Here is a 72,089-nt window from a genome sequence, read left to right on the forward strand (position 1 = left end):
CTTTGTGATTAAAAGTGATGTAGAGAATTAAATAATTGTACTAGTCATAAAGGTAGTGTAAGTCTGCTTCATAGTAAGCAGTATCAGTGTGATAGGAAATGTAGAACATGATTGAGCAAGAAGGGGAAGATATTACTAGTCCAGGATTGTGAAAATGATCTTCAACATTTTAATTGTGAAAGTTGCGGAAATACAACATGACGGGATTGGTTTAAAAGAATTCTAAGAGTTATAAATGGCTCAGACACGATTTGGCCTTGTGGAAACGTGTGGTAGAGAGCGAGAAGTCATTTATTGTATGTAACATGTTTTTGAAAACGATGGAGGTTTTCTTTCAGAAAGTGGCGGGTTGAAAGTAATAACAGCACAACAGAGTGTAAGCTGTTCATAGGACATCCTTGGCCGTCATGGAAAGTAAGTTAACTTTAAGGAGTTCTGAATCCTGATTTGTTATGTTGTATGGGTTTTTTAAACACAATCATTTTGATTGTGTTTTTTTTTCCCCGCTGTTATATGATGAATACCTTCAAGTCACTGTTTTAGTGAAATTTGATACATTCTGAGAACAGCAAAAATAAACCATTTAACATGTATAATTAATTCTGTTCTGTTTGCATTTATGATGTACATGTAGAACTGTGTAGGAGGCATGGAGAAGGTGAGGCTTCTGTAAGTGTCAAAGTTGTTGCATACAGTGCTCATATTCTACGTAGTCTTTTATATTTCATTACTTTCACTGTTTCTGACTGATCTAAAAATTTTTTTTTAAAAAGAACAGTAAGTATAAGGGAAGGAAACAGACAGTTATGTTAAAAGAAACACAGCTATAGGGAATAAACTAGGGATACTGTTACCCGCAATCCTCTGCTGATGATGTCATTGAGCATGTCATGAATGATGTAATATGTGACATCATCAGCAGTGGATTACGGGTAATAGTATCTCTAGTTTACTCCCCTATAGCTGTCTTTCTTTTAACATAACTGTCTGTTTCCTTCCCTTATACTTACTGTTCTTTTTAAAAAAAAAATGTTTTGGGTTCGCTTCCGGTTCGCGTACCGGGGAGCGAACTGGGAAGCGAACTAAGAGAAATAGAGGTTGGCACAGTTCCAAATATTGTACCAATTTTTTAATAACGGGGAGGTAGTTCTGAAAAGAACTTTTTTTTTATTGTTTTTGTTGTTTTATATTTTTTTTATTATTTTTCTGAACATTTTTTTACTTTTTTTGAATTTTTCTGAACAGTTTTATATATTTTTTGGGTTTTTTTCGGAGGGGGCAACGAAAACAATTCATTGTAAAGGGCTCAACAGGAGCAACAAAACAAAAAAAAAGAATTTATTATTTGGGGCGTTTCGTACAAACTTGCATATGATAGTCAATAGCTCTGTTGATCAGAGTGATGCTTCTTTCTCCGTAGCAAATGAATCCACTGCAATGTACGCAGACTTGTTTTACTTCACGAAATCTTGTTTGTATATTTGGCACCATCTCCCTGCCCTCTGGTCCAGTTACTTCCGGTACAACAGATCTTCTGGCCATAATAGGGAGATTATCTAGGTCGTTACGAAACTGTGCAGCACTGTAGTTGTTAGGATGCCACCTAGTCATATGGCGATGCATTGTGTAGTTTCCGAAACTGTATTTTTTGTCGGTCCCTCTGGACAGTCTATCTTGACATATAAGGCAAGTTACGTATCTTGCATTTACTTTTTTCTGACCTTTGGGAATTTAAAAAAATTGCCAAATGAAGTTTTCTTTCCGTCGAGACGTCCTGGGCTCCTCAGGCAAAAAGTGCCTCTCTTCGTGCTCGTCGTCCTGTTCCTCTTCTTCCTCTTCTTGCTGAATTATAACTTGAGCAGGTGGTCCACTCTTCCTTGGATGTGGTGGAGGTGGTGGGGAAGCACCAGCTGAAGCTACTAAAGAAGCCATTGCTCACTGGTAACAAAGGGTCTTTCTCTCACAATGATGAAAGTCAGAGTGAGGAAAGAAGGAGGGATTTTTATCATTTGGGAAAAACAATAGTTCTCAACCAATGAAAAGTGTTCATTTTATATTATATGACCTAGTCTTACATCATTAGGAAACCAAAAGTGAAATGAACCAATGAAAAGTGTTTTTACCAAGTCACATGACCTGCTGTGTTTACGTTACGCGCTTTGCAGGGCCTCCCGGTTTGCTTCCAGAAACCTGTGCTTTGCGACTCGGTAAGCGTACCAGTTCGCTAACGTAGCACGTCATATGACGTATCACGCGACAACGCGAAACGTCATGAGGACGGGAGGCGTGATGATGTTGTTTTCTAACGCGGCAGTTGCGGTAAAGAAACGTTTACCGGCTCGCGGTCTATTTCGCGGCATCAAGGTCAGCTAACGGGAAGCTTCCCGATTCGCGAAGCGGGAACGAAGAAAAAAAAAAATTTTAAAAAAAAGTTATTAATAAACATATAAAATATATTTTTGGATTTAAAGAAGAATACATTTTACAGCTACAGATATTAGCTGTTAAAAAACCAATGAAATTCACTGAAAAAACCATAGGTTATAGACCATATATAGTTAGGAATTAGCATTTACAAAACCTTGAAAATTCACTGAAAAAACCATAGGTTATAGACCATATATAGTTAGGAATTAGCATTTAGAAAACATTATTTTACTCACACAAAACCATTGAAATTCCATATATAGTTAGTTGCACTAACTATATATCGCGCACCCGCAATCCACTGCTGATGATGTCACATATTACATCATTCATGACATGGTCAGTGACATCACTGATGACATCACTGATGACATCTCAAATGACATCACTGATGACATCACTGATGACATCTCAAATGACATCACTGATAACATCTCAAATGACATCACTGATGACATCTCAAATGACATCACTGATGACATCACTGATGACATCTCATTTGACATCAATGACCACATCACTGATGATATCATTCATGTGACAATACAATGCATCTCCTCACACTTTAATATAACCTCTGTTACACCCAGTGTTAAATACAGAGTATCATTTTTGAAACCATTGACACACCAATACTAGTTACTACATACGCACTCAGTGATTCCTATGTTTACACACACATTCACTCATTTACCCATACAATCATTCATACATACAATCACTCATCTTTACAACACTATCATATGCACTCATACACCTATACAGACTCTCACACTCTGTCACTCATTCATGGAGTTACTCACACACCTAGTCAGTCCTGTAAATAATCAATCACACTTCCATTTTCTAATCTATACAGTTAAACATAGAGCACCTTACATTTTGAAACATATACTAACACATACTTACTCTCTTATACAATCATTGATACAAGTACACATTGATCTGCACAGAGTCACACACCTCCCAGCCAGCCACACACACACTCAGTCTCCCATACAAATACTTGGGCAATCAATCAATAACCCATATAGTTACTCATATAGCTACTGACCAACACATGCAGCAGTTTACAGAACAACAGACATAATGATGCACAAATTAAGACAGTTTAGTCACTAACCCATGCACTCAGTGAGACACATTTAATCACTCACTCATACAGTCAGTCACTCACCTAATAAATCCTTCATCCAGACACTTCTACATCTACTCATTCTTCAATATGTAAAACATATTTAAACTTTTCAGAAACACACAGTCACTGGATGATGTCATCAGTGATGTCATTTGAGATGTCATCAGTGATGTCATCAGTGATGTCACTGACCATGTCATGAATGATGTAATATGTGACATCATCAGCAGTGGATTGCGGGTGCGCGATATATAGTTAGTGCAACTAACTATATATGGAATTTCAATGGTTTTGTGTGAGTAAAATAAGGTTTTCTAAATGCTAATTCCTAACTATATATGGTCTATAACCTATGGTTTTTTCAGTGAATTTTCAAGGTTTTGTAAATGCTAATTCCTAACTATATATGGTCTATAACCTATGTTTTTTTCAGTGAATATATATATATATTCACTGAAAAAACATAGGTTTCACACCAGTTATAGTTAGCTGGTGATGTCACTGACCATGTCATGAATGATGTAATATGTGACATCATCAGCAGTGGATTGCGGGCGCGCGAGTTATAGTGAGTACAACTAACTATAACGGGGGAATTTCAATGGTTTTGTATGAGTAAAATCTCCAGCTAACTATAACTGGTGTGAAACCTATGGTTTTTTCAGTGAACTTCAAAGGTTTTTTAAATGCTAATTCCTAACTATAACGAGTGTGAAACCTATGGGGTCTTATTTACGAGCCCCTTGCGCCTCCGAAACGTCACTTTTTGTGACATTCCGGTGGCGCAGAAGACTGAGTGATATTTATCAGGCAGGACTAAGCCACTTTTTGTGGCGTAATCATGCCTGATAAATATCACTCCCTTTAACACAGTGTCCTTTGTTAAAGGGGCATGCAATGGGTGTTGATGGGGGCGTTCCCAGCAGCCTCCAAGGACTTGAGTAATTTATAGCATCCTCAAAGTCAGTCTTTCAAAAATTCCAAAGTATAGGACATGATAATCCAAATCCAAATGTTTCTCAAGAAAAGTCATAAACCGTGTCCGTGGGTCATATCTGCCCAAACGCCGATATTCCGAACGATTGAAAATGACTTTTCTTGAGAAACATTTGGATTTGGATTATCATGTCCTATACTTTGGAATTTTTGAAAGACTGACTTTGAGGATGCTATAAATTACTCAAGTCTGCCCGAATTGTGTGGGTAAAATTGATACCTAGTCACTTTGAATAAGAATGTACTTACGACTCGTCTAACATTTGGAAGAAATATCTAGTTATATGACAACAGGATACCGACTTAACTTGAAGGAAATAAGAACGCCCTGAAGAAGTTCTGTTGTACAGAACGAAACGCGTCGGCTGGCTGTGGTACATAAACTTAAGGAAAATAAAAGCATTTGAATATACACCAAGATTCAGCGCTTCAATAAGGACTCTAAGTGATATGATTTGATTGGACTTGTTGTGCAAGTGGTGCTGTGCCAAACTTTGGAATATTTTCCACTACTCTCTACTACTCACTCTCTACTACTCCACAACTCTCTAATACTCACTCTACTACTCATTTTTTACTACTCTACTACTCTCTACTACTCTCTCTCTACTACTCACTCCCCACTATTCACTATCTACTACTCTCTACTACTCACTCTCTACTACTCTCTACTACTCACTCTCTACTACTCTGTCTCTACTACTCACTCTTTACTACTCACTCTCTACTACTCTCTACTACTCACTCTCTACTACTCACTCTCTACTACTCACTCTCCACTACTCTCTACTACTCACTCTTCACTACTCTCTACTACTCACTCTACTACTTACTCTCTACTACTCTCTAGTACTCACTCTCTACTACTCACTCTCTACTACTCACTCTACTATTCACTCTACTACTCTCTACTACTCACTCTCTGCTACTCTCTCTACTGCTCTCTACTACTCTCTACTACTCACTCTCTACTCTCTATTACTCACTCTCTACTCTCTACCTCTCTCTACTTCTCTCTCTACCTCTCTACCTCTACGTCACTACCTCTCTACCTCTGCACCTCTCTACCTCTACACCTCTACCTCTACACCTCTACCTCTGAACCTCTCTCTACACGGACACATATACACACATATATATGCATATATATGCATATGCATTTATATATATGTATGTGTATATATATATTACCTACTGGCGGTCGCCAGTAGGTATATATAGTTAGGATTTTTTCTCTATGGGTTTTTTGAAAATTCTATGTCTAATAACTTTGGCGTTTGTGGACGGAATCGGCTGAAATTTTCAGGAAAATGGCACATTTTGTTTCTGAGCAGCCCTTGAAAATTTGGGGGGGGTTCGTCCAGTGGGGGCCGAGAAAAAAGGGGGGTCCCAAAACGTGTTTTTAACATTGAGTTTTCCATAGGGCGGTTGGCCTCACTTTTAGCCCGAACGGCTGAATGGATTTGCACGAAACTTGGCAAAATTGTAGGGACTGGTAGCCCGATGTGCCTTTTGTAGGTCTCAATATATGTGCTCCAGTGGATTTTGAGAAATTAACGTTTAAAAAAAGATATATATCTGTAACAGCGGACCGGTTAGCGCTCTGGTTCGCGGACTTTTCGCGCAACGGAGCTTTGTGAAGCGAAGCTGATTGGTTCTCCGGCGTCTGTCAACATTCCAAACAGTCCGTAGCGGCCGCCATCTTGTCTCTCTGTAGGATCGAGAGACAAGAGGAGGTCAAAACAAAGGGGGAAATAACTATAAGGGGGCATAGTAGATCCTCGCTGACCCCCTAGGTTTGATGTGGAGGTTTTAAAAGGGCCCCGCGGGGCAAAAAAAAATAATAATAATAATAATCGAACGGCTGAATGGATTTGCACGAAACTTGGCAAAATTGTAGGGACTGGTAGCCCGATGTGCCTTTGCTAGGTCTCAATATATGTGCTTCAGTGGATTTTGAGAAATTAACGTTCAAAAAAAGATATATATCTGTAACAGCGCACCGCTTCGCGTACTTTTCGCGTTACGGAGCTTTGCGAAGCGAAGCTGATTGGCTCTCCGGTGTCTGTAAACATTCCAAACAGTACGTAGCGGCCGCCATCTTGTCTCTCGGTAGGATCGAGAGACAAGAGGAGGCCAAAGCGAAGGGGCAAATGACCATAAGGGGGCATAGTAGATCCTCGCTGACCCCCTAGGTTTGATGTGGAGGTTTTAAAAGGGCCCCGCGGGGCAAAAAAAAAAAATAATAATAATAATCGAACGGCTGATGACCATAAGGGGGCATAGTAGATCCTCGCTGACCCCCTAGGTTTGATGTGGAGGTTTTAAAAGGGCCCCGCGGGGCAAAAAAAAAAAAATAATAATAATAATCGAACGGCTGAATGGATTTGCACGAAACTTGGTAAAATATTAGGGACTGGTAGCCCGATGTGCCTTTGCTATGTCTCAATATATGTGCTTCAGTGCATTTTGAGAAATTAACGTTCAAAAACAAGATATATATCTGTAACAGCGCTCCGCTTCGCGGAGATAAAATTATATGTGTATTACCTAGCTGTTGCTAACACCAGTTAGCGACGGCTAGTAGGAGATAGCGACCATCTTGGGTCCCACTTTGCATGTGAGTGATATTTATCACTAATGACATGCAAAGTGGGCATGCCAAGATGTTAGCGACTGGAAACAGTCACTAACATCGCTATCTCCTATTATCAACTTTTGGAAATATTTGAGATAAGCGCGAATATCTCCAAAAAGTAACAGCTGCCCTGAGCAGTTCTTAGCCATGTTATCCAATGGGAGGTGGATAACATGGCTAAGAGCATTAGCTCGGTAATGCATGAATATCGCGGAGTTTTCAGCGATATTAATGCATTGCGCTCGTTTTTTATCGTATTTGCGATAAACCTTGATAATAGCAAGGTTTATCTGCGATAATTTCTGACAGTAAAAAAATCTCTGCAATGCATCGTTAGGGATAAATATCGCTTAACTTTGGTAATATGCCCCAACGTCTGTTAACGTTCGATTCGAAGGAAATCAGGAATTGTTGAAAAACATTGTGTGCGCCATCTTGTCTTTTTTCAAATGCCACACTTTTGTCGTGCACGGCAGCCATTTTAGATGCCTTGACCAGATCCACTCTGTGCACGCTGTCGATCCTTAGCATGGCTCCCCACCCTCGCAAGCATCTCCACCAGGCAGTGGTCACCCCCGCTCTCTGTTTTATGCATGGGTAATAAACCTCCCCCCATCTGCGCTGTTCTTCCCTGAGAATCACACCCTGTGCCCGCCCGACACCTCCCTTTCGCCCTATTCACTACCGCACCCTCTGACACTCCTTTTCCTCTGTGTCCGATTGTCCAGGCCGGTCCTAGGCTATCAGCTAGCCCTGCAGATGTAGTTTATGGCCACAGCTGTAAAGAATCACCCGTCTTCAAAGGAGTTATAGTAGATCAAGGCCCACACTCGATGAGATCCGTCACAGCAGAAGCGTTGCTATTATCTGAAAACCATCCTGTATTGTGATTGGGGAGGGGACCGAGCGTGAAGCGGAAGATTCCAGGGATGACTCTTTGTACATCAAAGTTTTTACAATTATGTGTCACATTAAAAATATATAGCACTCCGACAAAGTAGTAAGATTATAAAACTTTAATAATTTATAAATATATACAAGAAAACAAAAATAGTAATAACATATAAACATTTTTAGAGAAAAACAACGAAGTAGCGGTCGGCTGTGCGAATAGTCCCAACGCAGCACAACGTCCAGATTTCCGGCGTGGGGCGTCGCGGGGGGTGGGTGATCAGTAGCAAACTGTTGTGCGAATAGTTCCAAGGCAGCAGAACGCGCCGAAATCTAGATGACACGAAAGTGATGTCTAGTAAGTTGCCACCCAGCAAATAACGGCGTGGGGCGTCGCGGGGGGTGGGTCATCAGTAGCAAACTGTTGTGCGAATAGTTCCAAGGCAGCAGAACGATGGCACCAAGGTGATGTCCAGTAAGTTGCCGCACTGGTTTTGGTATCCTACAATGCTGCTCCGAATAACGGCGTGGAGCGCCCCGGGGGAGGCGGCGTGAACGGGCCTCTCCAGGTGGAGTCTCATCTGTTTTAGTGGGGCGCCCCTTTACCGTTTCAGTTGCCATTCCGTCCGCTTTTGGTCCACTGTGTCAAAATCCGCCATTCAGCTGAGTTGCGCCCACTCTTGCGGTGCAGCGATAGGCGGCTGTCACAGGACTCTCAAAATGGCGGCAGGCTGTTTCCTTTTTGGGCCTGGTCCACTGAAATGGCCCTGGGACACCTTGGAAATCGGACGCTTGTCTGCTAGGTCTTGGACCCCATTCTCGAAAGCGTCCCCTCCGCCTTGAGAATTCATCAAAAGTTTTGGGGGCTCCGACTCCTGCAGGCTTCTGGTGGGGAGCGGCTGCCATGATTGCTCGCGGAATGACCACGACTGAGCTACGAGATGGTGGTGCTTTCATGCTGACGCCAGCTTCAGTCTGAAACATCCAGAAACAAGGTGGGGCTCTCATCGTTTGGGGGAAAAAAAAGTTTTCATCCAATGAAAAGTGTTGTTTTAAGGTCATATGATCAAGCCTTCCATCATTAGGAAACCAAAAGTAAAATGAACCAATGAAAAGTTTTATAAACAAGTCACATGACCTGTTATGCGGCATAGGGTATAAAATGCGGAGAAAATACGTTGGCACGTGAGGCGGCGTCAGTAGCGGACCGATGTGCGAATAGGCCGAAGGCAATACAACGCGCCAAGATCCGGATGGCACCGAGGTGGTGTCATAGTTGAGAGTTCTGAGCAGCGGTTGTAACACTGTCTGAAGCTTATTTGCAGCTGCTGCAGCTTCACTACGCGCCAAGATCCGGATGGCACCGAGGTGGTGTGTAGGAAGTTGCCGCACTGGTGTGGCCATCCTACAATGCTGAAAGTCGGCGTGGGGCGCCCCGTTGGCCTGTGAGTTTGCGTCAGTAGCGGACCGATGTGCGAATAGGCCGAAGGCAGCACAACGCGCCAAGATCCGGATGGCACCGAGGTGGTGTCTAGTAAGTTGTCGCACTTCTGTGGCCATCCTACAATGTTGAAAGTCGGCGTGGGGCGCCCCGTTGGCCTGTGAGATGGTGTCAGTAGCGGACTGATGTGTGAATGGGGCCAAAGGCAGCGCAACAATATTTTCTACTATATTTCCGGTGTAGAAGACACCACAAGGCGCTGAGATGCCAAGATCCGGATGGCACCGAGGTGGTGTGTAGCAAGTTGCCGCACTGGTGTGGCCATCCTACAATGCTGAAAGTCGGCGTGGGGCGCCCCGTTGGCCTGTGAGATGGCGTCAGTAGCGGACCGATGTGCGAATAGGCCGAAGGCAGCACAACAATATTTTCTGACTGACACCACAAGGCGCTGAGATGCCAAGATCCGGATGGCACCGAGGTGATGTCTAAGTTGCGGACTGATGTGCGAATGGGGCCAAAGGCAGCGTAACAATATTTTTTGTATGGAAGATACAACTAGGCGTTGAGATGCCAAGATTCGGATGGCACTGAGGTGATGTCTAGCAAGTTGGTGTGGTCATCCTACAATGCTGAAACTCGGCGTGGGTCACCCCATTAGCCTGTGAGATGGCGTCAGTAGCGGACCGATGTGCGAATAGGCCGAAGGCAGCACAACGCGCCAAGATCCGGATGTCACCGTGGTGGTTTCATAGTTGAGAGGCACTTCATCTGCAGTGGGGCGCCGAGATCCGGATGGCACCGAGGTGATGTCTAGCAAGTTGCTGTACTGGTGTGGTCATCCTACAATGCTGAAACTCGGCGTGGGTCGCCCCATTAGCCTGTGAGATGGCGTCAGTAGCGGACCGATGTGCGAATAGGCCGAAGGCAGCACAACGCGCCAAGATCCGGATGTCACCGTGGTGGTTTCATAGTTGAGAGGCACTTCATCTGCAGTGGGGCGCCGAGATCCGGATGGCACCGAGGTGATGTCTAGCAAGTTGCTGTACTGGTGTGGTCATCCTACAATGCTGAAACTCGGCGTGGGTCGCCCCATTAGCCTGTGAGATGGCGTCAGTAGCGGACCGATGTGCGAATAGGCCGAAGGCAGCACAACGCGCCAAGATCCGGATGTCACCGTGGTGGTTTCATAGTTGAGAGGCACTTCATCTGCAGTGGGGCGCCGAGATCCGGATGGCACCGAGGTGATGTCTAGCAAGTTGCTGTACTTGTGTGGTCATCCTACAATGCTGAAACTCGGCGTGGGTCGCCCCATTAGCCTGTGAGATAGCTGTTCTTTGGATTTGGGCCTGGCTCGTCTGCTGTAGTGGGGCGCCCCTTTACCGTTTCAGTTGCCATTCAGCTGAGTTTCGGCTGCTCTTGATGCTACAGCGACAGGCGGCTGCAACAGGACTCTCAAAATGGCGGCCTGTTCTTTGGATTTGGGCCTGGTCCACTAAAATGGCCCTGGGACACCTTAGAACTCGGACGCTCGATTTTTTTTTCCTTTCCTGTACATGCAAAAAAAGGTAAATGCCCGGTACGTTACACGCTTCATCTGCCACGATGAACTCTCCAGAGGAACCGAAAAAAAATATAGTTGTGGTAACTATACCATGCATCGTCATATGGAGAGGTGGCACCAATTAATTATAGTGCTGCATAAAAGAGAGATTTGGAGGAGAACCCGTGACCTGCTAGTACATTCATCAAAGAAGTGGCACTGAGAGCTTCAGAGGCAAGGGAAACGGTCCCAAATATTTAGAAGAACTTTGGAAAGATTAAAATGACATGTTTAGATTGTGGCAAATTAATTTCATGTGGACAGATGAGTGTTACTCTAATAAATACAGCATATGAACATCATCATAGTCGATGGTTGGTAGAGACATTTTGACTATATCCTGGACCTGCCCGTCCTCGCCCAAAATGGCGCCAGAATAAATGGGACTCGTAACTCCTTGTTGTGTACTGGTTGCAGAACCTTGAAATCACGAGATACGTATGCAGTTTTGAAGCACATGGCGGGCGGGGACGAGAATTGATTGAATATTTCGACATCCCTATTGATATTAAGTTCTGATGTGTTATTGATTACTGTACTGTTGAAAGTTCGAATTAACGTCACCCATGGTACTTGCCCGCAAATGTATATCTAGATAATTTTATTGTAACTGGCCCTGTCGTATTTTAATTATAAAATGTACGTCCACCGATTCCGTAACTGTTAGACACCTTAGTTCTTGCAACCTAATGGCCCGCCCGTTACGTTCCTCTACAGTGTAAATGTCTATTCATCATATACGATTACAGTTTGCTCCGTGGCCGGCCCACGTGGTTATAGGCTCGTATTTGTATAATGAAATTTTCACAATAAAGGTTTTTAAAAGAAAACATGGTAGTAGTATATACATTGGTAAAGTTTTTAATAATAGTCACTGTTTTAGAATCATTAAAAGGCAAGTGAAATAAAGCAGACCAATTACATGAAGGGTAAAAGGTATAATACGAAGGAACGCAGTAAAGATAAATGGTCAAGGGCTGTTGTGTTTTCTATTCCTGCAACATAAAGTGATCGATAAGAATCTCATATTCAGGCGTATCGGCGACTAAGACAGCAGGTCGACCCTCTTTTGCTCAACGGCTCCGTCATGGGACGAAGAAACGCTCTTTTTCTCGAAAAAAGAATATATTTTACTTGCAGGACAGTTGTAAAATTTCCGGGAAAGTACATTAGCCTGGAACATTATAACATATATTTAAGAAAAAATAATGTTCGGAAGTAATGAAAAGCGTAATTTTTAGGTCATATGACCAAGCCTTTCATCATTACAATAAGAAAAGTAAAATGAACCAATGAAAAGTTTTATTAACAAGTCACATGACTTGTTATGCTTACGTTACGCGCTGCGCGCCCCGGATGACTTCCGGATGCGCTAACGCGGCGCGTCATATGACGCATTACGCGACAACGCAGGTACAGAATATAGTCAAAATGTCTCCACCAACCAGCGGTCGGAACACAACCCCTTTCAGCAGGCTAAATAGTTCTGTTAAATGACAACAGAAGGGACAGGCAACAAGAACCATCAGTCAAAGAGGGGAGGGCTAGTTCTTCTCTACCGGGTTACATTGGGGCGCTACCGGAACTGATCGAATTGGTAGTCTACAGTGTTTCTGGATGTTTCAGACTGAAGCTGGGGTTAGCATGAGAGCAGCACCATTTCGTAGCTCCGTCGTGGTCATTCCGCAACCAATCATGGCAGCCGTTCTTTATCGTTATTTTGGGCGGGGTGGGTGGCGGAGCCGAGCTGTTTTGCAGCCATCATTGTGTGGAGTTCAGTTCATCTCACTAGTTTTGTATTTGTCATGAGGGGTTGTTCCTAATGTTTCTATTTTAGCGAGGTCAAAAAGAGATCCTATTAGTGGCCTACTGATTTTGCTCGATTCCTTTTCTTTTTTTTTACACGATTTTTCGTTATCTGCAAAGACTAAACAGAGTATTGCGACTCTGTGTTTGTTTGTAAATAGAGAATGAACCAAAGAGAACTAATTCTAAAACAGTAAATACTTGGATAACAATGAATCAAATGGAGAGAGAAGCAGGCACGACGGATTACAATGGGGGCAAAGACCTGCGTTAACTACCTTTCACTATCTGCAAAGAGAGAGTACTCCTAATAGAAATGAGGGGGGGGGGGCACCATTCAAAGCAGATCAGTGTGCATAAACACGAAAATGTTTTCACTTACCACGTACTTGACATTCGACAGCTTATGATATTTGCTATTAAAAAACCATTGAAATTCACTGAAAAAACCATAGGTTATAGACCATATATAGTTAGGAATTAGCATTTACAAAACCTTGAAAATTCACTGAAAAAACCATAGGTTATAGACCATATATAGTTAGGAATTAGCATTTAAAAAACCTTATTTTACTCACACAAAACCATTGAAATTCCATATATAGTTAGTTGCACTAACTATATATCGCGCACCTGCAATCCACTGCTGATGATGTCACATATTACATCATTCATGACATGGTCAGTGACATCACTGATGACATCACTGATGACATCTCAAATGACATCACTGATGACATCACTGATGACAACATCCAGTGACTGTATGTTTCTGTAAAGTTAAAATGTGTCTTACATATTGAAGAATGAGTGGAAGTATAAGTGTCTGGACAAAGGATTTAGTAGGTGCATGACTGAATGCATGAGTGAGTGATTAAATGTGTCTCACTGAGTGCATGGGTTAGTGACTAAAGTGTCTTAATTTGTGCATCATTATGTCTGTTGTTCTGTAAACTGCTGCATGTTTTGATCAGTAGCTATATAATTAACTATATGGGTTACTGATTGATTGTCCAAGTATTTGTATGGGAGACTGAGTGTGTGTGTGGCTGGCTGGGAGGTGTGTGACTCTGTGCAGATCAATGTGTACTTGTATCAATGATTGTATAACAAGGTAAGTATGTGTTAGTATATGTTTGAAAATGTAAGGTGCTCTATGTTTAACTGTATAGACAAGAAAATGGAAGTGTCATTGATTCTTTACAGGACTGACTAGGTGTGTGAGTAACTCCATGGATGAGTGGCAGACTGTGAGTGTCTGTATAGGTGTATGAGTGCATATGATAGTGTTGTAAAGATGAGTGATTGTATGTATGAATGATAGTATGGGTGAATGAGTGAATGTGTGTGTAGACGTAGGAATCAGTGAGTGCGTATGTAGTAACTAGTATTGGTGTGTCAATGGTTTCAAAAATTATATTCTGTATTTAACACTGGGTGAAACAGAGGTTATATTAAAATGTGAGGAGATGCATTGTATTGTCACATGAATGATATCATCAGTGATGTGGTCATTGATGTCAAATGAGATGTCATCAGTGATGTCATCAGTGATGTCATTTGAGATGTCATCAGTGATGTCATCAGTGATGTCACTGACCATGTCATGAATGATGTAATATGTGACATCATCAGCAGTGGATTGCAGGTGCGCGATATATAGTTAGTGCAACTAACTATATATGGAATTTCAATGGTTTTGTGTGAGTAAAATAAGGTTTTTTAAATGCTAATTCCTAACTATATATGGTCTATAACCTATGGTTTTTTCAGTGAATATATATATATATACATACATATATAAACATATATAATCTGCATATCTATATAAATACAAATATAAATGCATGCATACATATACATATATGCATACATATGCATGTTATTTACATGAAAGTTTGAAAAACACTAATAAAAGCAAAGCTAAAAAGCCACCTCATTACAAACAGAACGGCTTTAACTTAAACGAGTGTGAGATCTATTGCATTTTCAATGCTTCTTTACTTTGGTTCCATCAAGAAGGCATTCAGATGTGTCACACATTTGCCATAAATTCTGAATGTTAGCACTCTACTTGCTCATTTTGTTCCTTTGCAAATTAAATGTTTTAAGTGTTACCACTTTATTCCCATCAAGATGACTTCAGGTGTGCCATACATTTGTCATAAGTAAGACTGTTAGCGCTCTAGTTGTTCTTTAGAACACTCTGGGACATTCTGTCATTGGGCTATACTTGGGCTACATCTGGGGGATACTTGTGCTACATTTGGGCTCTTTTGTCTCTGGTGGCCATTTTGGGAGACTTATTTGTTTTGAAGTTTCCTAATTTCCTCATTTACTACAGTCTCCTCAGTAGGAACTACTTTCAGTGTTCTACTTTGACTCCATCAAGAAGGCATTCAGATGTGACACACATTTGCCATAAATTCAGAATGTTAGCATGCTAGTTGCTTATTAGATCACTGTAGTAAAGCTACTGCTCACCATTGAATTCTGCTGCGGTACTGAAAGTGCTTGTCGGGAAGAGGTGTGGCGCCGCGGCCAGGGCGACTGACTCCGGAATCTGGGGATCACGGTTCGATCCCCAGCACCGGCGGCAGATTAGTCCAGCACCATGTGACTCTGGGCAATAGCTTGCTTACAATTCAAAACTGATGCACAAAGTTCCCCTAGGGGGTAGGTATGTGTGGATGATCGATCCACCTCTCTCCAAGGGTGGTTGTATGCGAGAGACAGGGACAGATGCCCCTTATCGGAATTAGGGAAACCTCACACAACAGGTCGGTTCTACGGCTACTGTCATGTCACCTACCGATTGTATCGTATCATCATCGGCTCCCTGCTCCTGCGTCAGGCCGGCGCTGCAATGCCTGACGGGTAGCACAAAGTGCTACTCTTTTGCGGAGATCTTTTATTCCTGGCCGATGTGTGGGTAAGTGTGAGGGGCCCAAGTGTGTAAGTAGTGAGCGTGGAGGTGTGGTTTAAAAAAAAAGTCAGTATAGTCTACTCTGGGCAATTTTATTCTGGTAGCTAACTGCTTTCATTAAAAGTAAGAGGGGTATGGGAAATCCACCAAGCTATGTGTGGGACAACCCGTTCAACCCTCAGAAGTGGTCAGGTCGACATGTTTCATGCCATCACGGCAATTCATCAGGACCTAAAAAGTGCTCATATACTAGGATGGAGCCCTAGGTGGGCCGCACTATGTAGTGGATACAACCTGAGGGGTCACGAACTGGAACAGGAGGAGTTCCTGAATTGTAGTTCACCCCTCAATCGTTGTTGACGGTCCCCGCAGTCTGCTCAAGCGGGACCAGTGTACTCGACTGTGAGTCTTGGTGGCGTGAGGACGTTACCTCCAAACCTAGGTCCGCTCGACCGGTGTAGCTCGATCGTAGCTTGCTTAATCTTCCCGACGGCCCCCAGCGCCTAGAGACCCTTACGGGTGATTGTGCGCTTTACAAATGTGGATTTATTATTATTATTATTATTATTATGTTTCAGTCTGCATGTCAGAATTTTTTAAAGAAATAGAAGAGGATTTGAGAAGTCACTCAAAATGTGCCCTAATTTTTCTTTCTGAAGTACTAATCATACTTTCTATGACAAAATGAACCCCCTCATTTTGTTCATTTTTAAAATGAATGTTTTCAGACTTACCACTTCATTCCAATCAAGATGGCTTCTGGTGTGCCATACTTTTGCCATAAGTAAGTCTGTTAGCGCTCTAGCTGTTCTATAGAACACTCTGGGACATTCTGTCATTGGGCTATACTTGGGCTACATCTGGGTGATATTTGGGCTACATTTGGGCTCTTTTGTCTCTGGTGGCCATCTTGGGAGACTGCGTGTCAGATTTTTTTAATGAAATAGAAGCGGATTTGAGAAGTCACTCAAAATGTGCCCTAATTTTTCTTTCTGCGGCACTAATCATACTTTCTATGGCAAAATATACCCCCTCATTTTGTTCCTTTTGAAATTAAATGTTTTAAAAGTTACCACTTTATTCCAATCAAGATGGCTTCAGGTGTGCCATACCTTTGTAATAAGTAGGACTGTTAGCGCTCTGGGAAGCTGCAGTAGAACACAAAGGAATCAACTGACAGTCTCTGTCCTTGTTGGATGTGCATGTTTTACTGAGAATGTCAGACTTAATTCTCACATGACTGAGAAAGTTAATGTGAATTTACAGAAAATATGCTTTCAGTTTAGCTTATAGATACCCTTCCAAACCACTGTGAGAAAAGCATGAGATAATATTTTTCTTTCAAACATGATTCATGATATCCCAGCAGAAGGCTTTTTCACATGATAAAATCACTTTAGAACATACCACAGTTCCTAAAATGAGTATGGTACCATCAACAAATGATTTATAATGTAACTAAAGTCCTAAAACCTTCTATTAACTGCAATGCTTTTTAATGAGGTGCTATCATGTATATTGGTCCCAAGATGGCTGCCAACACTTCTTGGATGAAGTGCTGACAGCCAATCAGATCTCACGATGAGATGTGTGGTTAGGCACCGCCCAGATATATAAATGTTTTCACATTTGATTTTGTCAACAACTACTGGAGGGATTTACACCATTTAAACAAAAGGGCGATCTGCGAATCAGACTCTACCATTTTGCCAAATTTCTTGTAAATCCATTCAGCCGTTCGGGCTGTAGCTGTGTCTAATCGTCCTATGGAAATTAACATTGGGAATACACGTTTTGGGACCCCCCTTTTTTCTTGGCCCCCGCTTGACGAATCTTCCCAAGACTTTCACGGAAGGAGCGGAACGGAGTGGGCCATCTTCTTTGAGAAGTTTGCGAAGATTCAACAACCGCGCCAAAGTTATTCCCAATAGAATGTTGCGGATTTCCTATGGCAACTAGGTCCTAACTATAACTACCTACTGGCGACCGCCAGTAGGTAATATATATATATATATTCACTGAAAAAACCATAGGTTATAGACCATATATAGGGGCCGATTAGGATGGCGGTTTTTCCGCATCCTCCGGGCCGGCGGAAGTGTCCGCCGGCCTGGAGGATGCGGAAAAACCGCGGCGGAGACTCCAAAGACCCACCGCCAAATTAGGATGGCTGGTGGGTCTGGAATTCCGTCCGCCGCTTTTCCGCCGCGGTCGGCTTCCGACCGCGGCGGAAAAGCTATAACATGGCAGGCGGTGTCTATGAGACACCGTCCGCCATATTATGATGTTGGTGTAAATATGCTTTTCCACGGCGGCTTTTCCGCCATGGAAAAGCATACGGACATTCACTTTGGGGGCCCGTTGCGGGCCCCCTGGGTGAATGGGGGGTGGGGGGTGCACATGGGGGGTACCTATGGTACCCCCCTGCATTTGCGTACACAAAGCAGCAGGCACCGTGCGGTGCCTGCCGCTTTGTGCATGTAAATGCAACAAATGCATTTTTAACATTGCGGTGGGTGCAGCTTGAAGCTGCACCCGCCGCAATGTTAAAAATAGAGGATGTGACCGCCACCCTGGCGGTCACATCCTAATTGCCATGGAGGGACCGCCGCTGCCCATGCGGACGGTCCCTCCTACTCAGGGGTGGCGGACGGACGCAAGTCCGTCCGCCATCCTAATCGGCCCCATAGTTAGGAATTAGCATTTACAAAACCTTGAAAATTCACTGAAAAAACCATAGGTTATAGACCATATATAGTTAGGAATTAGCATTTACAAAACCTTATTTTACTCACACAAAACCATTGAAATTCCATATATAGTTAGTTGCACTAACTATATATCGCGCACCCGCAATCCACTGCTGATGATGTCACATATTACATCATTCATGACATGGTCAGTGACATCACTGATGACATCACTGATGATATCTCAAATGACATCACTGATGACATCTCAAATGACATCACTGATGACAACATCCAGTGACTGTGTATTTCTGTAAAGTTAAAATATGTCTTACATATTGAAGAATGAGTGGATGTGTAAGTGTCTGGACGAAGGATTTATTAGGTGCATGACTGACTGTATGACTGAGTGATTTAATGTGTCTCACTGAGTGCATGGGTTAGTGACTAAACTGTCTTAATTTGTGCATCATTATGTCTGTTGTTCTGTAAACTGCTGCATGTGTTGATCAGTAGCTATATGAGTAACTATATGGGTTATTGATTGATTGCCCAAGTATTTGTATGGGAGACTGAGTGTGTGTGTGGCTGGCTGGGAGGTGTGTGACTCTGTGCAGATCAATGTGTACTTGTATCAATGATTGTATAAGAAGGTAAGTATGTGTTAGTATATGTTTGAAAATTTAAGGTGCTCTATGTTTAACTGTATAGACAAGAAAATGGAAGTGTCATTCATTCTTTACATGACTGACTAGGTGAGTGAGTAACTCCATGGATGAGTGGCAGACTGTGACTGTCTGTATAGGTGTATGAGTGCATATGATAGTGTTGTAAAGATGAGTGATTGTATGTATGAATGATTGTATGGGTGAATGAGTGAAGGTGTGTGTAGACGTAGGAATCAGTGAGTGCGTATGTAGTAACTAGTATTGGTATGTCAATGGTTTCAAAAATTATACTCTGTATTTAACACTGGGTGAAACAGAGGTTATATTAAAATGTGAGGAGATGCATTGTATTGTCACATGAATGATATCATCAGTGATGTGGTCATTGATGTCAAATGAGATGTCATCAGTGATGTCATCAGTGATGTCATTTGAGATGTCATCAGTGATGTCATCAGTGATGTCACTGACCATGTCATGAATGATGTAATATGTGACATCATCAGCAGTGGATTGCGGGTGCGCGATATATAGTTAGTGCAACTAACTATATATGGAATTTCAATGGTTTTGTGTGAGTAAAATAAGGTTTTGTAAATGCTAATTCCTAACTATATATGGTCTATAACCTATGGTTTTTTCAGTGAATTTTCAAGGTTTTGTAAATGCTAATTCCTAACTATATATGGTCTATAACCTATGGTTTTTTCAGTGAATTTCATTGGTTTTTTAACAGCTAATATCTGTAGCTGTAAAATGTATTCTTCTTTAAATCCAAAAATATATTTTATATGTTTATGAATAATTTTTTTTTAAAATATTTTTTTTTCTTCGTTCCCGCTTCGCGAATCGGGAAGCTTCCCGTTAGCTGACCTTGATGCCGCGAAATAGACCGCGAGCCGGTAAACGTTTCTTTACCGCAACTGCCGCGTTAGAAAACAACATCGTGACGCCTCCCGTCCGCATGACGTTTCGCGTTGTCGCGTGATACGTCATATGACGTGCTACGTTAGCGAACTGGTACGCGAAGCGAGTCGCAAAGCGCAGGTTTCTGGAAGCAAACCGGGAGGCCCTGCAAAGCGCTTAACGTAAACACAGCAGGTCATGTGACTTGGTAATAACACTTTTCATTGGTTCATTTCACTTTTGGTTTCCTAATGATGTAAGACTAGGTCATATAATCTAAAATGAACACTTTTCATTGGTTGAGAACTCTTGTTTTTCCCAAATGATGAAAATCCCTCCTTCTTTCCTCACTCTGAATTTCATCATTGTGAGAGAAAGACCCTTTGTGATCACTGAGCAATGGCTTCTTTAGTAGCTTCAGCTGGTGCTTCCCCACCACCTCCACCACATCCAAAGAAGAGTGGACCACCTGCTCAAGTTATAATTCAACAAGAAGAGGAAGAAGAGGAACAGGACGACGAGCACAAAGAGAGGCAGTTTTTGCCTGAGCAGCCCAGGACGTCTCACCGGAAAGAAAACTTCATTTGGCAATTTTTTAAAATTCCCAAAGGTCAGAAAAAAGTAAATGCAAGATACGTAACTTGCCTTATATGTCAAGATAGACTGTCCAGAGGAACCGAGAAAAAATACAGTTTCGGAAACTACACAATGCATCGCCATATGACTAGGTGGCATCCTAACAACTACAGTGCTGCACAGTTTCGGAACGACCTAGATAATCTCCCTATTATGGCCAGAAGATCTGTTGTACCGGAAGTAACGGGACCAGAGGGCAGGGAGATGGTGCCAAATATACAAATGAAATTTGGTGAAGTAAAACACATCTGCGTATTTTGCGATGGATTCATTTCCTACGGAGAAAGAAGCATCACTCTGATCAACAGAGCTATTGACTATCATATACAAGTTTGTACGAAACGCCCAAAATAATAAATACTTCTTTTTTTGTTTTGTTGCTCCTATTGAGCCCTTTACAATGAATCGTTTTCATTGCCCCCTCCAAGAAAAACCCCAAAAAATATAAAACTGTTCAGAAAAATTCAAAAAAAGTAAAAAAATGTTCCGAAAAATAATAAAAAAAATATAAAACAACAAAAACAATAAAAAAAAGTTATTTTCAGAACTACCTCCCCGTTATTAAAAAATTGGTACAATATTTGGAACTGTGCCAACCTCTATTTCTCTTATTTCGCTTCCCAGTTCGCTCGCCGGTACGCGAACCGGAAGCGAACCAAAAACAGTAAGTGTAAGGGAAGGAAACAGACACTTATGTTAAAAGAAAGACAGCTATAGGGGAGTAAACTAGAGATACTATTACCCGTAATCCACTGCTGATGATGTCACATATTACATCATTCATGACATGCTCAGTGACATCATCAGCAGAGGATTGCGGGTTTTTTGGCAACGTGCCTTATCCACGGTTTAATAACGCTGCCTTTTGCTTTATATAAGTTTTCAAATTGTATGAAATATATACCAATAGGTCGTTATGAACCTTTAGGTAGTGCTTTTCTTCATGAGGTCTGGTCGCTTCCATACACATACAGATGTTTCAAAGATGATCAAGAAGTTTATCTGAATGGAGAGGAATGCACTGAGACGCCAGATCATTCACTAATGTGTAGGCACATACAGTTACACGGTTCATGCAACAAACACCGACCAAATATGGCTTGCGTGTTGCAAGGCACGCCAGTTCCTGCTATCATCCCCACGTTCAAGTTGTTGGAAAATGGTAGTTATTTGATGCTCAATAATGAAGATTGTTCTGGGTTAATTAAAAGTATTCCTTTTATCGTAACAGTAAGTGAACGGGTTATTTGCTGCAGAAATGTTCTATTTCCTCCCACACATGAACATAGGGAGTTTTCAATCTCGCCACAAATACCAACCTTGGGAGCAGATTTCAACGGCATGGCAAGAATAACAGCTCTTTTGTCTCAGAGAGAGGTGGCCTTGAGTTCGGCCCGTGAAACTTTCGTGCTTCACATAGCGAACACCCGTACAGAGGTGCAGACCCTTTTCAATTCAGATTTGCTTTTTCAATTTCAGCAAGATGGTTCGGACTATCTCTAACGCATCCTCCACAAAGGCCCTGGCGCACTTTTTTAAAGTTGTTACCAGTGGTCTCGTGACTTCATTTGAGAAAATCTTTGGAGTCATCCCTGCTTTCTTTCATTCGATTTTTTCCACTCTGCTTCGTGGATTGCCATTTTTACTTGCATTACCAGCGGACGCTCTTGTGCTTTTTTACATTTTTAAATATGGATGTCCCTCCTATGCAACCTCCCGCCCTGCAGCTGCTGACACTGTTCCGCAATCGCATGCTAGAATATTATGGCACAATGCCGTTGGCGATATTAAGCACGGCATATGGATTATCTTTTCGATTCTCCTACTTCACCTGTGTCCAGCCTGTATTTCACTGCCTGACCTGTGATTTCGATTGAGCCATTGATTTGTGTCTCTGCGGACCGGTTTCTCCTGACGTCGACTTTAATCAGCTGATGACTCCTATCATTACTCACAAGTTGGTTTGTCCTGGCGAAAGGATTATGGCTGTGGCATTGATGCATGGACTAATTGGTCCCTGGAATTTACTGGCGGCAACACAGTCTTTCTTGGAACAGAGCTTTCTTGAAAACCCACCGAGCTGTCCTCTGATGGTGATAGAGGATCCGGTGCTGGGAGAGCACGTATGTTCTTTTCCGCTTTTAAATTGGATGGCTGAACTGTTTTCGGATGAAGACGGTGACTTCCTATTGGAGGCTGTTGCAGCTTATTTTGCATACACAGTTATGTCATAGACCTTTTTCATGTTTGATATGCTGAGTACTAGCATTTCATTGACAATTCATTGACTTATTTGTCAAGTTTTTATTATTTACCTTGCCTATTGGCTTAAGACTCGATAAAGTACTTGGCTGTTTTATTTTTCTTTAGCATTAAATTTTCCTAGTTTTTAATGCTTTACCTTGCGGACCGTCCACATATAAACTTGCAATCTGCTCTCATGAGATGGCACTTCTATTATCTTATTCAGTTCGTTTCCGGATCATGGGGAGGTGTCATCTACGTCCTGGATATCTTTACACCGTGTTAAGTTAGCATGGGCTCATTACCGGTTTAAACGCCATTTTTCCTTTTTTGCAACTTCTGCACACGACACTTAGTTGTTGCTTTAGCTTTCAACCTAGTAGTTCATCGTGGTTTACATGAGAATAATATGTTATTGCTCTACTATCTGCTTTGCTTGTTAAACTATATCTGTACAGCGAGTGCTAAAGTTTCAAGAACAACACGATACAGAATTGTTATGAGGTCTGATCTCCACGACTTCATACTCATAACATAAGTGCAACTTCTGCCAATTCTGGGCATGAGGCGGGTTTTATATTGCTTTGCCGAACACACATACACAACACTTGATGCGGTTCACATGAAGAGAGAGCTGGTGTATGCTGATGTGATTCCTTCAAATCTAAGACACTAAAGTATGGGCACGCCCTAAACCAACACAAAGAGACCTTCTTAGCAAATAATATAATATGTGTATTAGGGAGGGTGAGATATAAGCAGCCGCGGGCCGTGGAGGGAGTTACGGTGAGGCAGGGAGGCGGGGAGGGGGAGAAGCAGGGTGGAGCCCTCTCCACCCTGCCCCTCCCCCTCCCCGCCTCCCTGCCCCACCGTAACTCCCTCCACGGCCCGCGGCTGCTCATAAGTGTTGCTAACTCTTATTCATTTACAGCATGTTAACATACTGTCACCATTCGCTTTTTATGTACTAGTAACTATGCTGGTAATTTTGCTACTGATAATATGTGTACTTGTATTATCTAAGATACTACGCCTGAGAAGACGGCATTAGTAAATAAACATTTCAAATACACATGTGTTCTTCTTAACTCCATGTTCTGGTTTCTAAGAAATATATAACGACCGACTGTTCATGAGTTCCACGTATCCTGAGGTACCTCTAAGTTCATATTCTGGATTGTCTAAACATTGAGAGTTTGTTATATCCAATGTGACACTGTACCTAGCTTGCTAAGGGGTTTTTGATTACTAAGGTGAGTTTTGGGACACCCTAATTCGCCGAGGTTCCAATCCTCTGTCCACAGTTCTGTGTGAGAACAGAAACCCTGCGACAGGGGCACCCCCGACCCTTGCTGGAGCTTCATCACACTTGCGATACAACTCCAGCAATGAGCCACCTTTACGGCACAGATACATCAGGCATCTGTGCTGTTTTTGCCCCATGATGCGCCGCATTGTAAATGCAGCACACCATAGGTGACGGAACAGCGGCACAGAATGACTAACACATCCCTGGTGATGCGCCAGTCATCATAAATCTATCCCTATGCTTCTTATCTTGTTAGAGATGAACCGCCATATGTATCATCAAAGTTTTTTGCATTTCCTAAATAGCGAACTTTAAGGAATAAATAGCGATTCTTTACCATTCCTAGTTTGCGATGAGCTATTTGCTAATTACAAATTACCCATTCATTTCCTTCATTTCCATAGGGCGGTTGGACTCACTTTTAGCTCGAACGGCTGAATGGATTTGCACGAAACTTGGCAAAATTGTAGGGACTGGTAGCCCGATGTGCCTTTGCTATGTCTCAAGATATATGCTCCAGTGGTTTTTACGAAAATTAACTTTGAAAAATATATATTGGGCTACATTGGACTATATATATGTTGGAACCCAAATGTAGCCCAATGTAGCCCAATGAAGCCCAATGAAGCCCAATGTAGCCCAATGTAGCCCAAAGATGGCCGCCAGAGACGAAAAAAAACAAATGTAGCCCAAATATCAGCCAGATGTAGCCCAACTATAGCCCAGTGACAGAATGACCAATCAGCGTCGCAAACCTCCGTTACGCGAAGCGGAGCGCTGTTACAGATATATATCTTCTTTTGAACGTTAATTTCTCAAAATCCACTGGAGCACATATATTGAGACCTAGCAAAGGCACATCGGGCTACCAGTCCCTAATATTTTACCAAGTTTCGTGCAAATCCATTCAGCCGTTCGATTATTATTATTTTTTTTTTTTTTGCCCCGCGGGGCCCTTTTAAAACCTCCACATCAAACCTAGGGGGTCAGCGAGGATCTACTATTCCCCCTTATGGTCATTTGCCCCTTCGCTTTCGCCTCCTCTTGTCTCTCGATCCTACCGAGAGACAAGATGGCGGCCGCTACGGACTGTTTGGAATGTTGACAGACGCCGGAGAACCAATCAGCTTCGCTTCACAAAGCTCCGTTGCGCGAAAAGTACGCGTCCTGGAGCGCTGCCCGGTCCGCTGTTACAGATATATATCTTTTTTTAAACGTTAATTTCTCAAAATCCACTGTAGCACATATATTGAGACCTACAAAAGGCACATCGGGCTACCAGTCCCTACAATTTTGCCAAGTTTCATACAAATCCATTCAGCCGTTCGGGCTAAAAGTGAGGCCAACCGCCCTATGGAAAACTCAATGTTAAAAACACGTTTTGGGACCCCCCTTTTTTCTCGGCCCCCCCTTGACGAACCCCCCGCAAATTTTCAAGGGCTGCTCAGAAACAAAATGTGCCATTTTCCTGAAAATTTCAGCCAATTCCGTCCACAAACGCCAAAGTTATTAGACATAGAATTTTCAAAAATCCCATAGAGAAAAAATCCTAACTATATATACCTACTGGCGACCGCCAGTAGGTAATATATATATATATATTACCTACTGGCGGTCGCCAGTAGGTATATATAGTTAGGATTTTTTCTCTATGGGATTTTTGAAAATTCTATGTCTAATAACTTTGGCGTTTGTGGATTCCGTCCACAAACGCCAAAGTTATTAGACATAGAATTTTCAAAAATCCCATAGAGAAAAAATCCTAACTATATATACCTACTGGCGACCGCCAGTAGGTAATATATATATATATATTACCTACTGGCGGTCGCCAGTAGGTATATATAGTTAGGATTTTTTCTCTATGGGATTTTTGAAAATTCTATGTCTAATAACTTTGGCGTTTGTGGACGGAATTGGCTGAAATTTTCAGGAAAATGGCACATTTTGTTTCTGTAGGTAATATATATATATATATATATATTACCTACTGGCGGTCGCCAGTAGGTATATATAGTTAGGATTTTTTCTCTATGGGTTTTTTGAAAATTCTATGTCTAATAACTTTGGCGTTTGTGGACGGAATTGGCTGAAATTTTCAGGAAAATGGCACATTTTGTTTCTGAGCAGCCCCTGAAAATTTTGGGGGGGGTTCCTCAAGGGGGGGCCGAGAAAAAAGGGGGGTCCCAAAACGCGTTTTTCCCATGTTAATTTCCATAGGGCGGTTGGCCTCACTTTTAGCCCGAACGGCTGAATGGATTTGCACGAAACTTGGCAAAATTGTAGGGACTGGTAGCCCGATGTGCCTTTTGTAGGTCTCAATATATGTGCTCCAGTGGATTTTGAGAAATTAACGTTTAAAAAAAGATATATATCTGTAACAGCGGACCGGGCAGCGCTCTGGTTCGCGGACTTTTCGCGCAACGGAGCTTTGTGAAGCGAAGCTGATTGGTTCTCCGGCGTCTGTCAACATTCCAAACAGTCCGTAGCGGCCGCCATCTTGTCTCTCGGTAGGATCGAGAGACAAGAGGAGGTCAAAACAAAGGGGAAAATAACTATAAGGGGGCATAGTAGATCCTCGCTGACCCCCTAGGTTTGATGTGGAGGTTTTAAAAGGGCCCCGGGGGGCAAAAAAAAATAATAATAATAATAATCGAACGGCTGAATGGATTTGCACGAAACTTGGCAAAATATTAGGGACTGGTAGCCCGATGTGCCTTTGCTAGGTCTCAATATATGTGCTCCAGTGGATTTTGAGAAATTAACGTTCAAAAAAAGATATATATCTGTAACAGCGCTCCGCTTCGCGTAACGGAGGTTTGCGAAGCTGATTGGTCATTCTGTCACTGGGCTATAGTTGGGCTACATCTGGCTGATATTTGGGCTACATTTGTTTTTTTGTGTGTCTGGCGGCCATCTTTGGGCTACATTGGGCTACATTGGGCTTCATTGGGCTACATTCGGCTAATTAGCAAATAGCTCATCGCAAACTAGGAATGGTAAAGAATCGCTATTTATTCCTTAAAGTTCGCTATTTAGGAAATGCAAAAAACTTTGATGATACATATGGCGGTTCATCTCTAACAAGATAAGAAGCATAGGGATACATTTATGATGACTGGCGCATCACCAGGGATGTGTTAGTCATTCTGTGCCGCTGTTCCGTCACCTATGGTGTGCTGCATTTACAATGCGGCGCATCATGGGGCAAAAACAGCACAGATGCGTGATGTATCTGTGCCGTAAAGGTGGCGCATTGCTGGAGTTGTATCGCAAGTGTGATGAAGCTCCAGCAAGGGTCGGGGGTGCCCCTGTCGCAGGGTTTCTGTTCTCACACAGAACTGTGGACAGAGGATTGGAACCTCGGCGAATGCATTGCTGGAGTTGTATCGCAAGTGTGATGAAGCTCCAGCAAGGGTCGGGGGTGCCCCTGTCGCAGGGTTTCTGTTCTCACACAGAACTGTGGACAGAGGATTGGAACCTCGGCGAATTAGGGTGTCCCAAAACTCACGTTAGTAATCAAAAACTCCTTAGCAAGCTAGGTACAGTGTCACATTGGATATAACAAACTCTCAATGTTTAGACAATCCAGAATATGAACTTATAGTACCTCAGGATACGTGGAACTCATGAACAGTCGGTCGTTATAGATTTCTTAGAAACCAGAACATGGAGTTAAGAAGAACAGATGTGTATTTGAAATGTTTATTTACTAATGCCGTCTTCTCAGGCGTAGTACCTTAGATAATAAAAGTACACATATTATCAGTAGCAAAATTACCAGCATAGTTACTAGTACATAAAAAGTGAATGGTGATAGTATGTTAACATGCTGTAAATGAATAAGAGTTAGCAACACTTATAAGCAGCCGCGGGCCATGGAGGGAGTTACGGTGAGGCAGGGAGGCGGGGAGGGGGAGAAGCAGGGTGGAGAATACAAGTACACATATTAACAGTAGTAAAATTACCAGCATAGTTACTAGTACATAAAAAGCGAATGGTGACAGTATGTTAACATGCTGTAAATGAATAAGAGTTAGCAACACTTATAAGCAGCCGAGGGCCGTGGAGGGAGTTACGGTGGGGCAGGGAGGCGGGGAGGGGGAGGGGCAAGGTAGAGAGGGCTCCACCCTGCTTCTCCCCCTCCCCGCCTCCCTGCCCCATCGTAACTCCCTCCACGGCCCGCGGCTGCTTATATCTCACCCTCCCTAATACACATATTATATTATTTGCTAAGAAGGTCTCTTTGTGTTGGTTTAGGGCGTGCCCATACTTTAGTGTCTTAGATTTGAAGGAATCACATCAGCATACACCAGCTCTCTCTTCATGTGAACCGCATCAAGTGTTGTGTATGTGTGTTCGGCAAAGCAATATAAAACCCGCCTCATGCCCAGAATTGGCAGAAGTTGCACTTATGTTATGAGTATGAAGTCGTGGAGATCAGACCTCATAACAATTCTGTATCGTGTTGTTCTTGAAACTTTAGCACTCGCTGTACAGATATAGTTTAACAAGTAAAGCAGATAGTAGACCAATAACATATTATTCTCATGTAAACCACGATGAACTACTAGGTGGAAAGCTAAAGCAACAACTAAGTGTCGTGTGCAGAAGTTGCAAAAAAGGAAAAATGGCGTTTAAACCGGTAATGAGCCCATGTTAACTTAACACGGTGTAAAGATATCCAGGACCTAGATGACACCTCCTCATGATCCGGAAACGAACTGAATAAGATAATAGAAGTGCCATCTCATGAGAGCAGATTGCAAGTTTATATGTGGACGGTCCGCAAGGTAAAGCATTAAAAACTAGGAAAATTTAATGCTAAAGAAAAATAAAACAGCCAAGTACTTTATCGAGTCTTAAGACAATAGGCAAGGTAAATAATACAAACTTGACAAATAAGTCAATGAATTGTCAATGAAATGCTAGTACTCAGCATATCAAACATGAAAAAGGTCTATGACATAACTGTGTATGCAAAATAAGCTGCAACAGCCTCCAATAGGAAGTCACCGTCTTCATCCGAAAACAGTTCAGCCATCCAATTTAAAAGCGGAAAAGAACATACGTGCTCTCCCAGCACCGGATCCTCTATCACCATCAGAGGACAGCTCGGTGGGTTTTCAAGAAAGCTCTGTTCCAAGAAAGACTGTGCTGCCGCCAGTAAATTCCAGGGACCAAGTAGTCCATGCATCAATGCCACAGCCATAATCCTTTCGCCAGGACAAACCAACTCGTGAGTAATGATAGGAGTCATCAGCTGATTAAAGTCGACGTCAGGAGAAACCGGTCCGCAGAGACACAAATCAATGGCCCAATCGAAATCACAGGTCAGGCAGTGAAATACAGGCTGGATACAGGTGAAGTAGGAGAACCGAAAAGATAATCCATATGCCGTGCTTAATATCGCCAACGGCATTGTGCCATAATATTCTAGCATGCGATTGCGGAACAGTGTCAGCAGCTGCAGGGTCGGAGGTTGCATAGGAGGGACATCCATATTTAAAAATGTAAAAAAGCACAAGAGCGTCCGCTGGTAATGCAAGTAAAAATGCCAATCCACGAACCAGAGTGCAGAAAATACAATGAAAGGAAGCAGGGATGACTCCAAAGATTTTCTCAAATGAAGTCACGAGGCCACTGGTAACAACTTTAAAAAAGTGTGTCAGGGACTTTGTGGAGGATGCGTTAAAGATAGTCGGAAACATGTTGCTGAAATTGAAAGGCAAATCTTAATTGAAAAGGGTGTGCACCTCTGTACGGGTGTTCGCTATGTGAAGTACGAAAGTTTCACGGGCCGAACTCAAGGCCACCTCTCTCTGAGACAAAAGAGCTCTTATTCTTGCCATGCCGTTGAAACGTGTCCCAAGGTTGGTATTTGTGGCCAGATTGAAAACTCCCTATGTTCATGTGTGGGAGGAAATAGAACATTTCTGCAGCAAATAACCCGTTCACTTACTGTTACGATAAAAGGAATACTTTTAATTAACTCAGAACAATCTTCATTATTGAGCATCAAATAACTACCATTTTCCAACAACTTGAACGTGGGGATGATAGCAGGAACTGGCGTGCCTTGCAACACGCAAGCCATATTTGGTCGGTGTTTGTTGCATGAACCGTGTAACTGTATGTGCCTACACATTAGTGAATGATCTGGCGTCTCAGTGCATTCCTCTCCATTCAGATAAACTTCTTGATCATCTTTGAAACATCTGTATGTGTATGGAAGCGACCAGACCTCATGAAGAAAAGCACTACCTAAAGGTTCATAACGACCTATTGGTATATATTTCATACAATTTGAAAACTTATATAAAGCAAAAGGCAGCGTTATTAAACCGTGGATAAGGCATGTTGTCAAAAAACCCGCAATCCTCTGCTGATGATGTCACTGAGCATGTCATGAATGATGTAATATGTGACATCATCAGCAGTGGATTACGGGTAATAGTATCTCTAGTTTACTCCCCTATAGCTGTCTTTATTTTAACATAAGTGTGTGTTTCCCTCCCTTATACTTACTGTTTTTGGTTCGCTTCCAGTTCGCGTACCGGCGAGCGAACTAGGAAGCGAACTAAGAGAAATAGAGGTTGGCACAGTTCCAAATATTGTACCAATTTTTTAATAACGGGGAGGTAGTTCTGAAAAGAACTTTTTTTTTTATTTTTCTGAACATTTTTTTACTGTTTTTGAATTTTTCGGAACAGTTTTATATTTTTTGGGGTTTTTCTTGGAGGGGGCAATGAAAACGATTCATTGTAAAGGGCTCAACAGGAGCAACAAAACAAAAAAAAGAAGTATTTATTATTTTGGGCGTTTCGGACAAACTTGCATATGATAGTCAATAGCTCTGTTGATCAGAGTGATGCTTCTTTCTCCGTAGGAAATGAATCCATCGCAAAATACGCAGGTGTGTTTTACTTCACCAAATCTCATTTGTATATTTGGCACCATCTCCCTGCCCTCTGGTCCCGTTACTTCCGGTACAACAGATCTTCTGGCCATAATAGGGAGATTATCTAGGTCGTTCCGAAACTGTGCAGCACTGTAGTTGTTAGGATGCCACCTAGTCATATGGCGATGCATTGTGTAGTTTCCGAAACTGTATTTTTTGTCGGTCCCTCTGGACAGTCTATCTTGACATATAAGGCAAGTTACGTATCTTGCATTTACTTTTTTCTGACCTTTGGGAATTTTAAAAAATTGCCAAATGAAGTTTTCTTTCCGGTGAGACGTCCTGGGCTGCTCAGGCAAAAACTGCCTCTCTTCGTGCTCGTCCTCCTGTTCCTCTTCTTCTTCTTCTTGTTGAATTATAACTTGAGCAGGTGGTCCACTCTTCCTTGGATGTGGTGGAGGTGGTGGGGAAGCACCAGCTGAAGCTACTAAAGAAGCCATTGCTCAGTGATCACAAAGGGTCTTTCTCTCACAATGATGAAAGTCAGAGTGAGGAAAGAAGGAGGGATTTTCATCATTTGGGAAAAACAAGAGTTCTCAACCAATCAAAAGTGTTCATTTTAGATTATATGACCTAGTCTTACATCATTAGGAAACCAAAAGTGAAATGAACCAATGAAAAGTGTTATTACCAAGTCACATGACTTGCTGTGTTTACGTTAAGCGCTTTGCAGGGCCTCCCGGTTTGCTTCCAGAAACCTGCGCTTTGCGACTCGCTTCGCGTACCAGTTCGCTAACGTAGTACGTCATATGACGTATCACGCGACAACGTGAAACGTCATGCGGACGGGAGGCGTCACGATGTTGTTTTGTAACGCGGCACTTGCGGTAAAGAAACGTTTACCGGCTCGCGGTCTATTTCGCGGCATCAAGGTCAGCTAACGGGAAGCTTCCCGATTTGCGAAGCGGGAACGAAGAAAAAAAAATATTTAAAAAAAAAATTATTCATAAACATATAAAATATATTTTTGGATTTAAAGAAGAATACATTTTACAGCTACAGATATTAGCTGTTAAAAAACCAATGAAATTCACAGAAAAAACCATAGGTTATGGACCATATATAGTTAGGAATTAGCATTTACAAAACCTTGAAAATTCACTGAAAAAACCATAGGTTATAGACCATATATAGTTAGGAATTAGCATTTACAAAACCTTGAAAATTCACTGAAAAAACCATAGGTTATAGACCATATATAGTTAGGAATTAGCATTTAAAAAACCTTATTTTACTCACACAAAACCATTGAAATTCCATATATAGTTAGTTGCACTAACTATATATCGTGCACCCGCAATCCACTGCTGATCATGTCACATATTACATCATTCATGACATGGTCAGTGACATCACTGATGACATCACTGATGACATCTCAAATGACATCACTGATGACATCACTGATGACATCTCATTTGACATCATTCTTGTGCTAATACGATAAACCTCTTCAGACTCTAATATAACCTTAGATACACTCAGTGTATACAGACACTCACACACTGCCACTCATCCATGGAGTTACTCACACACCCAGTCAGTCATGCAAAGAAACAATCTCACCTCCATTTCTTCAACTATACAGTTAAACACACCTTACTTATTGAAACATATACTAACACATATTTACTCTCTTATACAATCCCTGATACAAGTTCACAATGATCGATACAACCACTCACTCATTCAGTGGCTCTCATGCACAGTTATTTATATATGCCAACTCTCACATGTACTGTGTTTTACATATGTACTTACTATGACATGTAGCATTGAGATATCCATTCACTCATCAATACACTCATGCACACAGTCAACTGCCCATGTAGCTGTTTCCACATGCACTCTTGAACTCATACACCTAGTGAATAAACTGCTCACACATCTATGCATAGAGTCTCACACCTTCCAGCCACCCCCACACAAACTCAATCTCCCATAGAAATACTTGGGCAACCAATTAATAACACATATAGCCTCTCGTATAGCTAATGATCAACACATGCAGCAGTTTACAGAACAACAGACATAATGATGCACAAATTAAGACAGTTTAGTCACTAACCCATGCATTCAGTGAGACACATTTAATCACTCACTCATACAGTCAGTCATGCACCTACTAAATCCTTCATCCAGACACTTATACATCCACTCAAGACATATTTTAACTTTACAGAAAAATACAGTCACTGGATGTTGTCATCAGTGATGTCATTTGAGATGTCATCAGTGATGTCATCAGTGATGTCACTGACCATGTCATGAATGATGTAATATGTGACATGATCAGCAGTGGATTGCGGGTGCACGATATATAGTTAGTGCAACTAACTATATATGGAATTTCAATGGTTTTGTGTGAGTAAAATAAGGTTTTTTAAATGCTAATTCCTAACTATATATGGTCTATAACCTATGGTTTTTTCAGTGAATATATATATATATATGATCCATCACCAAACAGCCGCCGCCGAAAGTGAAGAGGCCACAGCAGGAGAACCAGTGGGAACAACCTTTATTCAGTCCACAGCAGGTAAGGAAGTAGTACACACCCGCTAACAGGCGAATGCATTTCGGCTATGGATTTAGCCTTCCTCAGCGCCACGGGTGTCGGTGTGTCAGATGGCGGCAAAATTTAACTGACAAAATGTCACGCCCCACCTGATTAGACCTGCTTAGCTTCACCCCCAAAGGCCCAAATGCCAATCGCAAATGTCTTTTGGTAAGTCACATTAGGTGACTACCTTTCCCAGAGTGCATTGCTTTGTCACTGGAAAACGTTGCGTGGGGATGAGAAAGCGTCACCTTGTTCCCCAATTTGCTGCAGACGAATATGCTGTCCCCTCCGGTCTCCAACCGTCTCAACCTGCCTTTTCTGGTGTTCAATGGGCGGGGACGAGGCAGACATGCATGCCCAGCCCAGCGTAGAGCTGAATGACTCCAACACCGCCGTAATTTGCACCAAACCAGCAGGTGGACTCTGACGTGTCCCGGTACCCCGGGTAATTTCCAAAACACTGCCGAAGCAGCAGCCAGCAAAGTCAGAGCCAACTTAGCGAGACGGGGACCTCTGTGCGCGGTACTGGATTCCGCGCTGTAATATATGATCCATCACCAAACAGCCGCCGCCGAAAGTGAAGAGGCCACAGCAGGAGAACCAGTGGGAACAACCTTTATTCAGTCCACAGCAGGTAAGGAAGTAGTACACACCCGCTAACAGGCGAATGCATTTCGGCTATGGATTTAGCCTTCCTCAGCGCCACGGGTGTCGGTGTGTCAGATGGCGGCAAAATTTAACTGACAAAATGTCACGCCCCACCTGATTAGACCTGCTTAGCTCCACCCCCAAAGGCCCAAATGCCAATCGCAAATGTCTTTTGGTAAGTCACATTAGGTGACTACCTTTCCCAGAGTGCATTGCTTTGTCACTGGAAAACGTTGCGTGGGGATGAGAAAGCGTCACCTTGTTCCCCAATTTGCTGCAGACGAATATGCTGTCCCCTCCGGTCTCCAACCGTCTCAACCTGCCTTTTCTGGTGCTCAATAGGCGGGGATGAGGCAGACATGCATGCCCAGCCCAGCGTAGAGCTGAATGACTCCAACACCGCCGTAATTTGCACCAAACCAGCAGGTGGACTCTGACGTGTCCCGGTACCCCGGGTAATTTCCAAAACACTGCCGAAGCAGCAGCCAGCAAAGTCAGAGCCAACTTAGCGAGACGGGGACCTCTGTGCGCGGTACTGGATTCCGCGCTGTAATATATGATCCATCACCAAACAGCCGCCGCCGAAAGTGAAGAGGCCACAGCAGGAGAACCAGTGGGAACAACCTTTATTCAGTCCACAGCAGGTAAGGAAGTAGTACACACCCGCTAACAGGCGAATGCATTTCGGCTATGGATTTAGCCACGTGAACAGGAGACTGTGAGGCAAGCCGGAAATGAACTGCAATCAGCCACAACACCCAAGAAGAAGGAGCGGACAGCTCTGAAACGCGTCGGTGAAAGGCTGTTAATCACGGATTAAATGCTACCTTCAACATAAAGCAATAAAGGTTGCGTGCATACCTGCTGTTGTGGAGTGCTTCTTTGCTGCAGAGCACCTTGGAATACAATATATATATATATATATATATTACCTACTGGCGGTTGCCAGTAGGTATCTATAGTTAGGACCTATTATCCATAGACAAACCGCAACATTCTATTGCAATAACTTTGACGTTGATTGATGAATCCTCCTGATATTTTCCAAACCGTTGGCCAGCTAAGTTCCTCTCCTTTCCTGAAAGTTTTGGGGTGATTGGTGAAGTGGGGGCTGAGAAAAAAGGGGTCCCAAAACACTTTTTATGCGCTTAGAGGCCTGTAGGTGATTGAGCGCGTTATAAATCTAAATTAACAATAACAATAACTTTTTCCCCATGCAATTTCTCACAGGACCTTTAGCCACGGCTACAGCCTGAACGGCTGAACGGAATTACACCAAATTTGGCAGAGAGGTAGTCCTCAGTTCCAACTTGTGCCTTTTGGCATATCTGGTGTCAATCTGTTCAGTAGTTTCTTTGAAAATTATGGTTAAAGTCATTTATATATCTATGGGCGCTGAGGATCCGCTGATTGTGCGAGGATTGGCCTAGTAAGATAAGCGCACCGTTCCGATCACGTGCTGAATTCTAATCGGCAGTCAAGCAGTTGTAAACATTCGAAACCAGGAACTGTTGGCAGCCCTTTTGTGCTTCGGTAGAAGCGAGGGTGAAGAAGTCTGTGAAATATGTTGCCAAAACGTGAACAGGGGCAGGTTAGGCACACCCTGACCCCCTAGGCCTGCTCAGGGGATGACATAGGGACCCGTAGGGCAAATAAAGTAAGAACATTTTTTTACGCAAAATGTCGCAGATGCACGTAGGATCCGCGAATTTGGTCCCTGAAAAAAACGAAGCCTGTATTTTTTAGATCTATATAAAGCTTATGTGTATAGATGTTGGGGGGTTCTACAAAAAGCCCTTGTGTTTATTGAGAGATTTTAGTAATTACAAGTAAGTACCGATGTAGAGTCTAAAGTTCATGAGGAAGACTCAGTTTCCTTCATCTGTAAAATGTACACTATCTCTTTAATAGATGCCATGCATATTGAAACACAGATTGTTGTGGTATATGGACAATATTCTATAGTCTCGTTGAAAAGTAGAAAGATTTATTCACATGTTTATTCACTTATCTGCGCAGATCAGGTGTTCCAGTTTTCCCCTATCTCGACGACTGGTTGTTGAAGGCGGGCTTGCCCCAGACAGTCGTCTCCCACCTCCAGACTACGGTCAACCTCTTGCACCTGCTGGGGTTGTCCATCAACGTGCTGAAGTCGCACCTGTGCCCCTCTCAGAAGCTCCTCTTCATCGGAGCGGTTCTGGACTGGGCGCAGTTTCGGGTTTTTCGCTCCGAACAGCGGGTTCGAGATATTTAGGCTCTGATTCAACTTTTATACCGGGTCCCGGTCAGGTTAACGCTGCGGCTCCGGGGGCTGAAGGCCTCTTGCATCCTAATGGTGCATCACGCAAGATGGTATGTGAATAAATATAAACATAGTTCAGGCAGTTTGCCTCCCGTAATACACAAATTTCAGGGGGTGGTGGTTCCCGGGGCTTGAGGGTGGTCCTTGAAGCCCACATACATGTTGTAAGGGGGAGGGGTTGGATGCAAAAGTGGTGCAAGGGAGTTGTAAATATGGTACACAGTGATTTGTTTTACTTTGCTTTCCTTTCTGTGATGTAGAAGATCCTGGGAAAATATAACGGTTTTTGTACAGCCAGTAACTTTTAACCCTACTCCCAAACGTCTTTCTGCCTGTTACCATAGTAACAGTTCGTGGAACACTTACGTGAGCACAGAGGTTAAAAGTTCACCACATTATGTTGCTAATGAGTTACCCTCAGAATTATACTTCAAATTATAAATATCATTTCTATTGATGACTGCTACCCTCACAAAAAAAAATACACATATGTACTTTTTTTTATTAACTTTTATTAAAACTATAACTAAAAGATAACAATACAATAAATAACTAGAACTATAACTAAAAAAACAATATAATAAACAACATATAATATGGACTCCAAAAGAAGTATTGTAGTTAATCTGAAAACAAAAAAGAAAATTAGTGTTTAAAATTAGATTGATGTGACTAAGTGACGTCAAACATTATAAGTCAAAGTAACACTTGATGATATTTATATTTTTTTAAATGTTTGCAGTGTGCCTGAAACGCTTCCACTGGCATTGTAAATGCAGATTTTGATCCACCATTTTTATCAATTTTTGCAGTTTGAGATATAACGTCCTACCTCTGTTATTCATCTCCTACTTTCTCCTTTCAAATTCTCTTGTAAAGACCTTAACAACAATTAAAGGGAAAATGTTGTGCATATTTTTAATAAAGCATATGACAAAATGCATAGTGACACCGTATTTATTGAATGTTTTGAAATTAATTTTCACAAGTCTTAAAAAAGGTGAATGCAAGAAAAGTTACTTGCTGCATATGCAAGACTGCTTTCAAGAGGAGACCCCAATAAAGAGGACTGGTGTGGAACTGCAAGTATGCGGAAGCACTTGCAGACTAAGAATCCGGTCAACTTTGCAAGGGAAGAGTTAAGGAGATTGAGAGAGGCTCCTCCTGCTTCATGAGGAGGCCCAAGTACCAGTGGAGCAACACCGTCAACCTCTACCCCACAGTCTAATATTCGTCCCCAATTTGGAACCCTTTAAGAAAAAAAGTAAGAAGGTTGGGAGCTCTGTATGCCATCCTAATACCTAATCATCCTTTAGTTATACAGAGATCTACCCTGTATCAGACCTATCCGTACAAGTGTGAATTTGAGATTATCTGCCACAGAAAACCCTCAAGTACTTATATCCATTACTTTTTAACTTCGTTGAGTAGTCGTATTGTGAGTTTTTACCTTAAAGTTGTCCGTTAAAAATGTGTGAATCTCTCTGGCTTCATAAAACTAGTTCATGCCATATTTGAGACATCGGTGAAATGAACTGGGACAGGAGGATATACTTTCTTCAATGTTGGTAACTTGCTGCTGACTTATGTAACATTGTGGTAACTGAAAAAAGAGTTAAAAATGTATATGTTGTACATATGTCCAAGCTTACTTTTAATGCTCATAAAAACAATTGCTCTCAATAGGATTGGGAATGAAAAGTAATCATCAGACGTTATATTTGGACAGCAAAATAGGAAATAGTATTGCATTATACAAATGTTAGGCCGAGATTGGTCATTCACTTCATTCACAAACTCCTGGGCTTGATCTGATAGAACCCTTTTTGGACTTCCATGATCTAGAAATTCAGAAATAAAAAGCAAGGAAAATTAAAAGACAGGTTTAAAAAAAAAAATACAACATTTTGACTTTGTATCTGAAGTACAGGCTGAAAACGTGTAACGTGCATTTAAATGAGAAATGGGTTTCGGAAAGAAACCTCTATAAGACTATCGAAATGCAAATTTATATTTTATAAACATTTTTATAGAAGCAAGAAAAATTATAACTCATACATTGTTCAATTTTAAATCACATATTTGGGCAATAAAATTGGGAGGACATGTTTTTTTACGTTTGGCTGATTTCAGAATGCCTACAAATTCTAGTAAAACATGACAATAACCCAGTTATCCATCTGCAAACACATGAAATACACAAATGCTTATCTCAGAATGGTTTTCGATCATGAAATATTGAAGACAAACCTGATAACTCCATTAGGTCCATTGCAATTTTCAGCTGATAACATATGGAGAGCAGTCAGTGGATCTGTTGTGTCGAGTTGTTCACCACCACGTGGTATAGTGTATGGGCAGGACAGCTTGTGGCGACCAGTACGTCTCATGGTTGAGATATCTGTATAATGAGATAGAACAGGGGGCAACTGAAGTTTAAGATTATTAAAAAACATGGAGAGCGTGCTAAAATACAACATTGACCAATCAATTACATGTGCAGTGCATGGGGAGGAAGCAACACGTGACAAACTACTTAAAAAAATTATATGCGGCAGGATTAAGTGATTTGCCCAGAAACATCGCCTACCAAGGCAAAATATTTAAGTTATAAGAGCTGGAAAACGTGCTAAAATACACTTTTGCCAACAACATTACTTTTGCAATGCATGGGGCACGTGAAGCACTACTTACACGAGAAAAACTACATCCCAGTCACTTGAACAGCACGTAGAACACTGCTGTAGGAGCGGCCACGTGGCGCTTGGCAAATTAAACAAACGCACAAGGATTAAGTGATTTGCACAGAAACAAAAGTTACAAAGTCAACTTTAACAATATAAAAAACCAGGAAAGCGTGCTTAAAAACAGCATTGCCGAATCGAACATAAATTTGCATTTAGATATTTAAAGATTGTTCAGATTAATTAATTTAATTACTCTTAAAAAAAGTGCTCACCTACGAAGAAGTGGATACGAACACTCTCAATGGCTGTGACTACGGAATAGAAAAAGTTCTAGAAGGTTGGCAGCTGGGTGTGAGAGCTGTGATTGGGCATGTTGTAATTGAGCATGCGCAAATAAAATTAAATACGTTAGGGGTACATAGCCAGACCGTGGGACGTATTGTGCGGATGTGTAACATTAACACGTATGCGCTACCAGATACATGCATGCGCAAAGTGAAGGCAACTCCTACGGGGTACATATCTAGATGGAGTTCGGATGTCCCCATGGTCTTGAAGTGGCTTCAGGAGGGGGGCTTTGCAGCTCTCCTCCATAAAATAATAATATATAATTAGCCATGCCCCGGGGGCTGGGGACCCCGGTGCCCAGAATTGGGCACGGGAGGGGGGCCACGCGGCCCCCTTCCCATAAAAAATTGAATACGTATACTCCGCTTATTGTTATCGTACCATAAGCGCACCCTTCCAATCACACGCTGAAGGCTTATTGGCTGTCAAGTGGTTGTCAAAATCGAAACTAGAAACTGTTGGCAGCCATTTTATGTCTCGGTACAAGGGAGGCTGAAGAAGTGTGTGAAATGTGTGTTTAAAATGTGAAAAGGGAGAGGGTAGACACACCCTGATCCTATAGGTCTCCTCAGGGGGTCGCACAAGGTCTCCCAGGGCCCCTATTTTTGTTATTTTTTTGGGGGAAAATCGCGGGGTGCGCGTATGATCCGTGCATTCTAGCGATATTTTTTTTTAAAAAAGACGTGGGCTTCTGCGCGTCTTTCGTAATTTGCATTCTTTCAACTGTTTAGAGGAGATGCAGCAATGCTGTATCCAGGATCCACCACTGAGTGAGAAAAGGTAACGATAATAACACTATTTACCTGCTAAGTGAATTTCTACCCATAGGTTAACAGTGATGTACTTTTTAAGAAAGTTAAAGAAAATTATTAAAATAATTACCTCAGATATCCTCTTGTCTTAATATTTATATTAAATATATATAAATAAGTTTTTCAACATTAAAAAAATCGCGGATGTCGCGCACACACCGCACACTGATTTGTAAATGACGTCACGCGCTACCGCGCGTTCGTCACGTCGCGTTATACGTACATCTCGCGTATGCGCGCAACCATGTGGGAAAAGTTGTACCCGTCGCACACCCTTCGCGGATCCTAGACAGCGACCCTAAAATGGCGGACACGGTTCGCACAGTAAGGGAGCCATTAGGATGGCGGGCGGATCGGGAAACGGGACCGCCCGCCTCGAGGGCGGGGGTCCCGAAATGTGCATTAGGATGCGCCCACCACACAGGCGGGCGCATCCTGTATTGTGGCCATTGCGGCGGGCGGAGCAGTAATCTCCGCCCGCCACCTTGTTAAACGTGCACGTTGTGCATTTCTAAGTGCAACATGACAGGCACCGCGCGGTGCCTGCCATGATGCACTTTGAAATGCGGGGGGGTACCATAGGTACCCCCCATGTGCAACCCCCCAAGCCAGTGACTCCCAGGGGGCCCGCAACGGGCCCCCGCAGGGAGTCTCCGCATGCCTTTCCGTGGCGGCATTGCCGCCCCGGAAATGCATTGGTGTAAGCCCATTGTAATATGGCGGGCGGTGTCTAACAGACACCGCCACCATGTTACTCGTTTTCCGCCCCGGCCGCCAGGCGACCGGGGCGGTAAACATGTGGGTGGTGTTTCTCACCGCCGTGGTCCACCCCGCCATACTAATATGGCGGGGGGGATTTGGGCTGTGGATGTCGGGCGGATTTCCTCCGCCAGGCTGGCGGTAGCCACGGCCAGCCTGGCGGAGGAAATCCGCCCGACATCCTAATGGACCCCTTAATGAGTAGGGTGTTCGTAGGGTGTGCAACTGCAAAAAAAAGAAAAAAATAATTAAAATAATTTAAGTGTATTATAAACAATATAAAATAATGAAAACTATATATTTTTATGTAAAAAAATGAATTAAAAAAGTGTAATGTAATTAAAAAATTACATCTAAAAATAAAAAGATTACAAAAATGTAGTTAGAAAATATAAACAAAAACAATAAAAATATTTTCAAATTAGCATTTAAAAAATCTTTGAAATTCACTGAAAAAAACAGGTTTCAGACATGTTATAGTTAGGAATTAGCAGTTAAAAAACCTTTGAAATTAACTGAAAAAAACCAGAGGTTTCAGACATGTTATAGTGAGGAATTAGCATTTTAAAAAACTTTGAAATTCACTGAAAAAACCATAGGTTTCAGATAAGTTATAGTTAGGAATTAGTATTTAAAAAACCTTAGAAATTCACTGAAAAAACCATAGGTTTTAGGGGTGTTATAGTTAGCTACACATTTCACTCGTATAAAACCATTGAAAATCCCCTGTTATAGTTAGTTGTACTAACTATAACTCGCGCGCCCGCAATCCACTGATGATGATGTCACATATTACATCATTCATGACATGGTCTGTGACATCACATGTTTTCCTCATGCAAATTCCCTTTGAGATTTCAGACACGACTACAGCCCAATCTGCTGAATGGAATAACACCAAATTAGGCAGAAAGGTAGCTTTTGGTTCACAAAGTGACCATTGTGTGAATTGGTGTAAATACGTTCAGTAGTTTTTGAGATATTCAAAGACATCCAAATTTGGATCTATGGACGCAGATCCTTCGAGGATCTAATAGTGCCAATTCTCAAATATGATTAGCTTCCAACACAAACCCGGAAGCATTGGCAGCCATCAAGCTGAGTCCCACAAAAAACATTTTAAAAAAAAGAAAAGGGGGCATGGTAGGGATACACTGACCCCCTCACTGTGATCCTGGTGTTCCCCTGTGACCCCGGCAGGGCCAAAACGCTCTTTTTAAAGTACGGAGCCGCAAATCCATCCCAAAGTGAAAATAAAACAAGCACAGACTCCGCGCTTGTTTGCTATATAGCCCCCGGGTGGGTCAGGTCTCGGGGCCATGCAGGCTTTTGAAAGAATTAGTTATGTCCCGGGGACCACCACCTCACCAGGGCTTACTATTTTTAACATGGGGGTGCTCGGACCCCCTGAAGACCGGGGACCACCACTTCCCTGAGGCTATAAATAATAAGACTAGAGGGGGCATCGCAGATTCCCCGAGCCCCAGGGACCACTACCTACCTGGGGCTAATAACAAAGAAAAAGAGGGGCCTTGAGGACCCCTGAGGACCACCACCACCCTTTGATTATAAAATAATTGGGCTGCGCGGCCTCATGGACTCCCACCTCCCCAGGGCTAAGTTAAATATTGAATGGGAGCCATGCGGATCCCTTCACACTCCAGGGACCACTACCTCTCCAGGATTTCTTAGCCCCGGGGACAACCTCCTCCCTGGGATGGCCCTTGCAAATAGAAGGAGGGAGACTGTGTGCCACCCCTCATGTAGCCATACATGTTCCTGGGGAACACCACTCTCCAGGACTGGCTCCTGCAATGGCCCAGGGGGCCCACCCCCTGGACATAGCGGTTGGCTTTTGGTTGGTGGGAGCTTTGACAGCAAGCAAAAGCAAGCATTCCAATTGCAGCAGGCGGGAGCAGTCAAAGTGCCCTTCCCCACTGGAAGCGGAGTTTTCATCTCTTTCCCTGCCTGCAGACATGCGGGGAGGGAAAGAGATTGCTCTTGTATGGAGGGAATTGTCTTTTCAGCAGCTTCCTCGGTGCAACATGAAGGACAGCTCCCACAGGAGGCAGAGAGCTGGCTGGGACCACGTGGGCCATGAGGCTCCCCTGCAGTCCCGGGGAAAAGAACAGAAAGAGGCAAATTAAAGGTCAGAAATTACCAGAAAGGCAGAATAAAGGTCAGAAACAAGCAGCAAGAGGCAAAATAAAGGCAAGAAATGAGCAGAAAGAGTCACAAGAAAGGTGAGGAATTGACCAAAAAGAGGCAAACTAAAGGTAAAAAAAGAGCAGAACTAGGCACAATACAGGTGAGAAACAACCAGAAAGAGGCAAAATAATGGTCAGGAATGAGCAGCAAGTGGCAAAATAAAAGTGAGAAGGGAGCAGAAAGAGGCAGTTTGAAAGGTCACAAGGGAGAAGAAAGAGGCAGAATAAAGGTCAGGAACTAGCAGAAAGCAGCAAAATAAAATTAAGTAGTGAGCAGAAAGAGGCAAAATAAACATGTCAACAACTAGCAGAAATAGGCAAATTAAAGGCAACAAATGAGCAGAAAGAGGAAGAATAAAGTTGAGAAATGAGCAGAAACAGGCAAAATAGAGGTCAGAAAGAGGCAGAATAAAGATAAGAAAAGAGCAGATAGAGGTAGGAAAAAGGTCATAGATGAGCTAAAAGAGGTACAATAAACGTTAGAAAGGAGCAGAAAGAGACAGGATAAAGATCAGAATCGAGCAGAAAGAGGCAGAATAAGCAGAAATAGTCAAAAAAGAGGTCATAAACGAGGAGCAAGAGGAAAAATAGAGGTCAGAAACGAGCAGCAAGATGCAAAATAAAGTTCAGGAACCAGCAGAAAAATGGAAAATAACAGGCAGAATGAGTAGAACGAGGCAAATAGAGGGCAGGAGATGGAGATAAGAGGCAGGAAAATGATCAGAGGAGACATACAACTGAAGGCAGCAGAGGGTAGCGGACTGCAGGTAAGCTGGACATGAGGACCGTCACAGGGAGACTTGGCACAAGGACACGCTCCAGTGCCCCCCTACTTTTTTACCAAGCACAAACTGATAGACCCACTCATACACTCAATCACCCCTTCACAGTTCCACTCACACTCATAGACCCACTCACAGACTTACTCACCCACTGACAGGAAAACTCAGACTCTCATGCACCCATTCACAGATCCATTCAAGCACTCATTAACCCACTCACAGACCCACTGAGCAACCCATACACATTCACAGACCCGCTCAGAGGCTCACTCACACACCCACTCTCACACTTATGTATCCAGTCACAGACCCACCCAGGGACTCACCCACCCACTCCAGACACACTGAGACACTCACACACCCACTCTCAGATACTCATGCACCCACTCACAGACCCACTCGGACACTCTTGCTTGCTCTCACAGACTCACTCAGACACTCATCCACCTACTCATAGTCCCACTCATAAACTCATGTTCCCATTCACAGACCCACTCAGAGACTTATTCACCCACTCACTGACCCACTCAGACACTCACTCACCAACTCACAGACCAACTCAGACTTACCCAACCACTCACAGATCTACTCAGATACCCATGAACCCAGTCACTCACCCACTCAAGACTCATCCAACGCAATCAGAGACTCACGCACCAATTCACAGACCCACTCAGATGCTCATGCACCCACTCACAGACCCCCCTCGGAGACTCTTGCACTCACTCACAGACACATGCAGACTCATGTACTAACTTGAAGATCCACTTAAGTACCCACTAACATACCCACTTAGACACTCATGCACCCCCTCACAGACCTACTTAGACACACTAAAACCCACTCACAAACTCACTGAGACACTCATGAACTCACTCACATACTCACTATCAAATGTTAGTGTTTATATTTAGGAAATACAATTAAAAAAACCTTAGAAATTCACTTAAAAAAAACACAGGTTGCAAACTGGGATGGCTTTGTGAGCAAAAAGAGAGCTGACCAAACAAAGTGTCTGAAAAGTTTCAGTGGTTCTTCCATCATCTTGTGTTTGTGTAGTGAGCAAAAGAAAATATAAATACTAACATTTGTAAAGCACACAGCTAGCTCCGGAGAGGTTTCCCGGCACTAGGGGCAGTAGGGAAGATTAAGAGAGCTATTGCCCAGAGTCACAAGGAGCTGGGCTAACCTGTCGCCAGCACCGGAGTTCGAACCGTGAGCCCCCGTCCTCCAGAGTCAGCCACCCTGGCTGCTGCACCTCACATCTTCCCAAGAACAATGGATTTAACCCAGCTCTCTTGACTGGGGTGAATGTTTGATTTATTCAGCATTCTGCCCATCATTTGTTGTCACAGGTGAACATGCAAGGGTGCCAAATCACCTGAAAGCTCCACCTGTTTGAACCCACCCCTTCCACATTAGTAGCAAGAAATTGTGCTGCTTCCAGGTGGGTTGCCCGCAGGGCCTGGCCTGCCAACCCCCTTCTGTGCATAGTAAAGTGGTTGTGAACAGTGTGTTGTTGGCTGCCTGTCGAGGCTTTGCCACAGGGCCTAGCCACAGGCCCGGTCCTGCTGACAACTCCTCTGGCTTATGACCAAAGGTCGTGCACTGCGGGGGTTGGCTTTACATATAATACTAATGAATATATTACTTTACTTTGGAAAAAAACTGAAATTCAATGAAAAAAAAGGTTAAAGTAACAGTATAGTTAGGTATACATGCCTGTTCAACATTAACGTTTTGAACTAAAATAAACCCAGCAATTCTCCAGTTAACATGTGCCCCTGCCATTCACTGCTTATGGCCTTACCCATTACATCACTCATGACATGTTCTATGGCATCATTTATGACAGACTGATCACATCTCAAAGTAAATTATTGATGACATTACTGATGCAGGCAATAAAACGGTTGTTAGTGGAACTTAATGTTTATTTCCACTATTTAACACATTTTATCAGACTAACCAGTACGAGTACAAAGATGCAAGCAGTGCAAGTAAGATTACATGCAGCTATTTGCATCACATTAGCTATTTTAAAAAGATTAAACATGTGACCTGTACCTTACCCATGTAATTATTCAACAAATAAAAAATAACCGTCCAAGCTAATGAATATGAGTTATCAATACCCCAGCAGACTTAAGCAAACCTCATTAACTCTGCCCTCTAAGAGTTTACCCCCTTTGGCTCCATCCTTCCTGGCTCAATCTCTTTTCAGTGTCTCCAACCGTCAATTTGTTGGTTCCTAGAGAAAATAATTTCCATTTCTATAACTGGTAACGCCATTGTTAGACATTAGGTGGGAATATAGCATATCTGTTCCCTGACCCTCATTGCTACCCTCTATAGCGCTCTACATGCCTTATGTGAAATGCAGAGAGATTAATGAGGAGATTGTTGCCACATTGCCCTATGGAACAGTCCTTTATATGATGAAAGTATATCTGTTGGCCTCTATGAAAAGTGACAGTGTAAATAGTGCTAAAACTGATTAAATACTCTACCTGAGCAACAAAAAAGCTCTGTCCTAAACCACCACATCTCAACACCCGCTCTTGAAACAACTTTTTTCATTATATATGCTCCTTGACAGCAATTTCACTGGCAAAAGTCAAAATCTGTGCTAATTGTTCCATTACATCAACTCAACCTGAGTCAACTATTGCTTGACATCTCCTGCAAATTGGCCTACTCATGCTCCTACAACTACACACAAAGGGGAAACTAAGCCCGTTATCATTTTCAGAGGCTTCGGATTACTAGTTGATCTCTCCAAAACGCTCTATCCATTCTCCACCTCACCATGTTTTTGACATTCACACACTCTTTGGACCACCCAGTTCCACATTTAAGTCCTCCATTGACAAACACCTTTCCCATTGTACCAATAAGGTGAAACCCAAAAACAATGCGCCCTGTGCACCGAAGACATGAACCCCACCAATCAAACGTTAGAAAACTGGAAGCAATCCAGCACTCTATAAAGTCATCACAGATCTCATAGATCTCAAAACTAAGGGTGTAAAACATTCTTACAGCATTCAACAAGAGCTTTCAATTCCCATTCTTCACAACCATTACAAAGATTTTAATGTTATCTTCTATTTCACAATGTTTTTGTCTTCATTGTACAATCATTTTCATTCTAATCGTACCTAGTGAATCTGAAAAATATATGTGGGAATTTGTAAATTTACATTTTACACAGCTTTTCTATGCACAGTGGCAAATGATTGCAGACATTGTTCTAGCAAGTATACAATTTCCAGTTCCTTCTTGGAAAAAGTGTTGGGTAAGCATAGAACTGTGGCAGTTCCCAGTGAACAAAAACTCAAATGTGACATAAATTGTTGCAAATATTAACATTTTGAAACAAATGTGTTTAAGTGAAACATGTTGCCACTTTCCATAGAACTTCTCAACTGTTGCAAACAACATGGCACACCCCTATTTACACCTCTGTCTCAAACAAAGGGTAAACACCAAATCAAATCTGCCTACTATTCCAGACCCATCATTGAAGTGGAGAATACAACAATTATTTGCACAAAATAAGTAGACCCTGCCTTACTCCTGTTCACTTTGATCATCCTACACTCAAATGAAAAAGTAACATACAATACTAATTCTTCAGCAGCAAAATTGTATCCATTTAGCCACAGGATGGTCTTGCCAACTTTCACAACACAGTTATCAATCCTGTCTACTAACAGACATTGCTTCACCAACAGACATCCCCCAGCTTGCCTTCTAAACGTTCTTGAACAACAACCAGATTTTCATCCTTCCATCCTTAATAGCAATCCCATATTATGATGCCTTACTTCCCTCAACCCCTAATCATTAAGTCTGTCACATGTCGTTACTGATTCACCTAGCTCAAAACTAAATCCTTCCCGTTTGTACCACGTACCAGCCATTTCATCCCCATTTTAAGCCAACCCTATTGAGATACTGATGACCTTGGGAACTATCTCATTATTTATCATCCATTCATAGACAAAGTAAAAGCAGTAGCACTGACCATTCTACTAATACAACCTAATTCAAAAGGAACAGTCAAGTTTCTGGTCTCAATGCTGCACAGTCAACAAGGCCCCTTAATTGTCAATGTGGTGCTTCATTTCATAGATAAATGTGACCCTTGCATCCTAGTTCTCTGTGAACTATTGGCAGCATTTAACACCACTGACCACAAGGTCTTCCTTAACAAATCTTCCTCATATTAAGGCATGAAATGTATAGTCTCCTTCTTTCTGCTCAGCCAGATGGCCAAATGGATTGCTCAATGTGTTATCTATGGACAGTCCCTACACAGACCCTGAGACTGCTTAAGTCAAAATAGAGCTCTGAGAGATTCTTTGCTCAACCCCTGGTAGCATTGGAACAACCAATAGGAATCTGCCTGAGATGAGTGTGTTTAGTTCCAGCAGTATCAACAATTGTAAAGTCATGAACACAGCACAATACAATTGCTGAACCAATTTATAAAAATAAAGGAAAGAGTGAGCAGAAATATTAAACCAAAATCATTAAAATCAGATGTGGAGAACTGGTGATATGATTATGTAATATTTTAAGGTAAAAAGTGCAAAAAATGTAACGCACCATTGAAAAATACTAATTTGTGGTGGACTGGAGCTTACACACCATTTCAGACCAACAGCGATAGAGTGGAGATTCAATACATTAATTGGATTGTCCTGGTCAAACTTTTTACCTTCGGACATGGGGCCTCATTTAGAGTATGCTAGACAGTACACCATCTGTCAAGGTGTCAGAGGTCCATTCTGATTGGACTGCTATCTACCATAGTTAGAGCTATCTACTGGCCCTGCAGATATCTCTATGCTTTCAGAGGAGCCGTCCTCACTTGCAGCTCCTTGAACGCACTGTCATTTTGCAGACTGAACGCCAAGTTTCAGGCAGCCGCTAAAAGAACCTTTTTGATTTTCACAAACAAACTTCCAAAGTAGGAGTTGTTTTCTGGAAAACAAAAAAACTGATGACCCTGAGAGGTTTTTTTTTCCCAGGGTATACGGGTAATTTTTCATATTTGTGGTCAGGACCACCAGGGTTTCCCTGGGAGACTCGAACAATTTTTTTTACATTAGATCATTGAAAGGAATTGGGATGTTACTTGAAGGGATTGGTAACCTACCTCAAATAATATACGCAATCCTTGTCAGAGTGGAGCACAAATGTCCCTAAATAAATCTGTGCTTACACATGTAACCTAAAAGCAGTGTGTGAAGTATTTATGTAGTGCTCAAAATAGTAATAATGTGAGCACACCACACAAAAAAAATCCAAACTACTTTAGAGAAATAGAGTACATTTTAATTAGTAAAATGACACCAAAACAACAAATATGCAATATGTAGAACCGAAGGTATGACTTTTTAAATTTGGAATTAAAAATAGTACCAAAAAGAACAAAGCACATACTGTGGTTATTTAATTGTGCTGGACTGAGTCAAAGTCAAAAGTTAAGGCTGACCGTGATGAAATGCTGATTGGATGCAGGAAGCAGTTTGGTCTCGATGGAAAGTTTACCTTCTCATGGAGAAATTTTCTGTAGAAAAATTGGAGGTCGACAAGACATCAGCGAGGCACTTGGCAAGCTGGCGCGAAGCAGGGCTTACCACAGATGGTCACTGAGGAGCGGGGTCCTGGTGAGTTTGCAGACAAAGGTGGGAAAGCTCAGATCAGGTGAAAATTGGAGTCCCTGCCCAGGAAGGCCTTGACAGGTGGCTGCTCAGCGTTGGACCCAATGAAGCCCTCTACATTCGGACTTCAGCAGGACAAATCAGCAAGTTGAATCTGACCGATGATTCAATGTTAACGACTTAAGCTTGATGGTGTTACTGGTCTCCCACTGGTTTTCTGCAGGAAAAGTTGACCCAAAAGTTTGTAAGTGCCAGCTTTTGCAGTTTGGTCAGGGGAGTACACTCTAACACCAACCAAGGGTCCAGGACCTTGAGGTCACCACTTGGGGACTAGGACTCACTCAACAAAGGCCAGCAGCAGAGTCTAAAGCAGGTCCAGTTGGTACTGGTCAACTGGGCAGTTCCAGGGAGTTAAACCTCTGGACACATGTTGTGTGCTGGTAGCTTAAATCGGAGGTCAGGCAGCTAACACTAGGAGTCACTTTGGGGACTTGGATTGATGGTATGCAGGTGTAATCTTCCTTGAGGTCCTTCAGATGGCACAGCAGGTTTTTTTCTGATTCTCAACAGGACCAGGAGTGTTCTGAGGAAGACACTGGGGATGCCACATGTATGCCCAATTCTAGCCTGTGGATGGGAGAAACACCTGGCCCTCACCATCCAATCGGTTAATAGTGCCAAGGGATGTACCTACCAACCTTTGCAGGATTTCCGGTGTGTTTTGATGTAAACTATCCAGCAGTGCCCCTCTCAATACATTTGACATGACAAGACTGAGCAGAGGGTCTGCTGTACGTACACAAATGGCTCCAATCTCCATCAGCCCATTGTTGTAGGGTTTCTTCTAGCAGAGCCAGTGGGAGCATTAGTGTTAGTAATGTGATGGCCCGCCTGACTCTCAGTACAGCAGGCTGACCATAGGTTTGCTGGACAGGGTACTCAGCCACACTTGTTGTGGATTACTTTGTTCGCCAAGCTCTAAAGGCCATTAGCTTTTTTTACTAGCGGTCAAAGTCTATTAAAAGTGCATGGTCCAAAGGTGAGGCCAGCATGGGCCACCCACAGTCTGATATATCATCGCTAAGCCCTCACTAAAGCCATTGTTTCTGGTACCAAGAACTGCAAGTGGGACAAAGCTGGAATTCATAGCTGCTGAGATACATGTGACACAAGGCCAAATACATTTTCTTTTTTGTCCCACTAAATCCACTTTCAGTGCAGCAAAAGGCTCAGAGTGGGCAAACCTTTTTTTTTGCCCGCCTTTGGTGCAACCTTCCTAGATAAGTCTCAGCATGTTCACCCGGTCCAACAGAGGTAAAAACAATGGCTTTTCTCCGACTGCTGGCTGGAAAATGTATTAATGGTCAGTCATGAAACCCAAATGTCCCCAGGGCCGGTTTGTAGGCACTAGGTATCTCTTCAAGTAGGACTACTGCAGGGTCCAGTTATATGTGTTAAGCTGGGTCCTCTTGGACTTAGGAGTCATTGTGCTTTTGATGTCCCTGTAGGATGTAAACCTTAGGCCAAACACTTGCTTCATGGTGAGGACATCCATTCACTGGGTGCCAGCAGGAGTCAGGAGTCCTTCAGATATTTTCTTCCAGTTACATCTTCTTCCTTTAGATGGTGTCTTTTCAGGGCTAGTAGCATTCAGAGGGCATGGTTGGGAGGTGCCAGTCTTACCCTGGCACTAGCCAGTGATTGTAGAATTTTCCATACCCAAACCTGTCAACTTTCATACCTATGCCCACCACCTTTAGTAGCACTTCCTCTCCATTTTACTTTAAAAAATCCCAAAAGCTCTAAGTACATGTTGGCTGTACCCTTCACCTCTCTGGAGAGCTCTGAGCTAGCCCCTTTAAACTCACCTATTTAGGTGGCGACGGAGCTAGCGACAACGATGGCCACTCTGAACTGAAGCTCCGTGGCGGACCTACTCTCTAACATCCGAAGCGGCACTTCACTGCAATTAAATTTCCTCCGGATGCATATTTCCCACAATCGGAATGCTGCCTGATCTCAATGAGCTTAAAACAGCCTTTCTGCGATTCTGATCATCCGCTAAATGTCCTGCAGAGTCCCCGTACGGGAGCGAGCTAAGATGGCGTTCGGAGATCTATGCAAGAGGACGGGAGCCAGGCACTGTGATACAGCTTACTTTCCACTTGACATCCCAGTGGTAGTCCCCCTCACCCCACGGTAGCGCAGTCCTGTTGGCTGATCCCCTGGGGGTAGCTTCCTCGAGGAGTTGGTTGGTGATCCTCTCCTGCGGTGCTGGCATAGCAAAACCCAGGTCTCCCTCCCCCTTGCGGGACACTCAAACTGCCGGCAGAGATCTGGGATGGAATTTATCCACTGCACTGAGCTCACGATTATTTCAAACAGTACTAATCATTATGCTGCTGTAGAGAGACAATGTCATTAACTGAAAGGTCTCCATTTCACAGAGGAACCACCAGGAGAAAATGGTGGGCTGTTGAATCGGCTCAGAGTAGAACGACTCCCGTACTCTGGAGGGATGGCAAAAGCTCTGATTCTCCCCTGATGAACACCACGGACTTGTGACAGGCACCTACGGCCCGCAACATCACCCAAGCACACACGAGCCACCCTCTCCTCACCCCCTCAACTGAACTCAACATCTAGTACCTCCCATACACCACATGAACCCCGACAGCCTGGGCAACTCTTCAAGTAATCTGTCTTTCATGAGCTTCCCCTCTGGGACAGCAAGCAGGGAGAATTCATCCACGGAAGGGGATGCCTGACTTCAACACGGCAGCTGTGGGAGCCGCAATCATCAGGATGCAGTGATTGAGGGATCACAAACTACCTGGGTGCCCGACCTCATCATGGCCTCCGCACAAATGGACTAAACACCTAGGGTCCTACCTTCTATTCTTCTATTCCTCACCGTTGAAACCCATCCACCCACACCGGACTCCTTGGACTGGCACTTCGAGCTTACTCTAGCGTGGCTAGGGGTGCTCCCCCACCACCTTTCACCCTTGGCTCACCTACCATGACATTAATTTTGGGACCTTCTTCCGACCGTTGAGACCTATCTAGCTGACCAATGCCCAGTGGAGCTACCTGTTAGCTAAAGAGGAGACGGGTTGTGGATATCCCCCTCAGCCATCACCTACCCAGCAGACTTTCCTTCGTCTCTCCGTCGTATTCTCCCCCTACCCTTTTCCCTTCCCCTATCCTTCACTTTTCTCGTCTTCCTATGCTCTTCAAAATGTTTTGCTTTTTAACCGAGACCTTGCTCTTTGGCCTTGGCCTGGTGGAGCTACCAGATAGCTAAAGAGGAGATGTGACGTGGACTAACCCCTAGGCCGTCACCTACCCAGCCGGACTTGGGGCAGATTTCCCTTCGTCTCGCCGTCATTTCTCCCTTCTACCCTTTCACCCTACCCTTTTACGCTCCATTTATTTAATCTCCTATGCTCGTTAAATGTTTTACTAGTAACTTATGTAACCTGTTAACTGATGTAATTTTGTAACTTTGTGGTTCTTCATGTAAAGCTCTCTGATACCTCCGGGTCTAGCCAGCGCTATATAAAACTCAATAAATACCAAAAATACCAAAATAGAGGAGGCCCTGTTCTCTCAGTTACGGTCCAAACTAGATGCTCCTCCTGCTGGCATTAGAGCCAAGGGGTCTAGAAGGACTATGGGAATGAATAGGAGAAAACCTTTTCCACTATCATTTGTGTTCAGCTAGGCAAAAGTAGAGCTGTTAAGGGTGTCCTTTGTTCATCCAGCAGTCCTGTACACTTCCCAAATGGCTAATCCTTGCTAATTAGTCAGTTGATTATAGCACCTCTACTTCCTGGGTTCAGAAGCTAGGCTCTTTTACTATGGCAGGTAGAGTTGTTAACTCCAGCTAAGAACACATATTGGCCTCTGTTGGGTGGTGAGTGGCAGAACTGGTTTTAAATTACATCTGGCTGAAGCAGTCTTAAGTGCATGTTAATGAAGCTACTAATAAAAACTGATTTGATTTATTTTTTCTATCATTTTCCCAAGCACAAATTTAAAATGAACACTTTTGTTACGTCAAAATCCGTCGGCGGAGCAAGGACAATTGTTGTGGCCAGCACAGGCCCTTCAACCCAAATATCTCATTGTTAAGCTTCCATCTTTGGTATAGGCCCCAATTCCACTGAACAGGACAAAATTAATTTTGTAGCTGCTGACTATGTTGTGTTGCAGGGCTCCGTGAAGCTGCATACCTTTTTTGCAAGTTATGCTGAAACCTAAGCTTTGAGCTGAATGTACCTATTTTTCTTGTCCTCCCTAGATGTAATTTCAACAGATAAAGCATAGTACCCTGATCCTACAGGAATGCTACATGGTGAATTATTGGTGATATTCTCATGGTAATTGGTACCATGTAAATTTATGATGTCATCATTCAAAAGCTGGCATACAATCTTCATTCTTAATATAATAAGCAAAGCTCTGTAAAACATTGATAGTAGATGACATTATGCCCTATAGGTTATCCGTCATTTGCTTTGTCCTCCGTGCAGTAGTCCTTTTTCCATTTGCATGAATATTTCCACATATAAGTTTTTTGCACCATGGTAACTTACAATTATTCATTATAATTTCTTAATTTAAATTTTTTAATTTCTCCTACCATTGTCTCTAATTTTTATACTTTTTTAATTGCCCTGATTTGTATGCATATCGCCTGGCTGATTTTCTCTGCTGTGCCTGCTGGTCTTTAAAATTATGAATATGTGGTGCACATGCATCATCTTATTTGGCGTTTAGAGCAGACAATGTTTTTCCTGTTCCTGATGGCTCTAGCTTTGCCATTATAGGTAGTGATGAATCTAGCTTGTTTCTCATTCTGAGTTCTCGTGACTGTACCTATGGCTAGTAAACTCTCTCTCCGAACAGCTGGGGCCTTGGTGAGGGCAAAGTTAAGCTCTTCCTCCTTATAGTCTTGTTCCCTGAACTGGGCTAGCATGGATTTGCATTCTGTCTGGAAAGCCTCCTCCATGCTGCATTTTCTGCATGCCCACAGAAATCCCCCATATGCGATGCTGTTAATGAGGCTAAAAGGGTGACTGCTTTGCACATGTTGAAGGGGTTTGCCACCTGTGCTCTTCCTGAATAGGTTGGAGGTCAGCTTTTTGTCCTCCGCTACCACTCTGATGTCCAACAAGTCTACACTAACATCACCTTCAAGTTCACCTCATTGTTATTGAGTTTGGCAATAAACTCTGGTGCATGATCTCTGCAGCCCTTTCATATTAGGAAGCAGGTCGTCGATGTACCTTATACAAAGAATTACATGTGTGTTGAGTCATCCAAGGACCCTGACACCTGTTGCTTCCACCACCCCATGAAGAGGCTTGCATAGCTGGAAGCAAAGCAGGCGACCATTGCTGTGCCCTGCACCATTCTGAACAGCTTATTTTTTAACCAAAAGAAATTGTCTCTAAGCCGAACTGTATCATGGTCAGAATCATCTGAGTGCGGAAAAATAGTGATAAAGAGCGTGCAATAAGGTAATATCTGCATGCTGAAATCCCATTTCTGTGCTTGATGCTTATATACAAGCTAATGACATCAAGCATAATTAATAAGCAACTATCCTCCCTGGGGATGTCCTAAATCCCACTAAGAAAATCCTTGCAGTCTTGGATATAAGAGAGGAGGGAGGTCACAAAAGGGCACAGGTAAAAGTCAATATATTTAGATGTGTTTTCTAAAAGTGACCCACATGACGACACTATGGGCCTTCCTGGAAGGTTGCTGGGGTTCTTGTGAATTTTGAGCAGGAAGTATATAGTATGAGAATCCTAGGGAATTTGTTAAAAATAAATTGATATTCTTCCCTCTCTGTTAATCCCTAGTCCCTCCAGTCAATCCACATCTCATAATGTTTGGCATTCTATATGCCACATCATTTTTGGTAACCAACACATAGCATGCCACATCATTCAATTTGCGAAAACCCTCCCCTAGATAAGATGTCGTAGAGAGAACTACAAGTAAGTAAAAAAACATGTCCCTATGTTTCCATAAATGGAGAAAGAAGTAATATGCATCCAATAATAACTCAAGAACTCATTAAGTTCACAACCTCATTTCTTATGCGACACAAATACAAATTAAAATAAGGTCAAATCAATTTTTAGGAAAATTGTACAATTTATTACATATAAAATCAAATTGTTATACACAAATAAAGTGCCATTCAATTCAGTTAAAAATGTGTCAATTCACATAAATACAATAAAATACAGGTTGTCGACGCTGCGTTTCGGTTTTTGTTATAACACCTTCATCAGGACAAAGTTCTATTAAAAAGAAACATACAATTAGGTACATACATCATGGAATTCTTTTTTAGCTTCTTGCTTTCCTAAATTACAGTTTAACTCTAGACATTTATTCAAGCGAAATGATAACAGAACATTACGGCACTCTCTTTTTTTGTTAAATACGTGGTTTCTAGTTCGAGGTATTATGGAGGCATATTACAACTTAAAGGCTGTCTTAGTGAAAGCCTTTACTAGCTTTCACAGAATACACTTTTTTTCCGCCTCGGTTTTCAATTTGAGTTTTTTTAATGTTTTCTCCGTGTCACCTTCTTATGAATAGGTGCTATTGCTGATTTATCATCTGAATCAAGTACCTTTTTAACGATAAATAATTGGGTATCTTAATGCGTTTATTTGACCAAGTGACTTCTATACTGTCTCTATGTATACACTAGTTGCCTTGAATTTTCTTGAAGTCTGTACTTTTTTCGAGGTCAAGGGAGCCACCGTATTGTAATGATTTATAATTCGTGGCTATCTGAAAGCAGAAAGTTATATGTGCGTCCTTAGTGTTTAGTTTAACTCCTTCGGATTTTAAACAAAAGGAATACTGGATGACCAACTTACCCAATAGGTAGGAATCAAGCCCTCAGTACCCTATGTGGCTGGATTCTCTTGATATTCACGTTCTTTTGGGATTACACGCGTATTTTGATTGTCACGCAATCCTCCTTGGAGATCTTGTCTAAGTGGATTCCTTTCGGAAACCGACTCTAGAATGAAGAGTTCTTTATGTGTCTATCTATGAATTAACCCTATTTTATTTCTTATTTTTTTATCGCAATTATGCATAAAGATCTACAGCTGCATGGACCATCTATCCGTACCAATATTAGGTTCTTCACGTTTTCCGTAGCTATTTTACTACATCTAGAGTCCATTTATATTGGTTACTCAAGGCTCTCGCGGCACCTCCTTCTCATCCCCTTTTTTTTTTTTAGCAGCTATAAGGGTGCCTCTTTATGATTATTTACTCAAACGTGATAGCGTTAATCTACAAGAAATATAATAAGAATTTTAGCTACGCCATAAAGAACTCTTCATTCTAGAGTCGGTTAACGAAAGGAATCCACCTAGACAAGATCTCCAAGGAGGATTGCGCGACGATCAAAATACGCGTGTAATCCCAAAAGAACGTGAATATCAAGAGAATCCAGCCACATAGGGTACTGAGGGCTTGATTCCTACCTAGCGGGTAAGTTGGTCGTCCAGTATTCCTTTTGTTTAAAATCCGAAGAAGTTAAACTAAACACTAAGGACACACATATAACTTTCTGCTTTCAGATAGCCATGAATTATAAATCATTACAATACGGTGGCTCCCTTGACCTCGAAAAAAGTACAGACTTCAAGAAAATTCAAGGTAACTAGTGTATACATAGAGACAGTATAGAAGTCACTTGGTCAAATAAACGCATTAAGATACCAAATTATTTATCTTTAAAAAGGTACTTGATTCAGATGATAAATCAGCATTAGCACCTATTCATAAGAAGGTGACACGGAGAAAACATCAAAAAACCTCAAATTTAAAACCGAGGCGGAAAAATGTCCAATCTTTTTAGAAGGTAGGCATATTTAAAAAAAGTGTATTCTGTGAAAGCTAGTAAAAGGCTTTCACTAAGACAGCCTTTAAGTTGTAATATGCCTCTATAATACCTCGAACTAGAAACCACGTATTAAACAAAAAAAGAGAGTGCCGTAATGTTCTGTTATCATTTCGCTTGAATAAATGTCTAGAGTTAAACTGTAATTTCGGAAAGCAAGAAGCTAGAAAAGAATTCCATGATGTATGTACCTAATTGTATGTTTCTTTTTAATAGAACTTGGTCCTGATGAAGGTGTTATAACAAAAACCGAAACGCAGCGTCGACAACCTTTATTTTATTGTATTTATGTGAATTGACACATTTTTAACTGTATTGAATGGCACTTTATTTGTGTATAACAATTTGATTTTATATGTAATAAATTGTACAATTTTCTTAAACATTGATTTGACCTTATTTTAATTTGTATTTGTGTCGCATAAGGAATGAGGTGGTGAACTTAATGAGTTCTTGAGTTATTAGTGGATGCATATTACTTCTTTCTCCATTTATGGAAACATAGGGACCTGTTTTTTTACTTGTTCATAGCTCCGAGTCCCTTGATTGGACCAGTGAGGAGACCTCCTTTCTTTTTGATATAAGTAGAGAGAACTACAACATTGCCCCCCTAGTTCAACTGCTGGGTGAAAAAGTTGTGGACCTCCCTGAGATCCCTCACCGCCACTCTTTCTGCGTTACTCTTGTAGCACGGAATTACTAATACATTCTACAACTCCACTCCGCCAGTGGAACAGATCATCACTGAGTCACAACATTGTGACCTGAAGGGAAACCAAGGAAAGTGAGAAGGGACTAAAAACATGAAACCCCAAAGAGGGTCTCTTGTCTCTGTACCAGGAAGGCAAGGCGAGTGCCGCTCGGTAGGAAGGACTAGAGAAAGGGGCAGTGCCTGGAAGGGAAAACATGGTTGAAGAGGGTGACTGCTGGCAGTGCTGACAACGTTTCTGAATATGTTAGTTAAACTAAGTACAACATTTTTGCTTTCAGGAGTCAAAATGAGAATCCTTGGTCTCCTAATTGTAAAGTGAATTTCTCCTGGGATTGAAGAGTTAAGTAACTGCTAGTTTTAATATGTCTTCAGCTATGCATTCGACTCATCTTATTGATGCTGCAGGTCTCTCTTATCCTTAAAGCACACCTGCATATGCTATTCTACATCCTTTAGGTGCCGTACATCGTAGCAGCCCGGGTAGGGCCACTTGGCGGGGCTTTTCTCATAGAGCCGGGAGCACGTTATAACCTGCCTGCAAATGTGTCTTTGGTAAAGATATGTGTTTACAATGCACTCATTGAACAGGCCACCCCACACAGAGAGTAAAAGGCTACATTAATTGGTTATAAAACACACATGATGGAGAAGAAAGCTTGCGCTGCATGGTTGTCCAAGTCTGCAAAGCAGTTCTATGAGGTGGATGTTTTACTTTATCCATTCCGTGTGTTCAGTGCAAGGTGGCTTGCTTGTTTGGCACACCACAGCAGGGATTGGATACACTGTGGTACCTCAAAATACTATCACAATTTTGGGGGCACTAAAACCTCAAATGCAATCACAGACACCCCTATTTCTAGCCAGGTGACCTTTGACTTCTTTTTTTATCCCTTCTCTCGAGGGCTAAGAAGTTCACTGAGTGCCCTTTTTGGGGAATGAGAAATGTGGAATGGATGTAGGTCTCCAATCAGCCCACGCCATTTTAACAAGAAGTCAGCACTTTACAGTTTTCTGCTACATGTACTTGTATAAATCAATGACACCAATGCGCACAATTTTACCAGCTCCTATAGTCAAAAGTTGGGATCACTTGGGACAACCTGTACCCTTCTTAGTTCTCCTACTGTAGCTCCGACACTGTGCATGACATTACTGTGAGAGGGGCATGATCACTTGTGGGTCAGTCTGTCAAAAATATGCAATAGCCTCAATGCAGCAAAGTCTCTTGACTGTATCCTGAAAGCAGTTGGATTTCACAGACAGTCGAGGTCGTTAATAAGGGTGCCATTTTTCTCATCCCAAAGTAAAAATAATGTGAACACTTGGAGTGGGCAGGACTCTGTGGAATCTCGCAGAGTTTTTATGTAACTCCGTAGAGTTCTGCCCAGCCCAACTCTTTAGGCCCAGGGGAGCCCAACCCCAAAGCTGTATGCAATTAATTAAATGGGAAGGGGGCAGCACAGTTGTGTTTGCGTTTGCTCCTGCATGGTGGGAGCGGATTTTATGCTTGCTCCCATTTGGCAAAAAACAATAGCCAGAAACCGGTCCTTGGATGCTTGATTCCGATCTGGGAAAGACATGGCTTGGTAGTTCAGACTGGACTGTTCCCATGAGGCACAGGGTCAGAGCTGATTTGCATATAGCCAGTGTCTAACCCAGGGTGGTGTGGAGTGCAAAAAAATGATGGATTTAGGCCCAGATCCTTGTACTGGGGTGAATGTATGACATTGTTCTACATTCTGTCCATCAACTGTGTTTTTTGCAATGCTCCCATTTGGCAGCAGTTTCAAAAATGCTTCCACAAGGCAGGAGCAAACACAAGTGCCCCTGACTACTCTGATGCATGCTGGTAAATGTATTTGTCCTTGGGGTGGGCTACCTGGGATGCAACAAGTAAGCCAGCCCCGGTGAATGGGGTGCCAAGGGATATAGAAGGCTCAGGGAGGGGGGCTGTGAGGTCCCATTACATTTTAAATAACATTACAGCCCTGGGGGATGGGGTCCCCAGGGCCTTTCTAAGGCTCGGGAAGGGGACCGCCTGAACCCGTGGAGGTGGACTCCCCAAGGCCTATAATGACTCAGGGAGGGTGGCCTTACGGCCCCCTCCCCTTATGAAATGTGACCTCTGGAGTCCCACGGGATCGGGCAAAACTTGCCCTTTATTCAATTTTGGCTCAAGGGGGGGTCCCTCTGGGCCCCTGCATATAGCCTAGGGGGGCAAAGTACCTGCTACCCCACAGTATTTTTTTTATAACACCAGGACAGGGAACTAAGTCCTTGAGTCCTGTAATGGCTGTCAGCAACATTTTTCTGATGTTTCTGGCAGCCAATCAGACCACTTGCTCCTGTGAGAGTCTGACTCCCATGGGAGTGAAGGGGCCCAGGGGAAATTAGGCTCACTGGGCCAAGGAGCAAGAAGAGCCCTCTATTTTTTAAATGGTGCGCCTCGAGTGTCTCTTGACCCTCTTGTGGACCCACTGTCCAGATATACAAATATTTTCAACCCTAAGGGGCTGATTATGATGGCGGACGGACCTGAGTCCGTCCGCCACCATAGAGTAGGAGGGACCGTCCGCAGGGGCAGCGGCGGTCCCTCCGTGCAAATTACGATGTGACCGCCAGGGTGGCGGTCACATCCTGTATTAATAAGATTGCAGCGGGTGCTGCTTCAAGCAGCACCCACCGCAATGTTAAAAATGCATGTATTACATTTACATGCACAAAGCGGCAGGCACCGCGCGGTGCCTGCCGCTTTGTGCATGTAAATGTTGGAGTGTACCATAGGTACCCCCCATGTGCACCCCCCACCCCCCGACACCCTGGGGGCCCGCAACGGGCCCCCAAAAGCCAAAGTCCACATGCTTTTCCACGGCGGAAAAGCCGCCGCGGAAAAGCATGTCTCCGTGCAAATCCTAATTTGGCTGACGGTGTCTTGCAGACACCGTCACCAAATAGCCCTCCCCACCCCGCGGATCAGCGGCGGACGGACCTGCCGTCCGCCGCTGGTCCAACCGCAATCCCACCGCAATCCCACCGCCATCCTAATCTGGCGGTGGGGGTTCTATGAGGCTGCGGCGGTGATTCCGCATACTCCGGCCCGGCGGTGGCTTCCGCCGGCCCGGAGTATGCGGATTCACCGCAATCATAATGAGGCCCTAAATTTCTCAAAAAACTACTGAACTGATTTTCACAATATCACAAAAGCACAATTTGTCGACCAAGATCTAGCTTTTTGGCAAATTTGGTTTAATTCCGTTCAATAGATTTTGCTGTAGCACTTTTAAAGAAGTATATGGAAAATGCATTAGTATTTTGCATTTTGGGAGCCCCCTTTTTTATTTGGCCCCTGCTTGGTGGATGACCTGAAATTAGCACCAAAATAGAACCTTCTTGCAAGGAGAAATGCCAAACAGGGCCAAAGTTATTAAAGCGCTTTTCCTATGGAACAGCTGGCCTAACTATATAGAAATTCTTGGACATCTGAAAGATTTTTCCTTTTGACTTGAAAGTTGATTTCCTCCAGTGTTTAAGGTTGCAGGTTGTATACGCCAACATCCTTTCAAAGCCAGACAAATTCCCATGGCAATAAGTGGTTTAGGAAGAAGAAGTCAGAGATAGAAATTCAGATTTTGAAGCCAACAAGCTTCTTGTGTATGTCAGATACTCTTAACCCCTTTGCCCAGTCAACTTTTCTACATTTGAAAGTAGTTTTTTTTATGGAGCTCAAATACTCTTGAAATCAGCCACTTTTGCTTTGAGGCCCTTTTGGACCCCCGGAGAGTTTGGAAGTCCAAATATTTTCCAAGTCCCAACTTTTTACAACTTTTTACAATTTCTGCTCACACAACCCAAGGGACTGCACTTAAGGGCCAGTACTCACTCCAACAGAGGTCACCAGTAGGGTCCTCTCCAGGTTTTTTACTGGTCAGCTGTACACTTCAGGAAAATGCCTCTTGAAGACTGTTGTGTCCATGTAGCCATACAGAAGTCCAGCCAACTGACCCTTGGTGTCCACTTCTCAGTCAGGAGTGCGCATGGAAGCAGATCCAGCCCTTCAGGTTTCTACACAGTTCACAGACAGCAGGCCTTCCTTTGTTCGGCAGGTCCAGATGTGTTCTGATGAGCTATGGGTGAGGTGCCATGTTTGTAGCCAGTGGGTGAGAAAGACTCATGGATACTCCCTAACCGATGAAGAGAAATATTCCAAGAGCAAAAATACCACTTTTTGCAGCACATCCTGTTTACTTTACTGCAAACTATCCCACAGTTTACAATTCTAAATAAAATCCAAGATGACAGAGCCTCTTTAAGGTGGCTTGTGTGCCACCCATGAGTGTCTTTTAGGTAAATGAGCAGTCCCCTACACCTCAGCTACTCCAAACCATCTCTGGGACCATTTCTCACTCACATTGGGCTAATGCCAAACTGGGCTAGGACCCAGGAGACAAAAGCTTTCTGGTACCTTAGGTCTCCTATTTCACCTATGAATAGGCAGGTGTCACCCTGGTCCCTATAAAGTTAATCAAGTTCCTGAACCCTACCCAGCTGCCCTTCCTGAGCTGATATATGGCACATACCTCACATCCAGTTCTTCCTGCCAAAAGGCCTAAGCCATTGTTTCAGCTCTGGGAGCAGTTTTCACACCTCATTAAGGGAAAGCACTGGCAGGCCAGCTGCTGGCAGAGTCATGCAATTAGTCAACTGGAAGTTCAGGCAGACAGTCTAACTTTTTAAAGGTCATGTTTACAAAATATTTTTATGAATTTCACTTTTCCACTAAATTGAATGTTTAATTAATGATTAAATTAGTGCTTAAATTTTACCTGTAGTTTATCTCCAATAGGAGTTTGTCACATTTGCTTTTACATAAATGCACGAAAATTCAACAAAATGACATGAAATCAAAATCTATTAGTTTGCCCTATATTTTAGTATGAAAAGCGTCCTTGTATCAATTTTTGGCAAGGGGATGCATTTTAACAAAACACAGCAAACAATAGCCACTTCCTGTTCCGGTGGGCAGGGACAATCCACATTGCAGGACACATCGTACAGTGTGATCACCATATTGCTGACCATAGAGGAGTTGTGACAGTCGCTGGAGGACAAGATAGGAAGCTGAACCAGGACCTCTTTCTACTGCAGAAAACTACTGTGCAATACCACAGACTAGGTAACAGAAACTGAAACCCACATCTCTGAGACTGAAGACACCCTCTACACATTTCAATCCTAAATAGCGGATCTTCAGAAGGTCATCCACCAGTTGATCACTTTACCACTGGATTCAAGCTAGCCTGGCTAATCAGGGTTGTTACCCCAAAAAGGATGCTTGTTTGCGGTTCAGGGAAGACCTGTCTTGGCAGTTTGGACTGGACTGTTCCCATGAGGCACAGGGTCAAGACTGATTTGCATATAGCTGGGTCTAAACTGAGGTGGCGAAGAGAGGTAAGGAATGATGATGGATTCAGCCATTGGAGAGCTATACTCTGGCAAAGTGCCAGGCACCAATGAATAAATGGCTGAACTCTTTAAATGCCTCTTCTTGGTGGTGATCCTTCATCGCCTCAATTTGGTCAGAGGCATCTAAACAAGGGGAGCTCCTGCATGACTTGACCAAGGCCACCATTGTGGTCATCCCCAAACACAACACTCCACAGACTTCTTGCTCTGTGTGCAGACCTATCTGGCTCTTAAACATGGAGGTCAAGATTTTTTACAAGGTCTTGGCCAACAGATTGGCAAAGGTAATTATGACACTGGTAGGAGAGGATCAAAATGGATTCATGCTTGGGCGCAGTACCAGGCATTGCCATAGGCATTTGCATTCGGCATTGGCTCGGCACCATAAGCTTGAGACTCACCTAGCCTTGGTTCTTCTAGATTTCGAGAAGGCTTTTGATTTGGTGCAGTGCGAATTCTTATTCCCAATTCTGCACAAGATGAACTTTGAGCTCCAATTCATCAACCTAGTTGAAACATAAATTGTCTCAACCTGGGTGCTGGTGAGAGAGAACAGTGTACTGTCTGGGTCTATTCCCTTTGAGAGGGGAACCAGGCAGGGTTGTCCTCTTTCTCCCCTGTTGTTTGTCCTAATAATTGAGCAACCAGACGAGCTAATCTGCAAAGATGCCCAACTTTGGGGTTATGATGGAGGGAAGGATTGGAGGATCGTATTTCTCTATAAGCGGACACAGTGCTGCTCTTTCTCAGCAATCTAGCGACCGCTGGCTGTAACTTTTCAGTGTGGCCTCAGCCCTATTGATCACTTGGGATAAATCATAAATCAATGGTGGTGTCATTAATAGGATCACCGCACAACTTTGGCAGGCTATCACAGTTACACTGCTGCACTCACTGGTTCTTGAGGCATGACTGATAATGAAACCCAATGGAGCACATGAGATTTCGGGCCTGTACTGTTCCTTAGTGGTTAATGCTTCCAAATCAATGACTAGTCTCATGACAAAGTGGCAGGAGAATGTGTGGACCCTGGAGGATGCTGATTAATAAGAGGGGTAGATGGCACCCCAGGACCTGCTACCGCAGAGTGGATGTGGAAAATGGGCAGTAGGGAGGGTCTGCGGTGTCCTAGGTGTACTGAAGGTACATTCTTACATATGATATAGGATAATCCCAAGGTTGTGCAGTATTGGAAACAGTTTGGATGGGAAATGAGACAGGTAATGGGTAGATTGGTGCAGCTCACTCCCAGGCTTTCACTACTGGAACTGGTTGAGAAGTAAGGGGCCCATGGGATGAGCAGTTGCTGTTGGGGTTTGGGTGTATGGTTGCTCAGTGAGACATAGCCAGCAAGTGGATCTCCAGGGAGAACTGATTATCCAGTATTGGAGAGGGGTATGAATCATTGTGAACTCATGTAGATGGAGGTATACTTGGTGAGAGGCTGTCTCAAAAAACATTGCAAGATCTGGAGGGGGAGGAATGTCCACAGGTTGCACCCGACTGAGGCAACCCCATAGCGAAATGGAAGAACACTAGGGGCACTGCCCTGAGAGTACTATGGCAGACCCACACTAAAGTCACACCACCCATTAGTCAAACTGCACAGTGGGGGGGAGAGTAGGAGAAGAGCATATCGGGGAGACTATATCCACAGGAAAGACTCTGCATGTTAACCAACTCTCTTTTATGTGGGTGCTGAGTTGGCTATGTGATTATGGTGATATGTCTAACTTACTAAATAACTCAATTTTAAAAATATTTAAAAGTAGGGTTTTTTCCTTTCAAAATAGATATTCTGGATATTCCGCAGCACACATAGAAAGAAGAAAATGCCTGTAAGGATTGTTTATGTACAGGAAGTTATTCCTTCCTGCAACAAAAAAAAATCCTGTAAAGGTGCATGCAATGTTGCTATACCGCACACAGTGTGCTAGCACAAGAAGAGAGCAGACATTGTGCATTTCTGCTCTTTCACGCAACGCAGCACATTAACTTTGTTTGCTGCCTTGTGTTGCGTAAATAATTAGCAAATATGCCCCTTTGTTTATATCTAGGTTTTTGAAAAAATAAATTATTTAGCATTTTTGTGTAAGACAAAGCAATGCACTGAACCCAAATAATAGACAGCTCTGTTACAGTTGTGTGGCATTTCGATATCAATTAACTTTGTTGCACAGCAGGTAATGCAAAATGTGAAGTAACATACATACAATACTGTAGAGGAACGATTCGACCAATAATACAATTATCTCACCCATAAAAACATCTGTCCCCTCCACCCAACTGTCTTTTCTCAAAATAGAGATGGACCAAAACCATAGGCGGTAGGTGCGCCATACAATTGAATCAGTAATGCTGCGTTAGTGTCCATTTAGCCCACTCCAGTTGGGACAATACCCTGCTCCTGTTGTGTGGGGGGCTCCTGTTGTTGTGCTGTAAGGAAGGCCTTAAAGGGGCCCCAGATGTCTCTAGGTCTGGAAGTGGGATGGATTGTGTCGCCATATTGATTACTTCTCAGAGAGCAGCAGGCTAAACTTTGGATCCAGCCCTGTTGCGTGGGAACTCTCCTACCGCCCCAGTGTATCGCCACCTCCCTTTTGGCCAAAAGCAGAGCGATGGCAGCAAATCGACGAACTTTGAGGGGGAGTTGGACGACGTAGCCCAGGAGTGCTATCTGGGGTAGGGGGTTCATCTGTATCTGTATAATCTTGCTCAATGTATAGTGAACATCCACCCAGAAAGTGTCTATGCGTGGGCATGTCCAGGCTAAATGGGCAAAGTCAGCCTGAGTTGAATGGCATCGCTGGCAGTGATGAGATCTATTGGATCTATCTTGTGTGCTTTAGCCGGAGTGGCGTATATTCTGGGCAGAAACTTAAAGTGGATCAACTTGTGCCTGCTCTTTAGGGATACTGGAGCATATTATCAAGAAACAGCAATAAAATTATTGCCGCTTTAGCGGCAGGAAACTGCCGCTAAAGCGGTGATAATGGGCTTCATAATATGCCCTTGTGAATTCCCATAGAAGCCCATGTTTACACCAGAACATGGGCTTCTATGGGAATTCTCCTATCACCATTGTGAGTGGAGAGAATGATGGAGGCTCCAACGGGTAATCTGGGAAATGGGCCCGAAGCACCAATCAAAGTCTTGCCAAAACAAACTTGTCCATGAAAGTCGCGTCCGGGAAAGAAGACGCGTCATCTAGGTCAAATATATGGCTAGCAAGGAAAAAGTCACCCATTTTGATGATATTGAATTTCGTGCAGGTTATCTGGACCAACTTTTCGCCTGTGATGGGCAACCATTTGGCATTAGGGAGTGGTAGGTCAGAGGAGTAAACCGTCCGGGTATTTGTAATACGGCTCAGCTTAGCCCAGACCCAGCTGGTTGTGGAGACCGGTTGAATTTCCCCAGGATCACGCGGAATGCCGATGGGCAGAACCTCCGCCAGTGTGCCCGGAAAGACAAAATCCGATTCTGGCCTCAGGAAAGTGATCCTGGCGTCTGGGTGATACCATGTTTGTGCAAAGCTGCACTGTGCTGCCAGATAATATAATTGCAGATCCGGTACGCCGTACCCTCCCCTGGCATATGGGAGTGTCATGACGTGCCACCCTCACCCTGGGTGTCTTGTTGCCCCAGACCAACTGAATCAACTGGGTGCGAAGGGTGCTAAAAAATGTATTGGTAAGTGGTATCGGGATGTTATGAAATAAATACAAGTACTTCAGGAGAACTATCATTTTAATGAGGGCTACTCGCCACGGCATGGAGAGGGGAAGCTTCAGCCAATGGTCTATTTGCGTCTCAAGTTTAGAAATCGCCACACCATAGTTGCAGTGGATAATTTGGTCTGTATCAAGGTGGATGTGCACCCCAGGTACTTCACCGAGTCCGAGCACCATTCCAGTGGAAATTCCAGTTCCCGTCGGATAGTGCCTTTTGTGAGAGGAAAAATTACGGATTTATGCCAATTTATCCCCAGACCAAGGTACCAAAGCGGAGAATTTCCATAATAAGTGGATCTAAGTTGGTCTGGGGGTAGCGAACATAAAGGATTGTATCATCTGCATATAACGAGACCAATAGCGGGCATGTGCGGAATTGTAAGCCTCTGTGTAAATGTTTCTCCTGAAGGTGTCTTACCAGCGGGTCCATTGCCAATATGAACAACAAGGGGGATAGCGGGCAACCCTGCCTAGTGCCACGGGACAGAGGGAAGGGCGCCGACAGAGTGCAGTTGAGCCAGAGCCTAGCAGTAGGTTGACTATACAACAGGGTCGTAGTGGCAATGAAGCCTTGAAGCCTACCCATTCTTTGCATTACCGACAGAAAAAAGGGCCATTCCAAGGAATTGAAGGCTTTTTCGGTATCCAACAGGATAGCTGCTGCAGAAGTGTCAGGGTCTATTCTGTGCAGGGTATTAAATAAGGTATGTAGGTTGAATGCCGTTGATCGATGTGGTATAAATCCTGATTGGGCTGGAGAGACAATGGATTCCATCAGGAGAGAGAGGCGGCACACTAACACCTTAGCAAGTATTTTATAATCCAGGTTTAGGAGGGACAAAGGGCGATAGGAGCCACATAACAAGGGGTCTTTCACGGGTTTGGGGAGTAAGATGATGACCGCTTCACGAAGAGTGGGTGGGAGGACCTGTTTCTCCAGGGATTCTGCATACATATCCAGGAGGTGAGAGATCAGTAGTTCCCTGTAGGCTTTATAAAATTCCCCTGTAAACCCATCCAGTCCTGGTGCGGTAGATGAGTTCAGGGAGGGGATAGCTTCATCTATACTGTCTGCTGTGATGGGTATCGCTAGAAAGTCCTGCATGAACTTCTCGAGGTAGACCAGCGCCACCTCCGACAGGTAGACGTCCTGGTCAGTGTAATCGCGTCCCAGCTTGGTGGACTATAGTGTCTTAAAAAAAGAGAGAAATTCCCTCTGGATGTCCAAGGGGTCTGTGATATGTTGGCCTGCTAGTAATTGTATTTGCGTCATGTAAGCTTTCGTGTAGAGTGGTCGTATCATTTGCGCTAATATCCTACCAGGGCGGTCCCCTTTCCCATACACCTTGGCATTATGGTAGTTCCCCATATATAGGATTTCCCTCTCAGCAGTCTCCCTGCATTCCAGGAGCAGAGCCGCCCTTTTGCCGATGTGAGTCGGCTCAGCTGATACCAGTTGCGTAGCATCCAGGGCACCAAGCTCCCTCTCCAACCGAGCAAGAGTACCACGTATATTGTGCAGCACTCCAGAACACTTAGACATACACACTCCTCTAATGTAGTCCTTAAACCCCTCCCACAGCATGCCTCCGTGTCCACTGACCCAGTATTAAGTGTAAAATAATCCTCAATCGCCTCCTTGAGTTCGTGTCTGAATACCTCATCATCCAAGGCTAGGCTGGAGAACCTCCACTGCCTTTCAAAACCCTTGGGACGCGGGACCCCCAGGGACAGCACCGGGGAGTGGTCAGAATATGTTCTAGGCAAGGTTTGGAGCTTATGGAACCAACGGGCAATATCCAGTGAAACTAACCAGGAGTCAAGTCTGGTCCACGTGTCACGGAGACTGGTATAATGGGTGTAGGTAGTGTGACTAGGGAGTCGAGTGCAGCCTATGTCCAGGAGAGAAAAGTGTTCACATATGGAGTTCAAAGCTCTCCACATTCGAGCTTTGTGGTCCGGAGCAGAGGAGGTGCTATCGGTTTAGAGCAATCTTGAAATCACCCCCCATAGGAAGGGGCAAAGAGCCTAACTGTAGCAATTTGGAGAGTAAGGTGTAATAAAAATTGGGGGAGTCGTTGTTAGGGCGATAAATACATACTAGCGCCATCTTATGGTCCAGAAGCGTGCCCACTACTATTACATATCTGTCTTCATCATCATAGGTTACAGTGTGACACTTAAAGGGAAGCCGTTTATGTATAAGGATGGCCGTACCCCTGGCATAGTTACTGTAATTTGCAAAGAATCTATTGGGGCACCAGGAGGATGCAAACCGGGCCTGGTAGCTGGTAGGAAGGTGGGTCTCCTGAAGGAAGGCCACATCGACCCCGTGCCTAAGTAAATAATGAACAACCTGATGTTTTTTGCGAGTATTGTTTAAGCCTCTGACATTCCATGTAGCCATTGAAATGCTCGAAGGGCTGGAATTGTATCCTAACTGTGCCATCTTAGAAGGGGAATCTGAGGAGCAGAGAGCAACCAAGAGTCATACCTGTCTATCTTTGTAGCAAACAAATTTAACATAGCTTCAGTGCAGAGCAATAGAAACAAAACCCCTCCCACCACCCAGCCTTCCCGCCCATCCGGAGAGGCAATGACAACTTTACCAGCACATTCGAAAATACCGTTAGTCTCCTAAAAATAACAAAAATTAAACAATTTTGGTACATTATATCTTCACCCACACAATCTCTAGGTGTACACCAATGGGGGGTGGGGGGTGCGAATGCTCTCCAGCTGCCCAGCAACCCAAACAAAATGACATGCAAAATAGTATCTCCCAGCTTTCGCAACAAATTATTAAATGAGCGGCATAGTGGAAGAAATCAGTCAGCCATGCCCTAAATTTGAGAATAAGTCCACACTGACAGCTGAGCCACTGTGCGAGGGCGAGGTGGCGTCTATTTTAGTAGGGAGCTTATGATTAAGTAAGTAAGTGTGGCAAAACTCCTGCACTTCCGTGGGATTTTTGAAGATTCAGGCACGTCCGTTTTCCTCCACCCTTAGCCTGGCAGGATATAGCATACCATATTTCAACCCTAGGTTCTTAAGCGCCACCTTCGCTCCAAGATATTTCCTTTGTGCGTCTTGAACCAGAGCCGTGAAATCTGGGTATAAAGTCCAGTACCAGTCGGAATGCTGTATTCCTTTCTCTGAAGTTCATTATTCGCGCAATAATAGGTCTGGGCGGGCAACCCGGGTTGGGGCGGGGGCCCAGCGACCTACGGGCGTGTTCCACCACGAATCCAGGGGTGAAGGCCTCTCTCCCCAACAGGTCGGTTAGTATTGTTTCAACCATGTTATCCATGCTCCCCACAGCCTTGGATTCCGGAACGCCCACAAGGCGTATGTTATTACGACGGCTAGACGCCTCCAAATTCTCATTTTTCAGTGTGACCTCCTTTAGGATTCGTTTCATGCGGTCTACCCTTTTCACAGATTGCGCATGCCATCCTCCAGGTCAGATGTGCGGGACTCAACAACATCCAGACGTCGATCATGCACCTGGATCTTTGCGCCCAGGTCCGCTCTATGTTTGTCCAGGGAGTCAAAGCAATGGAGTCAAATGAGCAGCGTCTTCCATCGAGGTTGACGGAGGTTGCCCACCTCCTGCCATGCTGTCAGGTTGGTCTCGGGCCGGTTCAACAATTTTCTCAAATGGAAGTACTCGCTGTTTTGGGTGTTTGCGGCCCATGCCGCATCTGCCCCGGAAGGGGTGACGGGAGAGGTTGAGTGCGGCCAGAGAGAGAAGCTGCTGCGAAGATGCCTCAGGGAGCCCCTCACAGGACAAGTGGCGCACAGGACAACCCAGTCGCAGTCTCAGACAAGTGGCATGTTCAGCTAGGCCCAGGATCCTGACATATAGGCCTCCAACACAGCCTCCAGTCGAAGCAAGAGAGAGAGGGAGTACTCATTCAGTGGCAGCATAGATGTGGTCAGGCGGGGCACAATGCAGTCTAAGCAGGGGAATGCTTGAGCAGGGCTGTGTTGGTGAAGGTGCCCGTGCCGCCAGCTCTGTCAGGATTTAGAAGATATTAAAGCAGTCGGACCCATATATTTAAATTTCAGATCCACAATTTGTTTGCTTCCTATTTCTACACTATTCAGACCCGGCGCTCCAGCCTCTTTTCTTTGTCAGCATATCAGGGCATCACTTTCAGACT

Source organism: Lissotriton helveticus, chromosome 12 (assembly GCF_964261635.1).
Source record: "Lissotriton helveticus chromosome 12, aLisHel1.1, whole genome shotgun sequence".
NCBI classification, from domain to species: Eukaryota; Metazoa; Chordata; class Amphibia; order Caudata; family Salamandridae; genus Lissotriton; species Lissotriton helveticus.